Source organism: Zingiber officinale, chromosome 8B, assembly GCF_018446385.1.
Source record: "Zingiber officinale cultivar Zhangliang chromosome 8B, Zo_v1.1, whole genome shotgun sequence".
NCBI classification, from domain to species: Eukaryota; Viridiplantae; Streptophyta; class Magnoliopsida; order Zingiberales; family Zingiberaceae; genus Zingiber; species Zingiber officinale.
Window position 1 is genome coordinate 5,031,308 of NC_056001.1, and position 68,858 is coordinate 5,100,165.

Sequence of the window (68,858 nt, forward strand, 5' to 3'; positions counted from 1 at the left end):
TACTCCTAATATCAAATTTGAAACAGTTAAAAAATGATCCTATATCATATTGTACTAGTACGTTTATCGGATTTTCAGAACCAAATGCAATACCAAATTAAATCAATTCACAATATTCACATTTCACTTCACAAAACTAATTTATATTCAAATATATTACACTACCAAATCATCACATAATATTCATATTTCAATCCAAAATATTAATACATCTCATTATATTTTACTCCGCAATTTACTACCAACACAAAACCTTCCTCAATCACCAAAACATATACAACCTTCAATAACATGTCTTTTCCACCAAAAAAACAGCAAAAAGAATCTATCTTAAGTTGAGTTACCTAAACTTAAATCATCTTTACACTTATATTTATCTCATTGCACTTACATTTGATAGTCAGACATCATCTACACATAAATCATCTTTAAATGAAAGTTGTGACATTGCATTTTCTCAAAGCGACAAAAAAACATAATCCGTATATTCCACACATATTCTAAATCAGTACAAAAGTCTAGCATTAAACATATGAACATAATAGAAAAAAACAAGACAAATAATGTAATAACTGCAAAATGAAAGTTGAATACATAAATTTAATAAGAGAATTTAAAAATAAGTAAACTTTAAAAACAAAAGTGTCAGAATAGTATAAAAACTCATATTAACTTGTTTTAAATATTAATTTAATTTGCATTTAAAAAATAGAATTCCAAACTATAGTAGTAAAATAATTTACAAAAATATTTGTTCTTAAAAATCAATATCATCGATTGTATTCGAACTTCTCTCTAGTGATTATCTACTCTGGTCATGGGGATGATCTATAACTATTTTCTTTCTCAGTTGATGTTGAATAAACTTGTTGCTGCATAATATTTTCATACATATATAGCTACTAATATGGTTATAGTGAGTGAATCCAAATGATGACGTGGTAGTCAAAGTCATGATGATGTGGCGGTCAAAGTCAAGATAAAGGAATATTCCACACTTGGTCCTGTTGATCACCCAGCCTTAAAATTCTCGGGTCCTGCCTGCGTGGCTCTAAAGCATGGCGTTCGGATAAGGCTGGTCGGGTACATATACGGTCGAGTATAAGGACTCTAGGGTTTTACTCTGAAACTAAAAAAATAATGCGCTCGGTTAGTAAACAGCTGACAGGGTTCAAAGGAGCCCAACCAGATGAAAGGTCGTCTGGACTCAAGGCACTTGAGTCTTATGAAACTCTTAGTATATGCTTTGCCGGATAAAGGCTAATCGAACATAAGGCACTTTGTGTAGTCTCGACTGAGCAAAGTCCGGCCATGCTCAAAGACACTTTGCCTCACAAAGATCATAATATACGATCAATCGAATAAATGCCAATTCATTATAAGGCTCTCTGTGTAAGCTCGGCCGGGCAAAGTTCGACTGGACTCAAAGACACTTAGCCTCAAATAAATCTCTTTATACTAGATCGGCCATATAAAGGTTAGTCGAACAGAAGACTCTATGTGTACGTTCGACCGAGCAAAGACAATGAAAATAGCAAAGTACAACTCAAAATATAGAAATAGATAGAGGAGAGTGATTATCCTTGAAACCTGGCGTCTTTGGAAGTATCCTTGCTCCAAAGGTGGACGGATCGACAGAGATCGACGAGGATGAAACCTAGGGCTCCCCTAAGGGGGAGAACCCTTCCCCAAGATCCAAGATTCTTGAAAAGGGGAGAAAAATCCCTTTTATAGTAATTGGCACAACCCTTGGTGTGAATCCACATGACCTCCTTCTTTCTGCTATATGCTAGGGTGACACGACCGTGTGGGTCACACGACCATATTCTGCTTTGGCTCTGGATGGGCTACACGACCATGTAGATTTATACGGTTGTGCTCTTCTTCTCTTCTGCTTTGGCCACACCGCTGTGTGGCTCACACGGTCGAGGTCTTCTTACTTTCTAGAAATGCTGCACGGCCATGTGGATCTACACGGCCGTGCTTCGGATGTTGTTGATGGGGTTGACATTGTCATGTGGGTCACATAGCCAAAATCTTCTTCTTCTATGGAAATGTGGCACGGTCGTGTGGTCCACACGGCCATGACTTGACCCTTGCTCTGTTTTCGCTCCAAATTACGTCCTATCAATTAAAAACAAGCAAAGAGTAAATTTTCGAACAAAAGGACTAGAAATATGACATTACAATAAAATATGATGCAATAAACATAGATTATGCCCATGAAATATAAGTAGATGTGCGTCAAAATATACATAAAAGTGTATATAATCTACGCACATCACGTACCTCACTTACCTCATGTTCTAATGCTCCCCCTTTATCGCAGCTTTCCTCTGATGATTCTCCCCCCCTTCATCAATGCTCATCTCTGATTTGCTTTCAACTTTTTCTTGGTGGCTTGCCATTAGAGCTAGTCTGACATAAGCTTTGATCTCGGACACGAAGGACGACGATTCATCCCATGTGACCTTCAGATTCTTGTGCTTTGATCTTGTTGGTCTTTTGGCCTTGCCCTTGTCCTTCTTCTTCAGTTCGGGGTAGTCGTCCTTGATGTGGCCTTCTCCTTGGCAGTTCCAGCACCGAACCTTTCTTTTGCTCTAAAAGTACTTTTTTGACTGTGACTTATTAATGTTATTAGATTTAATAAATTTATTAAATTTTCTTACCATTAGGGTAGCTTCATCTTCATCAATTGACACTTCGGAGTCTGGATGATCCATTCTTGCCTTCAGGGCGATGTTCTATCTGGGCTCCTTTGATTTTGCACATCTAGATTAGTGAAGTTCCAAAGTGGAAAATAAACTTTTTAATGTGCTTACATCTAGATCTTTAGAAATATAATAGGAGTTGACAATTGATGACCATTTGAGTGTCCTTGGAAAAGCATTTATTGCGTATATTAGGGAATCTCGATTTCTTACATTTTCTTTGAGATTTGTGAGTCTGGTGATCAGTGTTGGAGTGTATACTAAAAGCCTAGCTTTTGTATAAACATTTATAAGAATCACATTGGTCAAGTGTCTACATTTATATATACCAAATGTAGATATTCAATTAATTTATATTGTAGATAACATTATGTGTGGTGTCACACATAGAAGATTGTGTTATCGACTCTTTATAAATTATAAACAGTAGTTCACGACTAAGATGGAAAGGAACAAACCATTGGAATAGTCGTAATGTAATTAGACATTAGTTTATCTTGACTAATAAATTACACTAGTACACTTTAAGTGTATTGAGCAGGACCATTTAAGGTAAGTTCTTTTTATACTGATTTAATAAAAGAACTAGACCTTAGTTATTATGGAAGTGTGTGCTCTTAATACTAATATAATAACAAGCACATATATTTGATATTTATTTCTTTAATTTATCAATGGGTGAGATTTAGTTCGATAAATCAATAAGCCCGATAAGTTGGGAAATGATGTTACTTATAGTGTGACTTGTTGATTATAGAAGAAAACTGTATCCTAGTAATCTATGTTGATAATGTCCCCAAGAGGAGCTCATAAAGATTGTCATGTTAAACCCTGCAGGTGGACTTAGTCCGACATGACGATAAGGTTGAGTGGTACTACTCTTGGACTAAGATATTAATTAAATGAGTTGTCAGTAACTCACTTAATTAGTGGACATTTGACTTCTTAAACACAGGGAGACTAACACACTCATAATAAGAAGGAGCCCAAAAATATAATTTGGGATTGGTGCGGTAGTTCAATAATAATTCTTTAGTGGAATGAATTATTATTGATGAAGTTAAGTTGTGTGTTCAGGGCGAACACGAGAAGCTTAATTTCATCGGGAGACCAAAACCAATTCCTCCTCTCGGTCCCTATCGTAGCCTCTTGTATATAGAGATTTATACCCACGATATACCCATCTTTTTACCCACTTTTGGTGGCGGGCCAAGCTAGCTTGAACCCAAGCTAGGGCCGACCAAGACCCAAAGGTTGAGCCAAGTTGGTGGCCGGCCAAAGCTTGGGTCCCAAGCTTAGGTAGCCGGCCACTAGAAAATTAAAAGGAATTTTTTATTAAAATTATTTATTATGTGGATATCATGGTTTTAAAAGAGAGTTTAAATTTTAAATCTTTCCTTTTAAAGCTTTCTACAAAAGATTAAGAAAAGATTTGAAAGCTTTCCTTATTTGTAGATTGAAAGGAGATTTTAATTTTGAGAAAACTTTCCTTTTTAACCATGTTCATGTTTTAAAAGAGAGTTTAAAAATTAAATATTCTCTTATATTAGTTTCTACAAAAGATTAAGAAAAGATTTGATATCTTTCCTTATTTGTAGATTGAAAAGAGATTTTAATTTTTAGAGATAACTTTCCTTTTGGAAATTATTCACATGTTTAAAAGAAAGATTTTAATTTATAAAATTTCCTTTTTACTAACCATGAAGGGATTAAATTATTGGAGGAATTTTTATAAATTTCTGGAGACAAATTAGGAAGTTTTAATTAATTAAAACTCTCCTTGTTTATAGCTTGTGGTGGCTGGCCATTATTATTAAGAGAAGAAAATTGTTTTTTAATTAAAATAATTTTTATTTTTCATGGCAAAATAATTAAGGAAGTTTTTAATTAAATTTCCTTATTTGCCAAGACCAAGGATTATAAAAGAGGGGGTAGAGGTGCCTTCATGGCGAATGACTCTATTCTTATTCTTCCTCTCTTTTTCTTCCTTGGGGTGGCCGACCCTATTAGTTTTCTCTTCTTCCTTTTCTTTTTTCTTCATTGGCCGGATCTTGTAAACTCATGGAGCTTGAAGATGGCCGGATTTTAGCATGGAGAAGAAGGAGAGAAAGGAAGCATCCCTTGGAGCTTGGTGGTGGTGGCCGAACCACATCTATTCTTGGAATATTTGTGGTGGCCGAATCTTGCTTGGAGAAGAAGGTGGCTTCGGTGGATTCTCATCTCGGTAGATCGTTGCCCACACAACGTCCGAGATAAGAAGAGGAATACGGTAGAAGATCAAGAGGTCATTAAATTTTACAAAGGAAGGTATAATTAGTAATTAATTTTCGCATCATACTAGTTGTATTTCTTTTATATGAATTCCAAACACAAGAGACATTAGATCTAGTTTTTCAAATTAGTTTTTCGAGTTTGTATTTTCTTCTTTTTCGAATTTGTGATTCGATTGTTCTTTTTGGTTAACCTAGAGTTATTTAAGGAAATAAATATTAGCTTTCCTTAAAAGGCTTTACCTGTAACGACCCGCCTTCTACTGACTAGGCTGTGAGGCCGATCGCTACATTATGCTGTGCTAAATTACTATTGCGAAAATCTGGATTGATTAAAATTTTACTAAACTGATTACTGTAAAATCTGAACTTAATATTCTAGGTGTACCTAGGAGTTGTACACATGCTAGGGAAGATAATCTATGCCTCTCGGATGTCCTGCTAGCTGTAATCAGGCATTTCAATCGATCCATGAATCGATTGGGTTGTCGGATCGATCCAGTGATCGATCCAGCTTGATACCGGCACGGAGAAAAACTCTGGATCGGTCGGCTGACCGATCCATACGCTATATTGCTTCTATATGCGGCTGGATCGGTCTACCGACCGATCCAGAGTCGGTCGGCTGACCGATCCGTTGCAGACCGATCGGTCGGCTGACCGATCAGTGAGCGGCTGACCGATCCATAACAGATGCTAACTCTCCGTTCGCGACTGGATTGGTCAGTTGACCGATTCAGTGGCACAACCCAATTCTGATCGATCTGTAGATCGATCTGGGTTTCTGATTTCGAATCAGAACCCCTGATTTCAGCACTATTTCGTGCCCAACTCATACACATCAAGTCTATAACAGCTAGAAACATTTTTAACATGTATTAGCTAACATTTTAAACATGATATCACGCATGGTTCACTAATTCATGGCATGCAAATGTACTATGTGTAGAATAATAAGGTTCTAACAGTTAACTAATTTTGCTGAAAGTTCTAATGCATAAATAAAGCTTGTTAGATCCCTAAGATCTTTTATTCCAAGTTCCTTCCACACACATCTTCATCGTATTGTCCTCCAGCCTCCGTTAGTCCATTTTCCCTTTACCTTTATCTGTAATATAAGGAAAAAGTATCTGTAAGCTTAAAGCTTAGTAAGAAACCAGCTACCTCACAAAACATGCACACGATGCAATTTATGTTTTGAAAACATGCTATTTGAAATACGTACTGAACATAGATAAGCATGACATAGCAAAGTTACTAAGCACAAATACTGAAACATAGCATGCATATCAAAATCTAAGCATGGAGCTAACTCATGGTATCAGTCAGGAAGAACTAAACTGAAACTGAACTAAACTAAGCTGATACTGAATTAAATCCTGATCACATAGGTGACTGAGAGTTTTGAAAACTGTATACATAAGTAGATTAAAATAATAATCATGCTGCTGAGGGCCCTGGCAACTGTACGTGCTGTGCGCGCATCCCTAGCTAGACCCAGGATTGCAAGTTCCAAATCTAGTAGGGTTTACTAGGTTATCTGAACCTAGAGCTAGGGAGTCAACCCAATGGATATCTGATCCTGTACAGTGCCACTGCTGAAAATAAAATACTGAATAGGTGTACTGTTTTATTTAGCCGTTTCTAGGTTATCTGAACCTAGAGCTAGGTTGTCTGAACCTAGAGGCGACTGTGGGAGCCCACCCATTGAACATCTAGTCCCATGAAAGCTGTAATAAAGCTAATTAACTGGATCAATACGTCTATACGGCATTTGCCTGAGCTGAATAAATGTCCACTGAATCAAAAGCTGTCCTAATCTTTTTATCGAGCATTTGGTGTGCTCTAACTCTTCTCTCTAGTAGGGAGACCACCTCTAGGCACCCGACAACGTCTAACACCTCAACTGAAGAGGGCAAACGCGTCCGGCCCATCTAGAGGTGCTCGACTAATCCCTAAAGCTGCGAGGAGGGTTAAATACACCCTAGATGTCGACAAAAATCTGAGTATAACTAATCTAAAAGCATGCATTCAAACGGAAGCTACTTATACTGCAGGTGAGGGGTTTCTTACCTCCTATTCGTAATTTCTTACGATTCTAATCGCGAGATTTTCCGGAGGAGACGATCCTTTCGACGATCTTCTTGCGTCTAAGCGTTCCTCTCGCGAAGGGAAACGTCCTCGTGTCGGAGATGTCGCCGGAAGGTGTTCTTGAAGCCCTAGGAAAGGAACTCTAGGATTGGCGCCGAGAGGAAGAAGAAGAGGGAGAGGTGCGGCGTGAGGTTAGGGTGAGGAGGAGAAATTGCCGAACCAATTAAAAATAAACCAAACTCCACTTAAATTTTCTATTTATATTAAGTGGGTAACTCGGCCCAACTTAAATATAAATATAATTGACTCCCCTTTCTTTCAGCACAGCCCTGCTGGGTTCAACTGGTTACTTAAGTGGTCTAAAGGTTTAGTGGACCCGAGAGGTCCCGGGTTCGATTCCTGATTAGACCGTTTTGGTTTTCTATTTGTTTTTGCTACTTCCGTTACTCTAAAAATTCTGTAAAAATATCCTAAAATTCCAGAAAAATCATAGAATATTTATAAAAACGTCATTTTCAAAACAGAACATAGAATTGTAATATAATTCTCAATCATACACAATAGTTTACATTGAAAAAATAGTATTGTAATATAATATTTTCTTGTACATTGTCATTGATCAATCAAAATGAGCAATCTGTCTAATCCGTGTAGACAACCATCACACTCCTCACTTGATGCTCCCCGTCCGACCAAATGACCGTCGCCGGCGCTGTTGAGTTCCCTGGCAATGGCCCGCCTGAAACCGACACAGTGAACTGTCTCTTCTCCTTCAACTCCGAAAACTTCAACTTACTAGGATTCACTGCCACATTAAGTCTGTGATCAGCCCAGACCTCCGCCTTGTACCTGCAGCGTCGGGCGCCGCCGACGTTGGTCACTGTTCTCAAGAACTTCGCGGCGAAGGCTTTGCCGGACTGAACATGTAAGGCCATGGAAGGGTAATTGAGATCCCTCGCCGTTCCTTTGCTGCTGCCAGAGCAGGAACTGGCGTCGCCGGTGACCATCTTGATCATGGTTTCGTTGTAGGCCGAGTTACAGAGCATTTGCACGTAGTCACTGGCACCAGCGTCATAGACAAGACCTGGGTCGACGGCCTTCACCGGGTTCAGTTGCCCGGCTCCATACGATAATTCGTCTTGGCGGGCCGAAGGATACATCGGTTTGGCTGTATAAAGCATGGACGACAAATTAAAATGAGAAATTTCGCTAGCTTCAAAAAACAGGGTTGAAGAACAAAGGTATATTATATAATGCTTAGTCATGAGACCTGTCGTCATGAGCGCCGACATGATGGCTGCCGGCGACCAATTTGGGTGGAAAGACTTGACGTAGGCGGCGACGCCGGTTACGTGGGGACAAGCCATGGAAGTGCCCGAGATTATGTTGTACTTTACGACCCTTGTGTCGTTGATGATGCCTGACACTGGTGCAACCCGTGACCAGGCGGCCAAAATGTCAATTCCTGGAGCACTTATATCAGGCTGCATATGCAAACACAAACATTTCCAAATTGCTATACAATTAATTAAATCCCTTAAAAATATATATATATGTCAAAATAATCGAACTGAATGATGAACTAATGACCTTCAGGATGTCAGGGGTGATGGTGTTTGGGCCTCTCGATGAGAACGAAGCAACCAGGGGAGCCTCGGAGTCAAAAACTTCTTCACTTTTGTGGATGTTAGCCACAGGATTTCTGGCCAAGATCATATATATGCATGGATTAATACTACTACCTACGATTTCTATTTACAAAATATTATAAACGGTGGCAATTAAAATAGCTAAAAGATATATATATATAATATAAACACTCACTTAGTGTTGTTTATGTAGTTCAAAAGGTTTAACCCATCCACGGAACTGACTGTAATGACTGGAACTGGGTATATGAAGGAAACGTCAAGTGAAGAGTCATCTATAAATATCAATCCTTTAATGCCTGTACTAAAAATTTCGTCATAGAAGTACTTGCAGAGAACAATCTTCCCTTTCACCATGTTTATATCTGGCAAAGCAGTGCAATCCCTAAAACAGCAATTGACAAGTTTGAGAATTATTGAATATATCATTCCGCATCTAGCTACGAAGAGAAGATATATAGCATTATCTTCATACCCTGGTAAAATAGTTGCATTTCCCTGCATGTAGATCAAGGGATGATCATCCCTATTTTTTGTCGCAAACGTGTTCACAGAAGCTCCCTGCATTTTCCCCCAAAATTAATAATAATTCCTTATTTTCATTCAACATGATAACGCATAAATAAGACTACGTATTAACACAAGTTTTTTGCATTATCATTAAATTGACTAATTGATGACTCACCAAAGTGGACACATGATTTCCGGTGACCACCTTGTCAATGATGTGCCTATCGATGCTGCTCGCCGCCGCCACCAACGTCCACGGTGCCACGTTGCTGACCGTGCCACGGTATGGCCCTGCATTCCCTGCGGCTGTCGACGTCAAAATCCCGTTTGCCATGGCATGGAAGGCGCCAATCGCTATCGAGTCTTGGAAGTAATCCGCGGCGATGGCATAGGCGACAGACAGGGAGATGATGTCAACACCGTCGGAGATTGCATCGTCAAATGCCGCCAAGATGTCTTGATCGGTGCACCCGAACCACCAACACACCTTGTACACCGCGAGCCTCGCTGACGGCACGGCCCCCCTAGCCATGCCCTTGGCGAGGCCGTAGAGGCTGGCATGGGAGACTGTTCGACCGGCAGCGATGGAAGCTGTGTGAGTCCCATGACCTTGAAAGTCACGTGGCGATGGCTCGCTAAACATGTAATCGCCTAAGCTATTGTAATAGCGCGCCCCGATGATTTTACTTAATTAATAATTCAATCAATCATAAATATATATTAGTCACAGCTTTAAATCGACTCAAACAATTATATATAACTTAAATAATCGTATTTTATGGACATACTTGTTGCATGTCATATTTACGCAAGCACCCTTCCATTTCCTCGGTGGAGGTCTCAATCCCTGACCGCTGAAGGATTTAGATTCCGGCCAGATTCCGGTATCAATCATTCCAATGATGATGTCACTTTCCAGTGTAAGATTCCTGTTTACTCTCTGCGATAAGTTAAGGAAATCCCATGATCTCGTCGTGCGAAGCTTCAGGGTTTTACTAGGAAACACTGAAACTATTCCCTCCATGTCTGCAGTATAATTAATTCGTGTTGAATTGTAATTAATTTATAACATATCTACAATTCAAACTATTCCCTCCAATGAAAATTATACCGTTCAATTTTTCTGCCTCGTCTATAGAAAGTTTGGCAGCAAATCCACTAAAACTCCTCTGGTAACTATACACCAAAGACTCACTAGGCGAGCTGCATTATCAATTGTTTTAGTCTCAGAATTTGACAAAATAGATAATATTTATATATACATCAATTTATTACCAGTTCACAAAAATTTCTTTAAGCAAATTAAGATGGAGTTCATAGGTTGGGTACTGAGATGAGTGTTGAGCTCCCATATACACAATATATACCTGCAGAATGACATTCATGTATGGTAATATTAATTGTAATAATACAGATTAAAGAACATTTTTTCAAAATGCAAATTTACAAACTTCGGAATCACCTTTCTTTCTTCATTTGAAGATGCTGACGAAAATAAAAGAATAAAGGATATGAAAAATGCAAGAGCTACCAGATGTGATAGTAGAGAAGTCATTACTCTTCTTATCCTATGAGTTTTTGTAAATTTCTACTAAGATACATGGAATTTTATAATGGATGCCAACTAATGGAGAGTTTAGGATCAATGGACAACATGGATTATACACTGTCATTGCTAGAATAGAAATGATTATTGGTAAAATTTTAGTGGCTATAATAAATTTTACAGATAATTTACTCAACAAATATAATTTTAACCAATAAAATATTTAAAAATATCAATAAAAATAATTTTAATTGATAATTAAAATTTTTCATAATCAAAATAAATTTTGACTGATATTTTTAATTTTTTATCCTGAAAAGGAATTTTGCAGATATAAAAATTTAACTAGTAATTATATTAAATTTAATTGATAATCATATTAAACTTTGGCTAATAAAATATTTTAAAATATCTGTAAAAAAATTTTGTTCAGTAAATATAATTATTTATTATTATAATTATATTAAGATAACTTTTAAATATTAAGATTTTTTATTCATGATTTTTTTATAAATATATTAATGTTTATTAATGAAACAAAAGATATGTACCTAGGAGGCCTAGGACACTACTAACTCTTCTTTTTTTTTTTTTTAATTAATTTCTATAATAAAATTTTCTCTTATAAACATGGACGGATCTATTAAAGGGCTATCCTTAGATATGACCCAACCCGTTTTTTTATTATTAAATATATATATTAGAATTAGGTGATATATGCATGACACTACTACCAGAAAGAAACAAAAATATGATCGAGTACGGAGTCAAAGAAACAAAAATAAGACTGAATACCAATCTTTATTGTTTTTTGAAAAAAAAAATTAAAATCTTTTAATTGACAAAAAAACGAATCAAAATCTTTTAATTGACAGGTCAGTTCTTGGAGTTGCGTAGATTTATCGTATCTCCATATGTTTGGTAAGATCTATCTTTAACCTTATCAACTTGTATGATGATAGACAAGGATCCGTAGATTTTATTATTATTGATACGATTGGTAATGGAGGGGCCTCAGAAGGAAAGGGGAGAAGGGTCAAGGCCATATGATGGTCAAAAGTCAAGAGAATGTGGCAGTCAATAGTCAAGGCAACTTGGCGATCAAATAGTCAAGCTGACGGGACAGTCAGAGTTGAGCATAGGGGATAGCCAGAGGCCAGACAGACTTGTTGATCAAAGGGGTAAAGCAGTAGGAGAACGAAGGGAGACGACAGGCGAGGTACAAGTCACGGGTCGGGATCGACAGAGCTGTTTAGAGATGGTTCGATCTACAGGCATGCGGTTGAGGACCGGGAAAGGCCTGCGGTTAAGGGCCGAGAAATACAAAGCGCAGGATACAGGTCGAGATCGGCAGAGCTGTGTAGGGACGGCTCGGTCTGTGGGTCTGCGATTCGGAGGCTCGGGGGTGTAAACCACAGATCATAGACCGGGATCGACAGAGCCGTTCGAAGTCAGCCCGACTGGCAGGTGACACTTAGAGGCTAGAGCCAATCGGAAGATGCGAGGCAGGTGCAGGTCACAACGGCGCGGATGAAATAAGCAGTGCGGGGGTTGGAGAATCTCAATGGTCCATCAGGGATAATCATTACATACTAATGATGCGTGCGAAGGCGGAGGTTCCTAAAACGAAGAGATGCCCTCATAACCAGTAGCAGCCTGTCATCTGTCCTCCACTACAAGACAAAACTCATGTGCAAAGGCGGAGGTTCCTAAACAAGAAGATGCTTTCACGACCAATAGCAGCACGACAGGTGTCAGGGCCTACAGGACAAAGCCCAGCGTCTAACGTTTTCTGACAGGGTTGCAGGTTCTAGAAGGGGGGAATGCATAAAAAGAAGGAGATCCTTGGTATGCAGGTACGCGCACACACTCCCTCGTCACTTTGGCCACAACTTTTCGCTTTCAGTCGTTTTTTGAGTCTCTCTCTACTTTTTCTGGGGAAAAATCACCTGACTTGAGCGTCGGAGGTCAGTCAGGGACTTTTCCACGGGTTTTGGTCTCTAACGTGAGGGGGATTGTGCGAGTGTCGCGAGGTCCTGCGGCGTCGACCACCGTGGGGCCGAATCACCTCGACTTTCCGTCAACAACCCGGCCACCGCGACCACCTCCGTCCGACTCAGCTTCGGACGGGATCAAATTGGCGCCGTCTGGGAAACCTGACTGATCCGGGCGTGAAGATGGAGGACTCGGTGAGCTCTAGCGGGAGGATCAACGTGACCATGACGCGGGGAGTCGAGCTCTTCAAGGAGGTCGAAAGCAAGCCGCCTCAAAAGCAAGGAGCAGTTTCACGGCCTCGCCTAGCACCTGAAGCGTCAAAGAACCTCGTGAGCACAGTCCAAAGAAAGGAAGCCCCCCGTGCCTCTTTCCGAGAGCCTCGCCGCAACTATCATCGAGCCTCGTGAGCATAGTCCGAAGAAAGAGGAGCCACCGGCGTCGGTGGAAAGCTCTCTACATCCACCTCGGGATTCAGGAAGGGAAAAGCTATAATCCTTGCCAAAGATCTGCCAGATCCGGATGACAAGGTACCCTTCTCGGCTCGGATCCCGAGGGAAAGCCTACCAAGGGTATCGAGCCCCGAACATTGGAGAATACGATGGGAGCAAGGATCGGAAGAGCACACGAGGAAGTTCAAAGCGCGCTATCTTGTATCAATCTGACGATCTTTGTCGAATCTGAAGTGTTCCTACACACCTGTCCGGATCGGTAGAAGTGGTTCGATGGATTGCCCCGAGTCCATCAATCGCTTCATGGATTTCAAAGCGGCCTTCCTACGCCGGTTCGCCAGTAGTCGTAAGTATCAAAAAACCGACCACTGTCTTTTTGCTCTCAAGCAGGATCCGACCGAGCCCTTGCGAAGCTACATCAACCGGTTCATCGGTGGCCAATGACGTCCCCTCCGCCACCTCGGAAATATTGATGAGCGCCTTATTGCGAGAAGGGGAATTCTTCAGGACCTCATCAAAACCCCGCCCGAAGCTTTGACGATATGGTGGAGAAAGCGTCTTGCTACATCAAGGTGGAAGAAGCGCGAGCCGCTAGGCGGAAGGCGAAAGGGCGGTGGCTCGGGCAACCGGCACGAAAGGAAGCACATGACCAGCTCGACCCTTCAGTAGCGGTCAGCAGGCCCCTCGGCCCGCTCGGTGGAGTTAGACCAGCTCATGAGTTCTTGCTATATCGCACCAGACTGGACCAGGGGCACCATATTGCACATATCATCGGTCCAGGACGCATATCAGTAACTGCTTCCAATTCGCTCGTGATTCCGGAGGCTGCGGCGAGTCCCCGGAGTTAGCGCCGAGAGGATGGAGGAGGAGCGGGCGGGCGGGGCGTGCTCGTCGACCCGATCCGACCTAGCCGCATCTAACCAAGGCGGCCTCGGGAAGACCGAGAGATGCTGAGAAGCAGACCAATGCTTCTGTGCGGAGATCGGTATGATTCGGAGGCCAAGCGGAGACTCGGGATGAGCCCGTAAGTCACACGTTCGGTTGTATGTGGGAAGTGGGATGCGACCACGAGGCCTCAACCTGTATCGACTTTGGGCCTCAAGACACGGAGGTGGAGGCGCCTGACAGACGCCCTCATAATCAAGGTCGTTATTGCTAACAGCCGAGTGGTTCGAGTCTTTGTGGATACCGGGAGCTCGGTCAATATTTTATTCAGAGCTGCGTTCGAGGAGAAGCAAATTGATGCCGCTGAGCTCCAACCCGTAACCACTTCCTTGTATGGGTTCACAGGTAACGAAGTCAAGCCCATGGGTCAGATCAAACTGGCCATCTCCATGGGCACTGAACCACTGGTGCGCACCCGGAGGAGCACCTTTATTGTGGTGGATTCGCCTTCCTCCTACAACGTCATCCTGGGAAGGCCAGCTCTGCATGAGTTCCGGGCTGCCGTCTTCACTTTTCACCAGAAGATCAAGTTCCCGGTCGGCGAGCGGGTCGGAGAAGTCAAGGGAGAGCAGAAGGTGTCTCGGAGCTGCTACATCGATATGGTCCGGGTGGAGGCGCGCAAGAGCCGGCGGACTCAGGATGGTGGTGTACACGCTATCCAGGAAGAGCCTCTGCCTATTGCCGAAGAGCCTATCTCCTGCGAAGATATTCAGTTGCATCCTGACAGAGCAGAGAGCATCACTTGCATTGCTAGTGACCTGCCGCCGGAGCTTAAGACGGAGCTGATACAGTGTCTGATCCGCAACAGAGACGTCTTTGCTTGGTCCCCGGAAGAACTGCCCGGAATCAAACCAGAGATAGCCGAGCACAAGCTGCATCTGATGCCCGAAGCCCAGCCAGTCAAGCAGAAGAAGAGAAATTTCTCTGCTGACCAAAATAAAATTATCCGAGCTGAAGTAGATCAGCTCAAGAAGGCAGGACATGTTCGGGAGGTGCAATTCCCGTCCTGGCTTTCTAACGTGGTGTTGGTGAAGAAGCCTAATAACAAGTGGAGGGTGTGCATCGACTTTCGCGACCTCAACAAAGCCACCCCCAAAGACTGTTATCCTCTCCCGCGGATCGATCAGATGGTGGATTCAACTGCTGGCTGTGAGAGGATATGCATGATGGACGCTTATCAAGGATATCATCAGATACCCTTGGCCAGGGAGGATCAGGAGAATGTTAGATTCATAACGGCTGATGGTACTTTCTGCTACACGGTCATGCCGTTCGGACTCAGGAATGCTGGGGCTACCTACCAAAGGATGATGGACAAAATCTTTCGGAGTCAGATCGGGCGGAATGTGGAGGTCTATGTAGATGACATCTTAATCAAGTCCCCCCAGGCGTCCAGCCTAATAAAAGATATAGAAGAAACCTGTGGGACTCTGAGGCAATATGATGTAAAGCTGAATCCCCTGAAATGTCTGTTCGGGGCCAAAGGAGGAAAGTTTATGGGCTATCTGGTGACCGAACGAGGGATAGAAGTCAATCTTGAGAAGGTGCAAGCACTCCGGAACATGCAGATCCCTCAGAATCTGAAGGAAACGCAGAAGCTGGTCGGCAGGATAACGGCGCTGTCCCGATTCATCTCCAGATCTGCAGATCGAGCCGCTCCCTTCTTCAAAGTACTCAGGAAGGCAGCCAAGTTTCAGTGGACGGAGGAGTGCACACAGGCCTTTGAGGAGCTAAAGAAATACTTGGAGTCTTTACCAGCGTTGTTCAAGCCTGTTGTTGGAGAACCCCTCTGGGTCTATTTATCGGCCACCCCTGAGGCCGTGGGAGCCGTGCTAGTTAAAGAGCAGGATAATGTACAATGGCCAGTGTATTTTTTCATCCATCTATTAAAGGGGGCAGAGTCTCGGTACACGACCCTGGAAAAGTTGGTCTACGGACTTGTCCTCATGGCTCGACGCCTCCGACCGTATTTTTTGGCGCATCCCATCACTGTCCTGACAAACAGTACAATGGGTCGAGCTCTTACCAAGGTGTTGGTAGCGGGTCGGCTTATCATATGGGCAACCGAGCTCGGGGAATATGATATACAATATCAGCCCCGAACCGCGATCAAGGCGCAAGCCCTGGCGGATTTCTTGACAGTGGTTTATCAAGCGGATTCAGAGGAGGTTTGGAAAGTTTACGTCGATGGGTCGGCTACCCATCGTGGGAGTGGTGTAGGTGTACTTCTAATATCCCCGCAGGGAGACATTATGCAGCTAGCTGTACGGCTCAATTTCAGAGCTACCAACAATGAGGCAGAATATGAAACCCTATTAGCGGGCCTGTAAGCAGTTCGACATGTGGGGGCAAGCCGAGTCATGATATACTCAGATTCACAGCTAGTAACTCAACAGGTGACCGGACATTTTGAGACAAACAACGAAAAGATGCAAGTTTACAAGGAAGCCTATGAAAAGATGAAGGAAGAGTTTAAAGAAGTCACAGTCACTAAGATTCCCAGGGCTGAAAATGAAAGGGCGGATGAACTAGCTAAAATGGCCAGCTCCCTGACTACTTGGGTACTTGACAGATCTATAGCGCAGACCTTCCTTATAGCCCAGATAGACCTACAAAATAACCTGGAAGGAGTAATTGATTGGAGGGCGCCCATAGTAAGTTTCCTCCAGCAAGGAATTGTACCTACCAACTTAGAAGAGGCACGCATGCTCAGGAGACAGGCTCATTCTTATGTTATGATTGGAGACCAACTGTACAAAAGGTCTTTCTCCAGACCTCTGCTCAAGTGCCTGAATATGGAAGAAGCAGACCAGGCCTTGCGGGAGATACACTTGGGGTGTTGTGGCAATCACGCAGGTGGAAGAACGCTGGCTCGGAAAGTACTACTGGCCGGGTATTTCTGGCCTACTTGGGTACTTGACAGATCTATAGCACAGACCTGCCTTAAAGCCCAGACAGACCTGCCTTATAGCTGAGAACTTCTATAGTGTCTTGCCCGTTTGACCAGTGGGGTATGGATATCGTAGGACCTTTCCCGATGGCTACGGGGCAAAGACGTTTTTTGCTCGTAGCAGTAGATTACTTCTCTAAGTGGGTGGAAGCGGAAGCTCTGGCCAAAATCACTGAAGATGCGGTGATCCAATTCTTATGGAAGAATATCTTTTGCAGATTCGGCTTACCTCACAAATTGGTGTCGGACAATGGCAGACAATTCCAAGGACGCAAAATACAAAATTGGTGCAAGGGGTTCGGCATAACGCAGGCCTTGACTTCGGTGGCGCACCCTCAGAGCAATGGTCAGACAGAGGTGGTCAATCGGGAAATAGTGCGAGGGCTCAAGGTCAAGCTGGATCATATGGGGGGCAGTTGGGTGGACGAACTGCCGAGCATTTTGTGGGCTTATCGTACGACACCCCGAGAGAGCACAGGTCTGACACCTTTCCACTTGGTATATGGCAATGAAGCAGTGGTGCCTCTGGAGGTCGGGATACCATCCGTCAGGAGAATGATGTACGAGGGGAACACGGAACGACGGCTGGCCGAACTAGATTTCATCAGCGAAATTCGCGAGCAAACAGCTGCTAGGCTGGAAGCCTATAGACAGAGGATGAGACAGATCTATAATAGAAGGGTGATCCCTCGTTTCTTCGGAGAAGGTGACCTGGTCTGGAAGCAGGTGAAACCCTTGGGGGAAGTGACAAAGTTGGCGCCTCAATGGGACGGACCTTACAAAGTTGTCAAGAAGTTGGCGTCGGGGGCCTATTATTTGCAAGACGCTCAAGGAAGGAAGCTAGACCGACCTTGGAGTGCTAACTACCTACAGCCTTATCGAGTGTGAGGGATGCCAACCCTGTTGCTGTAAGCCAGGTCGGCCGAGGGGGCTAGAGATAGCATGGTAGTCAAGCCAAAACTCAAAGATACGTATGTACATGTAAAAATTTCATCAGTTTAAGCAGTTGGTACAGATCATTTGAAAGGAGCAAAAATATCATCCGGAAAGCCTTGAATGATTTGATCGCGATCCAAAAAGTCTGCGGGGATGGAGCTCAAGAAGTCCTGCGCGTGCAGCTGTCGGATAACCCCGGCCGCCGTGTATGGTATGGTCGCGGAGAAGCGTGCCCCAGCCTGGGATAAAAATTCGGGAGAGGTCAGATAAGACATTCGACTTCGCAGGCAACGATCCTCCTCTCCTTCTTGATAGACGGCCAAGGCGGTGGATACTCCCGTCAAAGCCGCTCGAGACTGGGATAGTTCTGCTTTCAGAGCCCTCAGTTCAGCTACTTGAGTCTGCAGTTGAGCTGCCTGAACCTCCAATTTCTCGCTCCTCTCCTGCAGAAGGGTATCTTTGGACTGTATCTCCTAAGCTTGGTGGGCTAGTTGTTGCTGATACCCCGCCTCAGATGCAGCTCTCTCCTCTCTTATAGCTCGGAGCTCATTTTTGACCTGTGTCAGGGACCGTTTCTGCCGATCGGTCTGATTAGTTAAGGCTTGGATTTCTGCTCGCAATGCATGGCTGGCTTGGGCGGGGTCATTAAGTTGCAGCTCTAATTCGGAGACTCTCTCCCGGAGTTCTTTGCTTTCATGATGGAGGTTGTGGAAAGATTGGTTCAGCACCAAAGATTCTGCGTGAGTCTGGACGAAAGATATAACCTTCAGTTAAGGCAATATAATAGCAAGTGTAAGGTGAGGAGTACGTACTTTAGCCCAGGACTTCGAGAACCTGTCCATCTGGACTAATGGCGGCGCGCTACCCATTTGATTCATGCTCTCTGCCCACAAACTGCCGAGGCAGCCTTTCATCATCAGAAGGCTCGTGGGGGCGTCATGCCGCCGAGCTAGAGCAGCTTCAGAGGGGATGGTGGTCCTATAACGATGGCGGGCGGAGGAGGAAGGTCGAGAAGGGCTTGCGTCAGAAGCAGGAGCAGGAGTTGGCTCGGGAACGGGCTCCGTTGGCGCTGTGGCAGGATGCTCATCTGAACTGTCTTCCACGACGGGAGTAGGGGCAGAGCGGAACGCAGCTGGTCGTCCCCTGTAGGGGTTGGGAGAGGCTGCCAGATAAAGAAAACAAAAATAAAGAGGGAAGTGATGTCAGAGCCAGCCACGACGGCAGCAAGGGGCAATGTGGTAGTATAAGGAACAGAATCAAGCATTTATGAAGTCAGACCTGGTCTTCGACGCCGTCTATGAAGCAAGGGCTGGTCGTCAGGGTCAGAATCATCAGAACGGGGCTCGCCCTGTGAAAAGGCTGCAGCACCCCGGTCTGGGGCGTCTTGACCAGATGAGCCTCGACCTGCGCGATGAAGGGCGGCGCGACCACGTCTGGAGGCCCGAAAGGCTCCTCGGAAAACACGTCTGGCCGGGCAAGCAGCTTGATCACGACCCCGACCTCGGCTCGAGGCGGCAGGCGAAGGAGAAGCGGCGTGTGAGGCAGGGCTGGGAGCAGGCTGGGTCGTTGCCCCAAATGAGGTGGATCCAAGATGAGGGAGCGACCTCCTCTCCAAGATTGCCCGACCTCGCCGCAGTATTTCCAGGTCATCGAGGGGCAGAGGCAGAACCTCTGAGGCGCGATGCAGAACCTCCGCTGTAGGCACCAATACGAAAGGTCATTCTCACGAAGAAAATTGTCGAAAGCGGGGGAAGGGGGTTCAGCTTGAACTTACCTAAGGAGCGCGGTGTTTCAGAGGAAACGAGGCTCAACCGGAAAAAGGAAAGTAGGTCCTCAGATAGCAATCTGGTCAGATTCAAGGGCCAATCCTCCATGCGGGACGCAGCCACAGTATAAGGAAGGTCCATATGGAAGTCTTCCAACACCGGAGTCAGAGGCAGCGCAGATTGTCATCGCAGAGGCCAGTCTACTTCTTCGGGAAATCGGAGAAAAAAGAATTTTTTTCCTCCGGTTAGCACTGGGAGGAGGAAGAGGAGAGAAGAAAGCGGTATGACTGCGAGCTTGGAAGTCAAAAAGACCGTCGGCATGCCGAGCAAGGGCAAAGAAGCAGTGAAAGAGGGGAGCGGACCAGGAAACCTCGCAAACTTCGCAGAGTATTACGAAGCCACACAAAATCTTTATGGAATTGGGAGTTAGCTGACCTAAGGGGATCTTAAAGTAGCGGCATACTCCAGACAGAAAAGGATGCGGGGGTAGACGAAGGTCAGATACAAATTGCTCAGTGAAGAAGGTACAAGAACCCGGCGGAGGATCGAAGTACAAGTTCACACCAGTAGGGATGATGGGGCGAAAGCTAGTGGGGATTTCGTAAGTGTACCGTAGGTCATCCCAATCCAACTCAGCGAAAGTTGAAGCGCCTGGGAAATGCTCCGCCAACAAGGAAACCCAAGAAAGAGAGGTCATTGCAAGGGAGATTATCTCAGGGGGTAGAAGGAATAAACGAAAAGAGGAGGCTGGGAAAAAAGGAAGGAGCGCGGCGCGATCTCGGACAAAGTCAGTCGGCGGCGGCGGCGTTTGAGTGCTCCGTGGTGATGGCGAAGCATAACAGAAGGGAGAGAGGAAGAAGATACTTATAGGTATGGTGGAGGAAGGATATTTTCGTACGTTAACAACGGATGGTGGATACAGGAGCGAAAATAAACAGGGAGCGCTCTGCGATGAGCCTCGAGAATATAACCAGAGGGCATTATAAGAAAGGCAAAGGTTCGAGGTACGAGGGGCCTCATGAGGTACTAAAAAAGAGGAAAGAGAAAAAAGGGGGAAAGGGGGCACACTCAGTTCAGCCAACTTTTCGCTGAACAAGTGATTGCCTCGTAAGGACAAAAGTGGGCGGAAGCGACCATCAGAAAGAAAGGTGGAGCAAATCAGCGAGCTTCATGGACATGCGTCAAAGACAAAAAGTAAAAGCTGGCCCTCACCAGGCTCGGTATAAAAGCGACTATTGGGAGGAGAGCGACGTATCAAAGGCAAAATAAGCAAGGGCAAGCTAAGTACAACCATCCAAAGTTCAGTAAGACCACGCGAATAAGTACAATCGCGGAAGGTTCAGCATCAACACATAAAAGGTGAACATTACAACATATCGCCAATCATACGACATCCGGGGAAGAGGGCGCAGAATCAGCGGAGGCCAGCGGAAGGAGTACGGGGTCGGCCAGCACTATGGGGAGAGATGCAGGATCCGCAGACGCTTCAGGAACAGCAGCAGGAAGAGCCCGGGCAGAAACATCCATGGGAGCCTGATCGGCCGCAAGGGGAGGAGCCTCCAAGAGGAAAAGCCCCTCATCCGCTTTGAAGGAAGGGAAGGTTTCCTGCGGTAATTTCCTGGTTAGGCGAGCTGTGTCTAAGAAGATGACAGGAGGTGCCGAGCGTAGGAAGCCTTGCTCGAAGGCCTGCCTAACCCCACCAGCGGCCCCATGACAGAGCAACAAGACCATCCAGCGTCCCAGCTTATGGAGGAAGAAGGAAGAGCGGACGTAGGCCAGTCTGTACGCCTTTAGCCGCTCTGATTCGCCAGCTCGGTACACTTCCAAACTGTTCTTGTTCTCGGCAACCTCGGCGCGGGCCACGGATAAATCACTCTGGCCTTGAGACACTGCTTCCTGGGCCTTCGATAACTCCGCTTGCAAGGATTGGAGAGTGGCTTGGCAAGCTTCCCACTGAGTCCGCATGGTTGCTTCCCGGCTAGCGGCGGCACTAGCCAGGGCCTGGGCATGGGCCAACCCCATTTGCAAGAGCTCCTGACCTTGCCGTAGCAGCGTCAACTCCTCTGATTGGGAGAGCATCTCTGCCTCTTTGGCTTTCAGCTCAGAAACCGTTGCTTGATGACGATCCGCTTCAGAAGCCAAGGAAGACTCACTCGTCTTCAAAGTCGCCTCCAACTGTTGAAGTTTATCGAAGGCGGCATGGGAAATGGCCCGAGCAGAGGCCGCAGACTCCTCGGCGGCACGCAGATAAGCATCCAAGATTCCAAGAGAAGGCTCAGAAGGAGCTGAGGAAGCCGCAGGGTGCTCTAGTTCCTGAAGACGTGCCTTGAGCACCGCGTTCTCCCGTTGAAGCTCGGCCGCTCGCTGAACAACACTCAGACTCGCGGAACAGGTCTGTAAGTGGCCATAGGAGGGAAAGGGGGTTATATTAAGGTATGAATACCCAGAAGAAGAAAAAGAAAGAGCTTACCGCCACCAAGGAACGAGCAATTTGATCAAAGGCCTCCAAAGGGGAACTGCTCCCCCAGAATTGGCGATTGGCTGACTGCCAGGAGGTAGCCAAATCCCCGTAGAAATCGACCCTGCCTAAGATGGAAGATAGGTCGGCAGCGGGTGCATAGGCCGGGTCGATCTCTGAGGGAAGCCTCCAGGAAGCCTCAAAGGCTAGGTCCGCGGAAGGCAGTTCCAGATTTGGCGCGGCGGAGCTCGTGGGCACGAGAAGAGGGGAGGCTGAGGGAGCCAGTAAGTCCAGGGGATGATCGCCAGAGGACGAAAGCGGGACAGGTAATACACTCTGGATTGGTACCGGAGCTGTCAGGTCCAACGGCGGGTCTGCCACTTCCAGATCACAGGCCTTCTCCTGGGCCAAGCTTGTCTCCTGGACCGAGCTCGTATCCGAGGACCTGGAGGGGGAAGAGATAACCGTCACACGTTGGCGGCGAAGAGGTGGAAGAGAAGTCGCGGTGACCGGGGCCGTCCTTTTGCCCTTGCGTGTCAGGCGCAGCTTCATAGTTGGAGGGAGAGAAGGCACTTGTCCTACGGGCGAGGTCTCAGCCGTAGGTTGATCAGAGATGCGGGGTAGGGCTGAGTCTGCAGGGTTGAGAGCAGGTGGCTCAATAAGCAGCGGGGCGTCCTCCGCATCAGAAGTCCGGGGTTCCGAAAGCTGCGGACCGGCGGCGACGGCAAGATCAGAAGGTAGACCTTGCGTCAGCTCTTCGTTCAGAGCTTGCAGAACGCCCACCGAGGGTGTCTCTTGACAGGCGAAAGAACGAAGGAGGGAAGCCACAACAAATATAAGAGGAAAAAGCACCTCAGTTAGCGAAGAGCAGTATACACAAGAAAAAAATAACTTACCAAAAGGAGCTCCGATTTCCGTGGAAACAGGGCTAAGACCAAAAGCGTGCAAAATGCCTTCTAGCATCAGCACAGACAGGCGAACAACAACACCTTTCAGCTTGTCCGCAGCTGCGGAGCAGGCAGGTTCATGGACATGCGAGGGGAAGTCCGAAGCGAGGAGAGAGAGCCATTGAGAAGGCCCGGTTAAGGGGGCAGGGGGCTTAAGGAAGAAAAAGCGAGATCTCCAGCCTTTATTGGAAGAAGGTAAGTCATCAAAAAACTTATGACCCGGCTTGGCCTGAACGTTGAATACCCCCCTTCAGCCCGCCGGAAGGAATAGAAGTGATGGAATAGTCTAGCGATCAAGGGAATTTGATAAATGCGACACAAGATGATGGTTCCGCAGACAGCTCGGAATACATTGGGGTCAAACTGAGAGATACCAATACCGCAATACTGACTCAACTCGGAGAAAAAAGGATGCAAAGGAAAGCGAAGACCGCCTAAGATTTGATCCCTAAAAACAGTGATAAACCCTCCGGGAGGATAAGAAGGATATTCATCTGGCGAGGGAAGACGAAACTCATATGCAGCGCCTAGCCCCAAGTTGGATTGCAGTGAAGACAGGTCGTGAGGGTCTAAATCGGAGATGTAACGTGAATACCAGAAGAGTTCCTTACCATCCATGATTACGAGGAGTAAGCAGGTGAGGGGGATGAAGACAAGAGGGGTTACAGGTCGGGCGCAAGTAGGAGGATGAGAAGCTGCACTACCAGAGACGGTCACGAACGAGAGGAAGAGGATAGCGAAGCGTCGAAGTGAAGACGGCGGACTGCTCTTAGGGTTTATAAAGTCCATTCATTCCTAGGACACATCGATAGTCGAGCCAAGTATCTTTTTGGGTAGCACGCCCAGCGCCGTCTGATAGGAAGTAAGCGCCGAAGGGTGCAAAAAAGGGTCAGAAGCTGGCGTCAGGAGCCGTGCGCCGTAAAGGCGTCGGACAGGTGTCATAGCGAGAAGAAGCGCATTAAGAATTGACATGGTAAGGCAATCATGAAGGGGCGTGGCCTACAAAAGATGCATTTCTCCTCGAAAGGCCCGAGGCTAGGCGGGAAGTTTCATAAAGCTACAGAAGCCAGGTAATTCAAAAGGGTCGCGGATGAGGCAAGGCAGGTCAGCTGAAGTGAATGTCAGATCAGCGGAGTATCAAGAGGGCCTATGGGAGTATTGCTTGCTCGGACCATCCAGGTAAGTAGCTCTGCATAGACAGCTCCTGATCCGGTCAGCTAACCCAGCGCATCGCGAGAATCGCGGGGTCATCACAAGCTGCGAGGGCACTGTGACCCAAGGGTTGAGTAAGGTTTTTACGCTCCCTTCTCTATTCTTTATTCTATACCATGCATAACGCCATTGCAGGGAGAAACGTGACGCGAATGAGTAAGCCCAAAGCTAGCAATAACGACCAGATCAACCACAGCAATGAGGTCGGTATAGGTGAGACGGATAAAGGCGGAGAAGAGCAATGCGTCTATGCCTCCGCCGTTGGAAATATCATTACTGGTCTCGGACCAGCGCCATCGCCACCGGTCTCGGACCGGAATATCATTACTGGTCTCAGACCAGCGCCATCGCCACCGGTCTCGGACCGGAATATCATTACTGGTCTCAGAGCGCTTGATCTCGCTTCTGTCCCAGACTCTCGACTCGGTCGAGTTATAAGTGAGCTCTGTTCTCACGCCCAACGACGGTCGGCTCCCATCTGAGAATTAAAAGTGAGCCTCATGCCAACGACCTTTAGGTCGGTGGTCCCAGACTCTCGCCTCAAGTGCAGGTTATAAGTGAGCTCTGTTCTCACGTAGCGACCTTCAGTCGGCTCCCATCTGAGCATTAAAGTGAGCCACTGTGCTCACGCTCAGCGACCTTTAGGTCGGTAGTCCCAGACTCTCGCCTCGGTCGAGGTTATAAGTGAGCTCTGTTCTCACGCTAACGACCTTTCAGGTCGGCTCCCATCGCGAATTAAAATGAGCCACGTGCTCCATGCGACCTTTAGGTCGGTGGTCCCAGAACTCTCGTCTCGGTCACGAGTTATAAGTAAGCTCGTTCTCACGCCCAGCGACCTTTCGGTCGGCTCCCACGAGAATTAAAAGTGAGCTCTGTGCTCATGCCCAACGACCTTTTAGGTCGGTAGTCCCAGACTCTCGCCTCGGTCTGAGTTATAAGTGAGCTCTGTTCTCACGCAACGACCTTCAGTCGGCTCCCATCGCGAGAATTAAAGTGAGCCCGTGCTCACTCCCAGCGACCTTTAGGTCGGTAGTCCCAGAACTCTCGCCTCGGTCACGAGTTACAAGTGAGCTCGTTCTCACGCCCAGCGACCTTCGGTCGGCTCCCATCTTGAAATTAAAAGTGAGTCTGTGCTCCAGCGACCTTTGGTCGGTGGTCCCAGAACTCTCGCCTCGGTCTGAGTTATAAGTGAGCTCTGTTCTCACGTCCAACGACCTTCCCGTCTCCCATGCGAGAATTAAAAGTGAGCCACGTGCTCACGCCCAACGACAGGTCGGTGAGTCCCAGAACTCTCGCTTGGTCACGAGTTATAAGTGAGCTTTGTTCTCACGCCTAGCGACCTTCGGTCGGCTCCCATGCAAGAATTAAAGTGAGCCACATGCTCATGCCACAGGTCGGTGATCCCCGAACTCTCGCCTCGGTCACGAGTTATAAGTGAGCTCTGTTCTCACGCCCACCTTTCAGGTCGGCTCCCATGAGAGAATTAAAGTGAGCCCTATGCTCACGTGCGACAACACAGGTCGGTGGTCCCGAACTCTCGCCTCGGTCACGAGGTTATAAGTGAGCTCTGTTCTCACGCCCAGCGACCTTCAGGTCGGCTCCCATCACGAAATTAAAATGAGCCATGCTCCACGCTGACCTTTAGGTCGGTGGTCCCGAACTCTCGCCTCGGTCACGAGTTATAAGTGAGCTCTGTTCTCACGCCCAACGACCTTTCAGGGGCTCCCATCGAGAATTTAAAGTGAGCCTTGTGCTCACGTCCAACGACCTTTAGGTCGGTAGTGCCATGGGCCTCAGCCTGACGAGTTATAAGTGAGCTCTGTTCTCACATGCGACCTTTACGGTGGCTCCCATCGAGAATTAAAGTGGTGCTCCATGCTGACCTTTAGGTCGGTGGTCCCAGAACTCTCGCCTCGGTCGAGGTTATAAGGACTCGTTCTCTCGCCCACGACCTTTCGGGTTGGCTCCCATGCGAGAATTAAAGTGAGCCACTGTCTCACGCCCAACGACCTTTAGGTCGGTAGTCCCAGAATCTCGCCTCGGCCAAGTTATAAGTGAGCTCTGTTCTCACGCTTCCCAGACTCTCATGCCCTCATGCGAATTAAAAGTGAGCCCTATGCTCACGCCCAACGACCTTTTAGGTCGGTAGTCCCAGACTCTCGCCTCAGTGCGAGTTATAAGTGAGCTCTGTTCTCACGCCCAACGACCTTTCTGGTCGACTCCCATGCGAGAATTAAAAGTGAGTCTTGTGCTCACGCCCAACGACCTTCTAGGTCGGCTCCCATGCGGGAATCAAAGATCATCTCCCCTACGAGAATCATAAGCGAACCCGGCATCCACGCCTAACGACCGTGCAGATAGATATGCCTCACGATGAGCGAGACGTCTGCCGATAAGCAGGTTAACTACATCTGGCTTTATTTTAGCTCCTTTATGCAAATTGCAAATATACAGCAAACATGCGAGTCACGGAATGCGGGAGGCCATCCACCACGCCCATAAAGCACCAATATTAACTGTGAAATCAGGTTTTGCACGTTCATTACAGTTTTTATTTTCAAACACTATGTTAATTTTGTTATCCAAAATTCATACATAAAGATGAGCCATGATGCAACTCTTGTCTCTTACATACGTGCCAATTTCTAAGAATGCTTGCTAGATGTTCTAAGAATGCTTGCTAGATGAAGATTGAGCAAGACTATGCCGGAAAAGGACAGATAGACAAATACAGCGACGCGGTTCAATAAGTAGGTGATACAGCTAAGGCTACAAGCGGGAACGGCTTGCGGGAAAAGAGCCACTGAGACAGTTATCACCCAGACCAGCTTTAACTCGGGGAAGGGATTGGTCATGGAGAATGAGCACTGCCGCGTGAAGAGCTAACCGGAGACGCAGGAGCGTTCAAAGCCCGAGCCAGCTCCGCATGTAAGGAGTCGATGACTGTTTGTTGCCGGGCGATCGTGTCTTGCTTGTCGTCAAGATACGCACGGAGGAGAGATAACTCCGCTTCATGCTCTTGTTTCAAGCGTTCCTGAAGGCTGAGTTGGCGCTGCAGGTTAGCCTGACATTCCTCTTTCCTCGCCTTCTCAGCATGCACGCAAGACTTTGTGACACGATACTGGGCTTCCATGGAGCGCAGGGCAGCTAGCTGACGAGCTTGATCCTTGGATACGCGCTCTAGTTCACGTTCTTTCTCGGCGAGTTGTAAGGTGAGCTGATCTATCCGCGTTTGAGAAGGTGGTTGATCAACCTCCTCAGAAAAAGGAGAATGCATCGCGTGGGGAAGAAGTTGGTGTAACGTGGGTTGGCAAAAGAGAGTGGGATGGCGTGACAGAAGAAGGATAGAATAAAGAAATGACCGTAAGGCTCTTTATAAAGAGGAGGGGTGGCCAAGTCAAAGCAACTACGTGGGCACGGTACCCCAAGCAACTGGCGAAGCTATTAAGGAGGCATGGTAGCCCAGGCGACGCGACACAAAGGTTGACGCGTGAGGCAGGAAGCAGAGCGCGCAGAGATATGCTGAGGTCACAAAGATATGCTGAGGTCACAGAGATGTGCGAAGGTCTAGTCAGTCAGACTGTCGTCCTCCTTCGACTAGACTTGTGGGGGAGGCTTGTGATACGGTTGGTAATGGAGGGCCCCCAGAAGGAAAGGGGAGAAGGGTCAAGGCCATATGGTGGTCAAAAGTCAAGAGGATGTGGTAGTCAATAGTCAAGGTAACTTGGCGGTCAAATAGTCAAGTTGACGGGGCAGTCAGAGTTGAGCATAGGGGATAGCCAGAGGCCAGACAGACTTGTTGATCAAAGGGGCAAAGCAGTAGGAGAACGAAGGGAGACGACATGCGAGGTACAAGTCACGGGTCGGGATCGACAGAGCTGTTTAGAGATGGCCCGATCTACAGGCCTGCGGTTGAGGACCGGGAAAGGCATGCGGTTAAGGGCTGAGAAATACAAAGCGCAGGATACAGGTCGAGATCGGCAGAGCTGTGTAGGGACGGCTCGGTCTGCGGGTCTGCGATTCGGAGGCTCGGGGGCGCAAACCACAGATCATAGACCGGGATCGACAGAGCCGTTCGAAGTCAGCCCGACTGGCAGGTGACACTTTTGGAGTGTATACTGAAAGCCTAAGCTTTGTAAACATTCATTATGAATAAAGAATCACATTTGGTCTAATTATCTACATTTGTTTGTAGTTGTTCATTTAATTTATATTGTAGATAACATAGTATGTGGTGTCACAGACAGAAGATGATGTTATCAGTACCTTATAAATTATAAACAGTAGCTCACGACCAGAATGGAAAGGAACAAACCATTAGAAGGTCGTAGTGTAATTAGGTATTAGTTTATCTTGACTATATAATTACACTAGTACACTCAGAGTGTATTGAGTAGGACCATTTGAGGTCGTTTCTTTTATACTGACTTTATAAAGGAACAAAGACCTCAGTTATTATGGAAGTGTGTGCTCTTAATCCTAATATAATAACAAGCACATATGTTTGATATTTATTTCTTTAATTTATCAATGGGTGAGATTTAGTTCGATAAATCAATAAGCCCGATAAGTTGGGAAATGGTATCACTTATAGTGTGTGTTGTTGATTATAGAAGGAAACTGTGTCCTAGAGATACTAGGTTGAGAATGTCCTCAAGAGGAGCTCATAAAGATTGTCATGTTAAACCCTGCAGGTGGATTTAGTCCGACATGATAATAAGGTTGAGTGGTACTACTCTTGGACTTAGATATTAATTAAATGAGTTGTCAGTGACTCACTTAATTAGTGGACATTCGATATCTTAAACACAGGGAGACTAACACACTCATAATAAGAAGGAGCCCAAAAATGTAATTTGGGATTGGTGCGGTAGATCAATGATAGTTCTCTAGTAGAATGAATTATCATTGGTAAAATTAAGTTGTGTGTTCGGGGCGAATACGGGATGCTTAATTTTATCGGGAGACCAAAACCAATTCCTCCTCTCGGTCCCTATCGTAGCCTCTTATTTATAGAGTTCTATACCCACCTATACCTACCTTCTAAACCCAGGGTCGGCCAAGCTAGCTTGGGAACAAGCTAGGGCTGGCCTATGAAGTGTGGCCGGCCTAACTTGAACCCAAGCTAGTAGGGCCGACCAAAATAAATAAAGAAATTTAATTTTAATTTTTATTATGTGGTAGATATAATTTAAAGAGAATTAAAATTAAAGTATCTCTCTTGTAAAGATTTACAAAGATTAAAGAAGAATTAGATCTCTTTCCTTATTTATAGATTGGAGAGATTTTTATTTTCTCTTTAAAATTATTCACATGTTAATAAAATTAAAATTATAGATATTTCCTTTTATTAACCATGAAGAGATTTTAAAGAAATTTTATTTTTAAATTTCCGGAAACAAATAAGGAAAGTTTTAATTGTTGATTGAAACTTGTCCAATTTGCTTCCTCTTGATGGCCGACCATTAGAGTTTATTTGGAAATTTTATTTTATTTTTCTCAAATAAATCATGTCAAGAAATTAAGGAAATTTTATTGTAAATAAATTTCCTAATTTGCCTAGGCCAAGGAATATAAAAGAAGGGTAGGGGTGCCTTCATGAGACACAACCTCTATTGTTTTCTCTCCTTTTCCTTGGTGTTGTGGCCATTACCCTCTCCCTCTCTTCCTCTTGTGGTGGCGAATACTTCATCTCTCTTGGAGTTCTTGTGGTGGCGGATACTACTTGGAGAAGAAGAAGAAGGAGAAAGCTAGCATCTCTTGGAGCTTGGTTAGTATTTTGATTTTCTTCTTTGGTAAAGTTCTTCCTTTGTGGCCGAACCTTGCTTGGAGGAGAAGAAGGTGGTTGGTGGTTTCTCATCTCGGTAGATCGTTGCCCACACAACGTCCGAGGTTAGAAGAGGAATACGGTAGAAGATCAAGAGGGTTTTCTACAAGGTATAACTAGTAATTTCTATTTCCGCATCATGCTAGTTATTTATGGAAATAATACTAAATACAAGAGGCTTACGTTCTAGAATTTCGAATATGTTTTTTTTGAAGTTGTGTTCTTTTATTTTTTCTTTTCCTTGTGATTTGATTGTTCTCTTTGGTTAACCTAAAGTTATTTTAGGAAATTAAATATTAGCTTTCTATTAAAGGTTTTGTCTAGTCGGTGGTGGTTGCTCCCATATCCAAGAAGGCCATGTGCCTCGCCACGTCAGTACTGGGAACCTTTTATGGAAATTAATATTTAATGGAATTAATAACTTAAGGAGACTTGGGTCGAACGTGTTAAGTTCCGCAGGAGATCCAAGTCAAAACCTAAAAGAACAAATAGATTAAGTTTTGGATCAAACGTGTTAAGTTCCGCAGGCGATCCAAAATTTAATTTAAAAGAACACATGGTAGCTAGGAAAAGGTTCAGACCTTTGTACAAAATTTTTGTACAGTGGAACCTATAGGTTTTCCGAGTAGCAACCAACAGACACTTAGAGGCTAGAGCCAATCGGAAGATGCGAGGCAGGTGCAGGTCACAACGGCGCGGATGAACTAAGCAGTCCGGGGGTCGGAGAATCTCAATGGGCCGTCAGGGATAATCATTACATACTAATGATGCGTGCTAAGGCGGAGGTTCCTAAAACGAAGAGATGCCCTCATAACCAGTAGCAGCATGCCATCTGTTCTCCACTACAAGACAAAACCCATGTGCAAAGGCGGAGGTTCCTAAACAAGAAGATGCTTTCACGACCAATAGCAGCACGACAGGTGTCAGGGACTACAGGACAAAGCCCAGCGTCTAACGTTTTCTGACAGGGTTGCAGGTTCTAGAAGGGGGGAACGCATAAAAAGAAGGAGATCCTTGGTATGTAGGGACGCGCACACACTCCCTCGTCACTTTGGCCACAACTTTTCGCTTTCAGTCGTTTTTTGAGTCTCTCTCTACTTTTTCTGGGGAAAAATGACCTGACTTGAGCGTCGGAGGGCCTGATCCGGGGACTTTTTCCCTGGGTTTTGGTCTCTAACGTGAAGGGGGGATTGTCTGAGTGTGCGCAGGGTCCTGCAGCAGCGTCAGCCACCCGTGGGAGCCGAATCACTTACGACTTTCCGTCAACAACCCTACCACCGCGACCAACCTCCGTCCGACTCAGCTTTCGGACAGGATCACTATGTACAAAGAACAGTCAAGAAACGTGAAGGAAATATGAAAAACAACTGTAAAATACCGGAAATAGGCGAATATTAATAAGGGAATTTTCCGGAATTTTTGGAAATTTTTCGGGAATTTTTCGGAGCTCGTATGGACGAGTTAACGGGGATGAAAACGGGGCCCGGGGAAAAGCCTGTTTAGGCGACCCATTTAAGCGAGGAAATGTTTATTTTATATTTCCTTTTTCTTTTTCCTTTATTTTTCCTTTTCCTCTCCGTTTCTTTTTCTCTCCCGTGCGTGCCGACACTGCCTTCTCCCGTGCCCTAAACGGCGCCGAGTGGTTCCCCTCTCCTTCTTTTACTTCTTCTTCCGATTCCTCTCTTTTCATTTCTTCCTCTTCTCCCTCATGCGAATCCCTGTGCTCCTCGCTACAGCCGACGATCGCCAGCCGCACGACAGTGCCGACGCCGTGATCTTCTTGGCCGATTCGTCTCCGCCGGCCACCAGATCTCGGTCCCTTTTTCCGATTTGCAGCCGTTATGCCCTAGCCGTTGTGTCTCGGCCGCGTTTTTTTTTCCACCTGACAGCGCCGGCGACGCACGAGCCCTTCCTTTGGTCGTTGACCAGAGGCGCTCCTTCTCTACCCTAGCGCCGGTGCCACCGCCGGCTGCCAGATGCCCGACGCCGCACCTCTGCACAGTCGCCACTTGAGGTCGTGCCACTGTGTACTGATCGCCACGGTTCCTCTGCCCTAGGCCGAGCCTTCTTCCCGCTCGAAGCTAGCACAGCGATGTCAGTCGATTACCGACACTGAGTGAGACATAGCTGTTGGACACCACCATCCGGATCACAAGAAGGGTAGGTTGTGCCATTGATCACTACTCTTCTTCTTTGCATAATGATCGGTCATTGTGTTCCTTAGGTTGTGCAGCTTTGGTGGATCTGAAATTTGGGTGTTGTGGGCTGCTCTTTGGTTCAGCAGCCACTCCTTTTGGCAGTGGACCAGTGATCACGACTGTGATTTTGAGGTAAGGTGTAATAATTTGGAATTTCTTAATGTGATTAGGAATTCGGATACGTATTGTAGTTAGATGATCATGTGGAGATTAATTCTTGTGGGAAGAATGATGGTCATATGATTAGGGTTTTGCCCTAATTTAGGATTAGAGATTTTATTTAGCTATTTGGAAGAGTTGTAGCTAAATAAAATATATTTCTATTTGTGACACAGGACTTTGACGCGAGACAAGTATCTCGGAGTCGGAATTGGACCTTTCTATTTTCGGAGGCGGGTACTTTGACTTATGTCTTTGATATGCATGATAATATGTTTAACATATAACAGTAATTGTGTTACCTGTTTATTTCGGTTGGTCACTGCATGATTAGTACATGTTGTTTGTTTATTTATTCTGCACTACATATTATCTACCTGATCACATATGCCTTAGGTAGTGACCTAACCACATGCTCTGTTATATTCTGGATCTAGGGTTTATTTGATACCCTCTTCGATTTGTGTGCCTTCTATTTGATACGTCTTCTTGTGGTACACACTTTGTATCTATTTATATGGATCATGCCATGTTATTCATGAGATTGCCATGTTCAGTATCATGCATCATGATTGCATGCTGTGCGATTGTCGGCTCTACTTTGGTTGAGCTCATCGCCAGTTACATGTACTGCACACATCACCCATGGATTTGTATATCTGGCTGGTGTGTGGCGGTTCTGCTGTTTGCTCCGTTGGTCTGGTGAGGTAGTCGGTAGTCAGTTCCGCTCTGTTTAGCTCCGTTGGCATTTAGGGTAGCAGGGTGGCCGGCAGATGGTGGACTTTGTTTGGCTCCGTTGGTCGGAGACTCGGTGGTAGCCGAGAGATATCCTCCCGTCATCGTGTCTGGGAGATGAGAGCATTGAGCTCCCCATTTATGATTTGGGGTCACGGGACAGGAGTCCGACAGCATCCCGTTTACTCTGTCATTGCACAGGAGCATTGATTTGAGTATGGGTTCATATGCATTTATTGCATTTTATTTGCTTGTGATTCTGCACTTATATGCTGCATTTGTTTGGATGCATTGATTGACATGCATGATTATGACTCACTCGATCCGACGACTGTTACCTTTATACTTTGATCCGGTCAGTGTTATCTCTTGATTTCATTTCAGTTGCATTTATCCTCCTCATATTCAGGAGTACGTATGATTAGTGTTGTATGTTATTTGTTTTATTATGCATATCGGTTGTACCGCTGAGTGTTGGACTCACCCGCCTCCATTGTTGATATTTTGAGGTTAATGCTGTCAGACCCCCCATCTGCACGTAGAGCTAGTTCTCTACTAGGTTGTTATTTGCTTTATTTTGGTTTTTCTTCCATCGGACTATGTTTTAGTTTTGTTTTGGATTTTATTTATGGATATTGTACGGATTGTTACCGTTTGATGGACTTTTGGATGGTTTGGTTTTATTCTACTATATGCCTGGACGGGAGAAGAGGTGAGTTCGTTGGATTTGAGCTTCGAGTGTAGTGGAGTAGGGTGGATTTTGAGTCGAGTCCTATTGTTATGGATATCTTTATTAAACTGCGTGGTGTTTGTCTTTATTTTTTGTTATCATTTAGCCGCTTGTGGCTGATGTATATGTGATATGTAGAAAGTTTCATATTGTCCATCGTATAGGGAGATGTTGCTTTCTGGCAGAGACTCCTTGGGCGTGACAATTTAGTGGTATCGAGCGGTATACGATACTTGCTGTGTTCAGTTTTACGATCTTTGTTTTCGTATTATGGATACTTTGAATAATCGATATCGGTTTATTGGGTATCGCCAAAGTTTGGCGATATTTATTTGATTTCCGTGTGTTGGATTTTGGGATTTATCCGATACCAATTGGTATCAGAGCAGGGTGTGATACCTGCGTTTGGTATTTTGGACATTTTTATACTAGCCCTAGTTGTGAGACAGATTAGTCTGGGCAGTTATTTTCGGTTGCACGGATTTGTCCGTTTCGATTATGTTATGGACTTCCGTTTTGGATTTATATGGATTTCCGGTGTTTTTGTTTTGTCAGAATTCGGGGATTGGTCAGCGATGGAACATCTCCAGACGGCATATAGGTATGATGTTTAATTTGATAGTTATGACATGTATTAGCACTTTATCTTTATTACCTGTCTGGATGTTGTAGCCATATTACATGTGATGGGTTAGCCATTGATCTTGCTCGACCCTAATAGAGATCAAGGATTATAGTCTCTGGTGATTTTATATATCTTACCACTAGTAGTTTTAGCTTTTGTTACTACTAGATGGTTAGGAAATTGAGGCACATACCAGCCTCTGCTATTGTTAGCTGGCTAATGGATGATACCTATTCCTGTTGACTTAGTCAGTTGAGTTTTTATACTCATATCTTTTGGATATTAGGGTACCCGATACGATGAAATTGTTTATTGGGGAGTTACCATGTTTGATCATTGTTGAGAATGGTTTGAGGTTGAGGGATATTGTGAGATCAGATATTTTGATGTGTTGATTTCTAATGATTTAAGAGAGTAAATGTTATGTGGTTGTTGATGATCTTTTAGTGGATAACTATTTTGATGATCTTTTATTTGGGTTGTCATTGATGGTGATATAGTGAGTATCCTGTATGGTGTTCACAGGTTGATGTTAATAATTGGTGATCAGATTATAAATTGGAAGCTAGAGAGTTTATGTGCCTATGAGATTTTTGATTTTAATAAATCTGGTTAATTGTGGTTAGTTAACAGGATGATAAAATTGATATTTGTTTCATCTGATATTAAACTATGTGGATAAATAATGATTTGATGTTTTGAATGCTAACTTACCCTCATGGAGAGTAGAGACTTATTCATCTGATATTAGTGGGCTGATATTTTTGAGGATAAAAAAAAAAAAAATGAAATGAGGGTGTCTTGATGATATTGAATTCTAGCTTTTTCTTTTGGGTCGTACACATTTATTCATATGATATTATGTGGATTGACATTCTCTAGTTTGAGATGATGTATTAGTGTTGAATTGACCCATGAACTGATTTAGTTATTTGATAATGTAGTATACCATTTGATCGTGGTTTGATATACCTTAGTTGCTTGTGGAGGATTAAGGTATTCTTGATTAGTTAGTAGATGAATGATTTAGTTTTGTTGGTTGATCAGTAGAGGATTGTCATACTCTATTCTTAGAGGTTTGAACCTTTAGGTTGTTTGTGCTTAGTTATGTATCTAGAGCACATTTGAGTACATGCTTTGTACTGACGTGGAAAGGACGGATTCAGCCGTATATCATTGTCGGCTTGGATAGGTTATAGAGGATCGATGTATTCTATTCCATGAAAACTTTGATCATGGACTGTATATATCTGGTGGGATAACTTGGAGGGTGCATTGGGATATATGACCTCGCTGATGTAAGGAAGTGTAGAGCTAATTGCTTAACACTTATGGGATACACTCGTTACTAGTGTATACTGGGAGAGTACATTTGGATTTGTGATGATAAAATTCTTCCCATTTGATATAGTCTTGGTAGGGTATGACATTGACTTGCAATGTTATACCACGGCTGTGTATATTTTTCTTGTCCGATACTAGTTCCTTTGAACTTAGAGCAGGGTTGTTACTGGATGATTAGGCTGCTCCATTTTGAGTTGCTTTTGATTGATGTATTCATGCTTGATACATATGTATGAATTTTGTTTAGATATACCCGTAACCCATGAGTGTTGGTAGCATAAGGTTGGTCTCTTTGATTGAGCTGGTATGCTGATTTTGCATGTCTATATTGCACGTATATGATGATTGTTATGTGTTGAAGGAGTCCTGGGTGGACTGTCCATTTGCAAGTAGTATATGTATCTATGTTCTGATATGGTTGAAGGTTTCTTGTGGATCATAGATATGTAGTTCGGTGTATCTATTTGAATGTATTATTGAAGATATCTTGTCGATTAAATCCGAGTTGTAGTATAAGTACATCGGTGGTGTTTTGATGGAGGTATTTTATCGATTTAATCTGAGTTATGAAATGTACATATGTATTGGTGTGGTATTTGAGGTATCTTTTTGATTATGTTTGATTTGTGAGCGCACCTGGATTTAGTATGCTTTATAGGAAGTATATGTTGGTTATACTCTTGACATAGGTGTATATATGTCATATGAGTGTTGTTCGAGGTGTATTGTTGATTTTACCTATGTTGATTTTGTACATGGGTTCGGTATGCATTGTTGGAGGTATCAAGATGATTTATACCTATGTTGTGAGTATGTTTGGTGTATATTAATTGGAGGAATATGTCGATCATACATATGTTGTGTGAGTACGTGTGCCAGGTATATATTGGTAGCAGCATGATGATTTTACTTATGCTGAATGCAGAATGTGGAGTGACTGCATTATGTCAGTTGTTGGATTTACCCATCAACTAATTTTCCTATCAGTGGATGACCCACTAGGATGCTGATAGAGTTGATGATGGATTTGATTAGTTTACTAGGTTGTTATAGCCTAGGTTAACCACAGTGATTTGTGGTAGAGAGATCTTGTACAGTCTCTAGCTGGATAGTTAGGTGCCTTGGGACACTTATGTATTGTTTTGTGGTGGAGCTTTGCTCCCACATATTACGGATTGCTAGTAGTGGAGCATAGCTCCTATATTTATTGCAGATATCTATTTCAGATTATTTGTGGTAGAGCGTTGCTCCCACATATGTGGTGTTTCCTGTGATGGAGCGTTGCTCTCACCCTGGAGGATTTATTCTTTGGTGATTTATGTTATTGATGATCAGATTTTTCGATTTATTATTGGAGATTTTATGGATAGGAATGTCTGTGATACGGACATTATGTGTATTGGTTTTTTCCATATAGGCTTACAGTGCCTTAGATGTTTTCAGGGACTCGATGATCCTAGTATGTCGAGGATGTTTGGATAGGTGTCCATTATCTTTGTGGACGATGTTGTGATCTATTACGGATCCGAGGTGAGTCACGTACACTACCTTTGCATAGATCTAGAGATGTTTCGATGAGAACATCTATATGTGATTGTCAGTAGTGTTGATTTGGATTGTCTTTTGTTATGATGTTTGGGACACACGGTCACCAGTAGGAGTGTACCGTGGTTCCACAGGAGATAGAGGTTGTTACGGTTGGGAGCAGCCGAAATCAGTGTAGGAGATCCGCAGTCTTTTGTGACTCGCAGGATATTACAGACCTTTCGTCGAGGGTTTCTCCGCATAGCTATGCTACTTTCACGCGTGACCATGAAAGACGTGAAGTTTACTTGGACTGAGGATTGCAAGACCAGCTTCTAGTAGCTGAAGCGGAGACTAGTGTCGGCTTTGATTTTTGGTTTTTACCTTCGGAAGAGGACGAATTTGTCCTCTACACCGACGCGTCTCTACAGGGTATGAGTGTTGTTCTGGTGCAGCACGGTAGAGTATTCTTATATGCTTCTCGATAGTTGAGGGAGCCTGAGAAGAAAATACTCAGTTCACGCTGTTATTTTTGCCCTGAAGATTTGGCGGCAGTACCTGTATGATATTACATTGAGATTTTCACTGACCATCGGAGACTCAAATATCTGTTCACTTAGAAGGAACTTAATCTCCGACAGAAGAGATGGTTGGAGTTTCTGAAAGATTATGATTTGTACCATTAGCTATCACCGGGGAAAAGCTAATGTGGTTGTCGATGCACTTAGCCAGAAGTCTAGAGGGACTTTAGTTTGCCACCGAGTTGTGGTCACAGATTTGATTCAGGATTTCTCTGAGTTAGACCTTGAGGAGCAGGGACAGACAGAGCAGGGTATTCTTGTTACCATAGTTGCTCAGTTGTCGATCAGGACGAGAATCCCTGAGGCCCAGTTGTTGGGACCTCATAGAGGTCAGCGTGAGGCAGAGTTGGTCTATATTATCAGACAGAGGATGTCAGAGGCATAAGACTGCCAGAAGTGTTATGCTGACCAGAGACAGAGACCTTTAGAGTTCTCCATTTGCGACTAGGTATTTCTGCGAGTTTCACCCATGAAAGGGGTGAAGAGATTGACCTCAGAGGTAAGCTAGCTCCGCGATACATTATACCTTTCCAGATCTTGGAAAGGATTGGAGCAGTAGCTTATCGGTTGGCACTATTGCCGTTCTTGGCAGACGTTCACGCCGTATTCCACGTATCTACGCTGAAGAGATACGTACCCGATCTGATACATGTGTTGATAGATAATCTCAGTTCTCCTTTCAGCCTGTCGTCACCTATGAGGAGGTTCCGGTATGGATTCTAGACCGGAAGGAACGTCAGTTGCGGAACAAGACTATCCGGCTGGTTAAAGTCGGATGGCAGCATCATTCGGACGAGGAGGTTACTTGGGAGCTCGAGGATACGATCCGAGCTCGATATCCCCATCTTTTCACTTGAGGTGTGTGATTTAATTCACCGTTCAGCATTTATAATCGTTACCAGTTATTAGTACTTGCTGATGGTAGATATTGAAATTTGGGGACCAAATTTTTATTAGTGGGAGAGAATGTAAAATACCGGAAATAGACGAATATTAATAAGGGAATTTTCCGAAATTTTTGGAAATTTTTCGGGAATTTTTCGGAGCTCGTATGGACGAGTTAACGGGGATGAAAACGGGGCCCGGGGAAAAGCCTGTTTAGGCGACCCATTTAAGCGAGGAAATGTTTATTTTATATTTCCTTTTTCTTTTTCCTTTATTTTTCCTTTTCCTCTCCGTTTCTTTTTCTCTCCCGTGCGTGCCCGACACTGCCTTCTCCCGTGCCCTAAACGGCGCCGAGTGGTTCCCCTCTCCTTCTTTTACTTCTTCTTCCGATTCCTCTCTTTTCATTTCTTCCTCTTCTCCCTCATGCGAATCCCTGTGCTCCTCGCTACAGCCGACGATCGCCAGCCGCACGACAGTGCCGACGCCGTGATCTTCTTGGCCGATTCGTCTCCGCCGGCCACCAGATCTCGGTCCCTTTTCCGATTTGCCGCCGTTATGCCCTAGCCGTTGTGTCTCGGCCGCGTTTTTTTTTCCACCTGACAGCGCCGGCGACGCACGAGGCCTTCCTTTGGTCGTTGAGCAGAGCCGCTCCTTCTCTACCCTAGCGCCGGTGCCACTGCCGGCTGCCAGATGCCCGACGCCGCACCTCTGCACAACCGCCACTTGAGGCCGTGCCACTATGTACTGATCGCCACGGTTCCTCTGCCCTAGGCCGAGCCTTCTTCCCGGTCGAAGTTAGCACAGCGATGTCAGTCGATTACCGACACTGAGTGAGACATAGCTGTTGGACACCACCATCTGGATCACAAGAAGGGTAGGTTGTGCCATTGATCACTACTCTTCTTCTTTGCATGATGATCGGTCATTGTGTTCCTTAGGTTGTGCTGCTTTGGTGGATCTGGAAATTTGGGTGTTGTGGGCTGCTCTTTGGTTCAGCAGCCACTCCTTTTGGCAGTGGACCAGTGATCACAACTGTGATTTTGAGGTAAGGTGTATTAATTTGGAATTTCTTAATGTGATTAGGAATTCGGATACGTATTGTAGTTAGATGATCATGTGGAGATTAATTCTTGTGGGAAGAATGATGGTCATATAATTAGGGTTTTGCCCTAATTTAGGATTAGAGATTTTATTTAGCTATTTGGAAGAGTTGTAGCTAAATAAAATATATTTCTATTTGTGACACAGGACTTTGACGCGAGACAAGTATCTCGGAGTCGGAATTGGACCTTTCTATTTTCGGAGGCGGGTACTTTGACTTATGTCTTTTGATATGCATGATAATATGTTTAACATATAACAGTAATTGTGTTACCTGTTTATTTCGGTTGGTCACTACATGATTAGTACATGTTGTTTGTTTATTTATTCTGCACTACATATTATCTACCTGATCACATATGCCTTAGGTAGTGACCTAACCACATGCTCTGTTATATTCTGGATCTAGGGTTTATTTGATACCCTCTTCGATTTGTGTGCCTTCTATTTGATACGTCTTCTTGTGGTACACACTTTGTATCTATTTATATGGATCATGCCATGTTATTCATGAGATTGCCATGTTCAGTATCATGCATCATGATTGCATGCTGTGCGATTATCGGCTCTACTTTGGTTGAGCTCATCGCCAGTTACATGTACTGCACACATCACCCATGGATTTGTATATCTGGCTGGTGTGTGGCGGTTCTGCTGTTTGGCTCCGTTGGTCAGGCGACTCAGCGTGGTAGCCGGCAGTCAGTTCCGCTCTGTTTGGCTCCGTTGGCATTTAGGGTAGCAGCGTGGTAGCCGGCAGATGGTGGACTTTGTTTGGCTCCGTTGGTCAGGAGACTCAGCGTGGTAGCCGGCAGAGATATCCTCCCCGTCATCGGGATTGAGCTCCCCCATTTATGATTTGGGGTCACAGGACAGGAGTACTCCGACAGCATCCCGTTTACTCTGTCATTGCACAGGAGCATTGATTTCAGAGTATGGGGTTGACATATGCATTTATTGCATTTTTATTTGCTTGTGATTGCTGCACTTATATGCTGCATTTGTTTGGATGCATTGATTGACATGCATACAGGATTATGACTCACTCGGTCTGACGACCTGTTACCTTTATACTTTGATCCGGTCAGTACAGTTATCTTCTGATTTCATTTCAGTTGCATTTATCCTCCTCATATTCTGTACGTATGATTAGTGTTGTCTGTTATTTGTTTTATTATGCATATCAGTTGTACCTGCTGAGTGTTGGACTCACCCCGCCTCCATTGTTGATATTTTCAGGTTGAGGCTGTCCGGAGCAGTTCCAGTCGCTGGCCCCCCATCTGCACGTAGAGCTAGTTCTCTACTAGGTTGTTATTTGCTTTATTTTGGTTTTTCTTCCATCAGACTATGTTTTAGTTTTGTTTTGGATTTTATTTATGGATATTGTACGGATTGTTACCGTTTAATGGACTTTTGGATGGTTTGGTTTTTATTCTACTATATGCCTGCCTGGACGGCAGAAGAGGTGAGTTCGTTGGATTTGAGCTTTACGAGTGTAGTGGAGTAGGGTGGATTTTGAGTCAGAGTCCTATTGTTATGGATATCTTTATTAACTGCGTGGTGTTTGTCTTTATTTTTTTGTTATCATTCCAGCCGCCTGTGGCTGATGTATATGTGATATGTAGAAAGTTTCATATTGTCCGCCGTACAGGGGAGATGCTGCCGAAATTTCTTCGGACAGAGACTCCTTCGGGGCGTGACAACAACAGAACAAACTAGTTCAATTTCCTTGTGCAGAACACAAAAGGAAAGCGATTCTAAAAGCTCTGCATGTGATTTAAGAGGCTGAGGCAGACACTTGAACATACACCATTTGTGTATATCCATTAAAAACTGACGTTTCAAGTTTTGCTAGCCAAGCCTTTGGAACAAGCCAAATCTTCCATCTTCGATAATTGGATCAGAGGCACGGGCAGGGCCGCACCTTGTTTGGTGAGTAAGTGAAGGACCAGCAACAGGAGGGAGTTCCCAGTAAACATCCAATACCGAATCCACAAACCTGCTGTTTTGAAAATGTTCTTCATAGGAGATTGCCTTGTTGCTATGGTTGAAAGCGTCTCGCATATAGCCTTGCGCACCCCACCATTCTTCACCATTTCCACAAAGTTCATCTCTGTCCACAGCTATCTCCCAGAACCTTTTCCTTTTCATGCTGATCCTTGCTTCATCACTCTCGATGAAGCAGCTATGTCCACCTCCTAAATTAAACAAAGTGGATTATCTTCAATGCTTATACCTTTTTACATGGAGATAATCGATGAAGACAAGATGTGAGGTATTTAAACTTTGATGCAAAAATGAACAAACTGCAACACAATAGTCACATCACAGATGACATAATGAGCTATTGGACGGCATCAAAATTTCACAAAAGAGAATAATTGCAATTGACAACAATTCAGATTTATGATTTAGCAATCGAGCATAAGCAAAAAAACATGGATTAACAAACCCAGCCTTAAAATTCCATTCTCATCTTTTTCATCTCAGCCTGCAAAAGAGGAGCATTGACCACTCAAACATTTGATCCTTCTGATTGATATTAGTATAGTACAGCAAAAGACAACACGGTTCGACTTTTATCACTGATCACTTTGTATGTTATGATCATTGGAAGGAGAAAAACTATTTGCACAATTAAAATTCAGAGAAAGAGCTTGAATTCTCTAAAAAAAAGTAACTAAAGAAAATTGTTATTAGATAAGATTCCAACAAAGACACGAAAGAAATTAGTTGCTTGAAAAGATTCCAAGAAAGAGCATACTCATCTATGCTAGATTAAGGATGCAAAAGTAGCTTTGACCATCTACAGAGAATGCAGGATCTACGAGACTTACCTCTAATATAGTATTGGCTGGCCGCATATATGTCTTAAGGAATAATGATCTCCAGATCCAGTATCGTAGTTATCCTCAAAAATAAGATGTTGGAAACCAGCATTTAGAGCTTGTTTTAATCTGTCCAAGAAATTATGAAAATGAACAACTAGATGCTAACAAACTAGCCAAAGAAATACACGGAGATTGTCAGAAAATTTCATCAAATTCCAATCAGAAACATCAGTAGCTATTTATCAATGCTTGTCAGGGCTAATTAAATTAATGGCACACAAGAATCCTTTGAAGCACCAGAAAACAAAAAGAACAAATATCCCATAATATAAAAATGTATAGCCTAAAATAAATCGTGTTATTGAATATCAAAGACTGTATCATACTTTTTTAAGTTTGAGAATCAGAGAGAAATTCCTATACCTTTTCAATTCATTCTGGTGATCATCAAAGAACACAAGAACCTGACTCAGGTCAGAAATCCCACGCTTCATCAAAACGCTCCCCCAGTCAACACTGCCAAAGTCCACAAACTCTTTTCCGGCAAAGTAAGTGCAATTCTTATCAACATATGCTGGTCCCTTTTCAGATACTTCTCTGGGTGGCGAGGCGATAGTGATATTATCCACGTCTCTGGCATTGCCTGCCGCAGAACCCAAGTAGAGTGGCCCTTGAAAGCACCACTTTCTATCATCAGATCTGGCTTAAGCCACCGTGCCATGAACCACAACCCAAAGCTGTAGTCAAATCCCAGGCCGTACATGTTGTTCTTGATAGGTCGAGTCTCATAGATCTTCACAAGCGACGGTGGAGGTAGCTGGAGGGAGGAGAGTTCGAGAGGCTAGAGTGCTGGATGGAGGCGATGTTGGATGGAGGCAGCGCTAGAGGGAGGCGACGCTGGATGTCGAGAGGCTAGTGCTTTTGTGCGGAGGCGACGCTGGAGGTCGACGCTGGAGATGGCGCTATACTTGCTGGAGGTCGGCGCTGGAGGGAGGCCGCAGGCGACGAGGGAGGCACGGGAGGGAAGCGGTGCTGGAGGGAGGGAGGGAGGCGACGCTGGAAGAGGCTAGGGCTTTTCTAGTGTTGGCGCGTGCATGTGCCTTGCACGTGGGAGAGTTTTATACTTGCTATGTGGTCCAGGGGTGGACCAGGAATTCCTGGTCCAGAAGATCCGCCCCCAGGAGATCAAAGTCAAGGCGGTCAATGCATATAGGGCATCAGCCAGTCTGGCGAAGCATGCCCCGACCGGGGAGAAAGATCTGATCCACCGTGCCCTCGACACGGGGAGCATTCAAGCAATCGACGCTCAAGGGAGCAGTATGCAGAAATCGGGCAGAGCAGCTATTCCGCTCGACCTAGTAGTAGACTCGACATCAGCCGAGCATGCGACAGTGGACTTCAGGTCGAGCGGCTAACCTGCTCGGCCCAGCAACCGGGCACGCGAATAGTGGACTTTCGAACGAGCGGCTATCCCGCTCGGCCCAGCAATAGAGCACGCGGACAGTGGACTTTCGGTCGAGTGGCTATCCCGCTCGGCCCAGCAACAGAACATGCGGACAGTGGAATTCCGACCGAGAGCTATCCCGCTCGGCCTAGCAACCGACAACACGCGGACGACGGAATTTCGGCCGAGCGGAATATCCGCTCGGCCAAGCAACAGACACAACATGTTATCTTTTGACATCCTTTTAGAAGCTAGTGCCGCTGACATGTGACATGATCAGATAAAGGATAGTATGGCGGAAGTTTCCACTGTCACTTCAGAGATATGTTCGGTCTGTTAAGGTACTGTGTCAGAGACACTTTACTGACGAGTCTTTTCAGGAAAAATTTGGGGATGCGTTCCCTCCTTGGGAAGCGTGCACATACGCTATTGGAGCTCTATATAAAGGGGGTCCAAGTATCGGTGGAGGCATTCGATATTTTACTGTAGCGCTACACTTTTCTTGTTGCTCCGCTCTTTGCTTTTTCGTCGTCGGGGACAGATTTAAGCGTCGGAGGGCTATCGCTGGGGATCCCTTTCCTGGCTCGGCACAGACGTAGTCTATATTGTAGGTCCGCATGAAATCCATAGGAGGTCAGCGTGAGCGCCACATCCCGAGCTTCCGTCTCTTCGACTTTCGGACAGGATTAGCTGACATGAAGGACGTGTCGATCCGATCGTGGTAGCTGCGGTCGAGGACGTCCATGTCGACGACTACACCGTCGAGGGCGAGGGCTCAGTCATGAAGAGAGTGGTCATGGCCACTAGCGATAACAAAGAAAGCGCATGAGGATGAGTAAGTGAGGTGGAGGAGAGAGGCGATATCGCCAAAGGAGCACAAGTAGAGGAGCAAGGCGAGTGATGTAGTCAAAATTAGACGTGAATTGGAGCTTGATTTCAAAGTCAAATAGAAATGGTCGCCGTCGATGGTTGGAGCTGGCCAGTAGCTAAGGAAATAACAAATATAAAGGATAACAATTTCAATCGGAATGGTCTATATTTATAATTATAATTTTTTAAAAAAAAAGCTAATTAAATAAATATTTAATTAATTAAAAATAAAACTATATTTGTATCTTTCTTGGATCATATTTTTGTTTCTTTCTCGTAGTAATGTCTTTCATCGCCAAATTCTAAAATATATATATATATATATATATATATATATATATATATATATATATATATATATATATATATATATATATATATATATATATATATATATATATATAAATAATAATAATAAAAAATGGGTTGGATCATATCTCAGTATAGCCTTTTAATAGATCCGTCCATGTTTATAAGAGAAAAATTTATCATAGAAATTAATTTGAAGAAAAAGAGTTAGTAGTGTTCTAGGCCTCCTAGGTACATATCTTTTGTTTCATTAATAAACATTAATATATTTATAAAAAAAATCATGAATAAAAAATCTTAATATTTAAAAGTTATCTTAATATAATTATAATGATAAATAATTATATTTACTGAACAAAATTTTTTTACAGATATTTTAAAATATTTTATTAGCCAAAGCTTTATATGATTATCAATCAAATTTAATATAATTACTAGTTAAACTTTTATATCTGCAAAATTCCCTTTCAGGATAAAAAATTAAAAATATCAGCCAAAAATTATTTTGATTATGAATAATTTTAATTATCAATTAAAATTAATTTTATTGATATTTTTAAATATTTCATTGGTTAAAATTATATTTGTTGAGTAAATTACCTGTAAAATTTATTTTAGCCACTAAAATTTTACCAATAATCATTTCTATTCTAGCAATGACACCGCGACAACTGACAGTGTATAATCCATGTTGTCCATTGATCCTAAACTCTCCATTAGTTGGCATCCATTATAAAATTCCATGTATCTTAGTAGACATTTACAAAAACTCATAGGATAAGAAGAGTAATGACTTCTCTACTATCACATCTAGTATCTCTTGCATTTTTCATATCCTTTATTCTTCTATTTTCGTCAGCATCTTCAAATGAAGAAAGAAAGGTAATTCCGAAGTTTGTAAATTTGCATTTCGAAAAGTGGTCTTTAATCTGTGTTATTACAATTAATATTACCATACATGAATGGCATTCTGCAGATATATATTGTGTATATGGGAGCTCAACACTCATCTCAGTACCCAACCTATGAACTCCATCTTAATTTGCTTAAAGAAATTCTTGTGAACTGGTAATAAATTGATGTATATATAAATATTATCTATTTTGTCAAATTTTGAGACTAAAACAATTGATAATGCAGCTCGCCTAGTGAGTCTTTGGTGTATAGTTACCAGAGGAGTTTTAGTGGATGATCCTGTCCGAATCGCTGAACCAAGGGACACTGGGCACGTGGCACGCTCCCAATCGTTGGAGTGAACTTCCGGCTGGTTGAACGAAGCTCCGGCGATCCTGCACAAAAGTCTAGCCGGGAAGGGTTCCCGGCGACGACCCTCCGACGCTCAAGTTAGGTAAGTGGTGGAGAAAGTGGCTGCCAAATTTGTATTATGCGTACCTTCGGCGAAGTAATAGCCTCTTTATATAGGATGGAGAAGGAACTGATGCACGCCTACCGAGGTGCGTACGTGTCAGCAACCCATACCACGGTATGCACTTGTCAGAGAGCTTACCTGACACCATGCTGCCACCGTCGAGCATGTCCTTTGATGGGACGGCAGGACCACCCGTTGTCAGACTAGAAGTATGGCATAGCCATACGACTTGACGGCTGTCAGCAGACGTCCTCGTCTTTTACCCACCGTCTGACGGGGGTGCCCGGCCCGCCGAGCGGGCGATGAACGTCGTCCGGACGACTTGATTCTTTGCGCCGTCCGGGCGGCACCTCCTTCCGCTCGGTCATTACGCACTGTTTTATTTGAGCGTCGGAACCCTGGTCCCTACCAGGGTGCCTTTTACTATCAGATTTCCCTTTCTTCTGAGTCCGGTCGGCTTGCCCTTTTCTGGCGAACCACTAGACCCTTTGACCTCCCCTCAGCGTTGACTCCGTATGGGGTTCCGGATTTTTACCGCCGGATCACTTGCCTTCCTCTCGAGTCTAGTCGAAGGAGGCAAAGTCCGACTGACTGGACCGCCGATCTGTCGAACAATGATCATTGCCTTAGGCCGCTCGGCCATGCATAAGGATGCTCAGCCGAGCGGCGATATCTTTCCGTTCGGCGATACTCTGTCCATGCCTTGTACTTTCTTGGAATCGATGTCCATTGTTCTCCCACACTACCCATCACGTGCTCTGCGCACGGTAAGAGGAGCTCATTAAATGCGGCTAGTAACCGGCTGACACGTGGCGACCGTGCATTTGTCAGAGTATGGCGGTTGCGTCACTTCCGATGGGACAGCCGCCGTTTGAAACGGACGATCCGATGACAACCTCGATATCGACGACCTGGATCGGAAGGTGGAGATCGTTTCCGGGCGGCGATATAAGACCCTTGACTCCGTTTCCGCCGCACTTCGTCCTCTTCGTTTCCAGATTCCTGTCACTCCTCCCTTCGCCGGCGGCTTCGTGCTCAGACTTTCCGACTATCACACGGCAACTTCCGATCATCTCCCTCGTTTGTAAGATCCTTTTTCTCGCTCCAGACGCATTCCTCTTTCTGTTAATCATCCTTGTCAGTCGGTTTTCTTCCATCGCTTGAACCATTTTCTTCTATCCCGCATTCTGGCCTTTCGATCATGACCAGTACCTCGCAGTCAACCGGCGGTGTTCCGGGTCTTTGGTACTCGAACATGGAAAGTCGGTTCGACGAGGAAGACGCCATGCGCCTTACTCGAGCATATGACCTACCGACCGACCACGAAATAGTGTTAGCCACGCCTTCCGATCGGCCTAATGATCCTCCGTCCGGCACTGTTGTCTTCTTCCGTGATCAATTCCTGGCCGGACTACGTTTTCCTCCTCACAAATTTTTCTTAGAAGTTTGCAACTATTTCCGCATTCCGCTCGGCCAAGTAGTTCCCAATTCTATTAGATTGCTGAGCGGAGTGGTAGTTTTGTTCAAACTGAACGGCATTCCCTTAACCCCAAAAATCTTCCACTACTTCTACTATCCCAAGCAAGCCGAGTGGGGCACCTTTGTTTTCCAATCTAGGATAGGCTTCGTCCTTTTCGATAATATGCCAAGCTCCAACAAACACTAGAAGGAGCATTTTTTCTATATACGCTTTCCCGAGCGGCCCACTTTCCGCACCAAGTGGCAGACGGCTATGCCTGCGCAACCGGAGCTCGGCAAGTTTAGAGGTGACGCAGACTATCTCCACGCAGCCGAACAGCTAGTCGGTCAGCGCTATCACATTGACAAGATGCTTCTCCCAGGAGTAATGCATATATTCGGCTTGTCTTCTACACCAGCCGATCTGCCTTGTAGCATGAGTAAGCTTCCCTATCTCCCCTTTTATTTTGTTCTAACTGATTTATTCTCTGCTTCTGCAGCTGAGGTCATGTGGAAGGCCAGAGCCACCGAGAAGCTCAAACTGAAGGTCGCTCGGATTGAGGCGGTGACGAGCAAGGAGGCCGCCGAACGGGGTCTTGCTCCGGCTGATCCGGCTGGCGAAGAAGGTGAGGGGACGTCAACGGTCCCAGAAGCCCCGGACGCCCCCGCCCCTCCTGATGAGGCCACGGGCAATACAGAACCTGCGGTTGAAGCTGAAGTGGAGGGCCGTTCGGCCGATGATGTGCCGCTGCGCACTCGGAAACACCGGCGACCGGAATCCGCACCTGCCTCTACGCTTGATGAGCCACAACCTGAGCAGGGCGTAGATGCGCCGGTGCTGTCCGGAACAGTTTCCGTCGAGAGTACCCCTACCCCTCAGGATTCTCCGAGGGCCAGCTTGGAAGTGCCGCCATCCGGCCCTTCGAGGACTCGACGACGTCTCAAGCGTTTAGGCGAGCTACCCACCTCTTCTGCTGGCGGGCCATCTCAGAGCGGGCCGAGCGGCCAGAATCTACTTAAAACCGTTCTGCGCCTCCCTTCAGAGGCGTACATGGCTGCCGCCGATCGGCCGGTGTTTCCTGAGCAGATGATCACTCTGACGGGTCCTCTCGCGCAAGCTTGGATAGATGCTCGGAGTCGTATAGCCAAGTTGACTCCCGGGCAGCTCGGCGACAGCAACCTTCAATCGGCTACCGGGGTATAGCCCCTCTCCTTCCTTTCTCTCTTATTTGAAGTTTTTAACCTGCTCGTGTTTGCTAGCAGAACTGGGTGGAGCAGATCGCCATTAGCGATCGGTTGGCCGAGCTAGAGGAGGAACTGAAGAAACAAAAAACGGCGGGGGATGCCAGGCAGTCAACGACCGCTCTGGAGAAGGCCAAGAAATCACTAGAAGCCGAGCGGAAACGAACTGCTGATCTGGCGAGCAAGGTCGTTCGGCTCGAAACAATGATTAAACAACGAGACAAGGAGATCCAGACGGCGACCACTCGGAAGCGACAGGCCATCAACGATATGGACCATATGAAGGTGGAGATCCGAGGGCTGGAGCAACGCATCAAGGATCTCGACGCTCTGCTGGCCACCGAAAAAGAGAGCCGCTCGGCTGATCTCCAAAGATTCGATGGGGACTTGAAGGATCTACAAGCCGCTAGTGACGCTGCCCATGCCGCGCTCAAGGAATATCAAGAGGGGGAGTCGGCCCGCTCGGACGAAGTGAGGAAGGCGTTCCTCCGCTCGGAAGACTTCGGAGAGAAGTTTACCGACAAGATATCCCTCACGTTCGAGGAGGCCATTAAGGCGGCGGTGGGCTATCTGAAGACCAAAGGTCACCTGTCTGCCGAGCTGACCATCCCCGACGAGGATCTGGCGAGCGTGATGGGCACCATCCCCGACGCTCTTTTTGATTTTGATGTGTGAGGAGCGTTTCTGTTTAACTTCTTTTAGAATTCCCGCCGTTCGGCCCCGATTATCTGTGTAAATGACTTTTTTGGCTTGCATATCAGACAATCTTCGGGTCCTTCCTATTTTAGCGAGAAATTTTTCCCTCGTCCCCACTTTAAGTGTTTTTTTTTTTTTAAAACTCTTCCGCTCGGCACCACTGATGGCGCTCGTTCACTTGTTCGCATTTTTTAATTCTGACTAACCATCTTTTACTTGACGCCTCGCCTCAAAGGGGTTTTTGCTGGATTTTCGCCTGGCTTCCCGCTCGGATGTTTATAGACGCCGGCTCGTCTTCCGATCTTTATCGTCGGAGCTCGACGGCGCGGATATTTATAGCCGGTCGGCGCGGCTCTCGATTTTTAACGACGGGGCTCGTCGGCGCGTCCGCTCGGATTATTTATAGACGCCGGCTCGTCTCTAGATATTTATCGTCGGAGCTCGACGGCACGGATATTTATAGCCGGTCGGCGCGGCTCTCGATTTTTAACGACGGGGCTCGTCGGCGCGTCCGCTCGGATTATTTATAGACGCCGGCTCGTCTCTTGATATTTATCGTATGAGCTCGACGGCGCGGATATTTATAGCCGGTCGGCGCGGCTCTCGATTTTTAACGACGGGGCTCGTCGGCGCGTCCGCTCGGATTATTTATAGACGCCGGCTCGTCTCTTGATATTTATCGTCGGAGCTCGACGGCGCGGATATTTATAGCCGGTCGGCGCGGCTCTCGATTTTTAACGACGGGGCTCGTCGGCGCGTCCCAGTGAGACTACACACCCGGCCGAACGGCTCAGGCCTTCGTTCCAGGCAATAACCTCCCTCTATCACCCTGATCAGCGTAGGGTTTTGGTTTTCCTTCCTGCCACACTAGTAAGCAGCCCGGCGGAACAGCTCGGGGTCTTCAAGTTCGAACGATGCTTATATTCTATACGCAGCCCGGCCGAGTGGCCTGGGGTCTTCGAGTCCGAGCTCCCGACTCGGATATGAACCTCACGGCCGAACGGTGAACCGTTCATCGGAGAATGCTCAATGTGATTTTATCTTTTTGCTTCCTACATCGCAAGCATATAGGCGACGAAAAAGTGTATACATTTATATTTAGCGCACCTGTCACCCCGCGCGGAGAACGTACTCCTGGCCGAACGGCTCATGGTCTATTTCGTTGAGCATTTTGGCTCAGATAATTTACCTCCGTCCGAACGGTACGGGGCCTTCGATTTTCGAGCGCTTGGCTCGACCCATATACCTCCGGCCAAGCGGCACGGGGCCTTCGTTTTTCGATGATAATGCCTTATTTTCGCTCTTTTGACTTTTCATTTCTGCATTTTCAGTAATCAGTCGAAAAATGTACACATGGTGATTTTCAGTGATACACCTCTCACCCCGCCCTGTAAGGCTGGAGGTGGTTCACGCTCCACGGTCTATCTAGCTGCCACCCGTCCTCCTCCTCCAGATAATACGCGCCCGAGCGGAGCTTTTCGATGATTTTGAAAGGACCCGCCCATGGAGCTTCAAGCTTGCCGACGTCACCGACCGGCTTGACCTTCTTCCAAACAAGATCGCCGACTTGGAACGATCTGGGAATGACGCGCCGGTTGTAGTTTTGCTTCATCCGCTGACGGTATGCCATCAGCCGAACGGACGCCTTTGCCCTCTCCTCTTCCACCAAGTCCAGCTCCATGTTTCTTCGTTCGGCGTTGTCATCATCGTAGCTCTGGATCCGGGCTGACTCAACTCCGACTTCGACCGGAATAACAGCCTCACCGCCATATACCAAATGGAATGGTGTGACTCCTGTCCCTTCTTTCGGCGTCGTTCGGATGGCCCACAAGACGCTCGGCACTTCATCTGGCCAACTCCCTCCCAAATGGTCGAGCCGAGCGCGCAGAATACGAAGAATTTCCCGGTTGGCGACTTCAGCTTGACCGTTGCTTTGAGGATAGGCCACGGATGTGAAATGTTGCTCAATGCCGTAGCTCTTGCACCAATCCTCTAACATCTTCCCTGTGAACTGCCGCCCGTTGTCGGACACTAGTCGGCGAGGGATGCCGAATCGACAAATGATGTGTTGCCAGATGAATTTTTTTAACCATTTGTTCAGTAATCTTTGCGAGCGGCTCGGCCTCCACCCACTTGGAGAAGTAATCTACCGCCACTAGTAAGAATTTCCTCTGCCCGGTCGCCATCGGAAATGGACCCACAATATCCATTCCCCATTGATCGAACGGACATGAGATGGTTGATGCCTTCATCTCCTCTACCGGTCGGTGAGAGAAGTTGTGATACTTCTGGCATGAAAGGCAAGTAGATACTGTCCGAGCGGCATCTGTTTCAAAAGTATCCGGCCAAGAGGATCTTCTTGGCTAACGAGCGTCCGCCCGGATGACCTCCGCATGATCCTTGATGTACTTCCTGGAGGATGTAAGCTGAGTTCTCTGAGCTTACACATTTCAGCAGAGGACGCGAGAAAGCTTTCTTGTAAAGCTGATCTCCGATGAGCGTAAACCGACCGGCTCTTCTTCTGAGGAGCCGGGCTGCATATTCATTGGATGGTGCGGTGCCCGAACGGAGGAATTCTATAATAGGTGTCCTCCAGTCGCTTGAAAATGTGAGGCCTTGCATCCGGTCGACATACGCCACCAGCAGCGTTTTTTCAATTGGTTGCTGAATGGTGACCGGCGTTATTGAACTCGCGAGTTTGGCTAACTCATCGGCCGCCTGGTTCTCCGTTCGGGGAATCTTCTGGATAAACACCTCTCGGAAAGTAGCTTTGAGTTTTTCAAAGGCCTCAGCGTAGAGCTTAAGCCGAACACAGTTGATTTCAAAGGTGCCGGAAAGTTGCTGAGCGGCTAACTGTGAATCCGAATAAAGTGTCACCCGACCGGCCCCCACATGCCGTGCGGCCTGCAATCCGGCTATAAGGGCCTCGTACTCGGCTTCATTGTTAGTCGCTTTGTAATCTAGCCGGACGGATAGGTGCATCTTTTCTTCCTGAGGTGAGAGTAGTACTATTCCGATCCCACTTCCGAGCCGAGTGGAGGATCCATCCACATATATTCTCCACATAGCTTCCGGCTCAGGCCTTTGCACTTCGGTCACAAAATCAGCCAAGGATTGGGCTTTAATCGCCGAGCGGGGCTGATATTGGATATCAAATTCACTTAATTCTGTCGTCCACTTGATAAGCCGTCCGGACGCTTCTGGATTCAACAGCACCCTTCCGAGTGGACTGTTCGTTCGGACAATGATGGTGTGAGCCAAGAAATACGGTCGAAGGCGCCGAGCGGCTAGAACCAAAGCTAAGGCCAACTTCTCGAGCCCAGTGTAACGAGATTCTGCATCTTTTAAAATGTGGCTTAGAAAATACACCGGCTGCTCTTCGCCGCTCGCCCTCACAAGTGCTGAGCCTACAGCATGCTCAGTTGACGATAGATACATATACAGTGACTCCCCCCCGATCGGCTTGGCCAGCACAGGCAGAGAATTTAGATATGTCTTCAACTCTTCAAACGCTCGGTCACACTCTTCATCCCACTGGAACTTAGTAGCCTTGCGCAGGATCTTGAAGAATGGCAGGCTCCGGTCGGCGGTTCTGGAGATGAATCTGGATAAAGCAATTATCCGACCGGTCAACCTTTGCACTTCTCTTGTATTTCTTGGGGGCGGCATATCTTGCAGTGCTTTCACCTTGCTGGGATTTGCTTCGATTCCCCGCTCGGTCACTATATACCCCAAGAAACGCCCTCCTTTAGCTCCGAACAGGCACTTCTGGGGGTTTAGCTTGACTCCATATTTGCGCAATGTTCGGAAGGTTTCTTCCATATCCTTGAAAAGATCGACCGCTCGGACGGATTTGATAAGAATGTCGTCCACATAAACTTCCAGGTTCCGCCCGATCTGCTCCTTGAACACCTTGTTCATCAAGCGTTGATAGGTGGCCCCGGCATTCTTCAATCCGAACGGCATCACTTTGTAGCAATATGTGCCGTCGGCCGTTACGAAGCTTACTTTTTCTTGATCCTCCCGGGCGAGCGGCACTTGATGATATCCTTGGTAGGCGTCAAGCATGCAAATTAATTCGCAGTCGGCCGTAGAGTCCACCAGCTGATCTATCCGGGGCAGAGGATAAAAATCCTTGGGGCATGCTTTGTTTAGGTCTCGAAAGTCGATGCAGACCCTCCACTTGCCGCCCGGCTTGGAGACCAATACCACGTTGGCCAGCCAGCTCGGGAACTGCACCTCGCGTATGTGGCCGGCCTTCAGAAGTTTTTCTACTTCCGCCCGGATGATGGCATTTTGTTCGGCACTGAAGTCCCTTTTTCTCTGCTTCACTGGCCGAGCGTCCGGTCGGACATGCAACCTATGCTGCGTCAGGCTCGGCAAAATTCCGGGCAACTCATGTGTCGACCAGACAAAGACATCATGATTTCGCTGGAGGCATTGGATCAGCTTCTCCTTCTGCTCTTCCTCCAGATCCGAGGCGATAAAAGTCGTGGCCTCCGGTCGGGTCGGATGGATCTGAACTTCCTCCTTTTCATCATAAATTAAAGCAGGAGGTTTCTCGGTTATGGCGTGTACCTCGATTCGGGGTGCCTTCCGAGCGGAGCAAGCTTCTGCTCGGATCATCTCTATATAGCACCGCCGAGCTGCTAGCTGATCTCCACGCACTTCTCCTACTTTGTCCTCCACGAGGAACTTTATCTTCTGGTGGAAGGTTGAGACAACCGCTCGGAATTCGCCGAGCGCCGGTCGTCCCAAAATGACGCTGTAGGATGATGGAGAGTCGACCACCACGAAGTTTATTGTCCTGGTCCTCCTGAGCGGCTCCTCTCCCAACGAGGTGGCTAGCCGGATCTGTCCAACCGGCTGAACTTCGTTGCCTGTAAACCCGTAGAGCGGGGTCGTCATGGGCTGCAGCTCGGCTCGCTCAATTTGCAGCTGATCGAACGCCTTCTTGAATATGATGTTGACCGAGCTCCCTGTGTCAACAAATATGCGGTGAATGGTGTAATTTGCTATTACCGCTTTAATGAGCAGCGCGTCGTCGTGGGGCACTTCTACTCCTTCCAAATCCCCGGGTCCGAAAGTGATTTCCGGTCCACTTGCCCGCTCTTGGCTACAGCCTACCGCGTGGATCTGCAGCTGTCGGACGCCCGCCTTTCTGGCTCGATTGGAGTCTCCTCCAGTCGGTCCGCCGGCAATAACGTTGATCTCGCCCCGGGAAGTATTGTTCCGGTTTTCCTCTTCCCGATCGGACGGTCGTGACCGTTCTCTGGACGCTCGGCGATTCTCCTGCCTCGGAGATCGGTGCCGCTCGGGTGTCTGCTGATGTCGTCTCTCGGTGCGGGTCCGGTCAGCTTCATGGGTCCTATGTCTCCTGTCGATGGGAGGAGACCGTCGTTCGGCTTTCCTGGGAACAGGATTGGATACAAAGGGAAGGCTTCGGCAATCCCTCGTGTTGTGCGTATCCGTCTGGTGGAAGGTGCAGAACATAGGGGTCCACCTCTTCTTTGGCTTGGGCAGCCACCTCTTGTACGTGAGATCTGGCATGGGGGGATCGGATTGCATCGGCCCTCGGTCCTCTAGGCGACTGCTGAGCGGTGTGCTGTTTCCGCTCGGCATGAGTAGGTGCCCGCTCGGCTGGAGCTTCCTTTTTCCGAGCGGCTTGCGCTTCTTCCACATTTATATATTCGTTGGCTCGATGTAGCATGTGATCATAGTCTCGGGGCGGCTTTCGGATGAGCGACCGGAAGAAGTCCCCATCCGCAAGGCCTTTCGTGAAGGCATTCATCATCGTCTCCGAAGTGGCCGTTGGGATGTCCATCGCCACTTGGTTGAATCGCTGAATGTAAGCTCGAAGCGATTCTCTCGGCTCTTGCTTGATGGCGAACAAGCTGACACTTGTCTTTTGATACCGCCGACTACTGGCGAAGTGGTGGAGGAAGGCCGTTCGGAATTCCTTGAAGCTCGTAATGGATCCGTCCGGCAGCCTCCGGAACCACCGTTGAGCAGATCCCGAGAGAGTAGTAAGAAAGACGCGGCATTTCACTCCATCGGTGTATTGATGGAGCGTGGCTGTGTTGTCAAACTTACCCAGATGGTCATCCGGGTCTGTTGTTCCATTGTACTCGCCGATCGTCGGAGACACGTAGTGCTTGGGTAGAGGGTCTCGTAGAATGGCCTCCGAGAATTGGCGATTGGTCCGCTCGGGAGATGAGTCCGCCCGGGGAGCTTTCCCTTTTCTGTCGTCTCGCCTTGGCATTTCGTCTGAAGAAGAGTCTCTATCTCTCCGAGCTGGTCCGGCTTCAGGGGTGCGAAATAAGGCCCGGTGGAATGCGACGGTGGCTGGGGGTGCTTCTGCTCGACCACCCGACGCAGATGTTGCTTGTTGCTCCGGCCGTTCGGCCGCTGCTTTCTGTTTTTGTTCAACAATCTTGGCGGCCCTTATCTCGACCAGAGCGTCGAGTTCTTCCCTAGAAAGCGTCACCGTGTGTTGTCGTCCAGCCTCGTCCATTGTTTCCGATCGGATGCAGGAGCGTTCCCACAGACGGCGCCAATTTGATCCTGTCCGAATCGCTGAACCAAGGGACACTGGGCACGCGGCACGCTCCCAATCGTTGGAGTGAACTTCCGGCTGGTCGAACGAAGCTCCGGCGATCCTGCACAAAAGTCTAGACGGGAAGGGTTCCCGGCGACGACCCTCCGACGCTCAAGTCAGGTAAGTGGTGGAGAAAGTGGCTGCCAAATTTGTATTATGCGTACCTTCGGCGAAGTAATAGCCTCTTTATATAGGATGGAGAAGGAACTGATGCACGCCTACCGAGGTGCGTACGTGTCAGCAACCCATACCACGGTATGCACTTGTCAGAGAGCTTACCTGACACCATGCTGCCACCGTCGAGCATGTCCTTTGATGGGACGGCAGGACCACCCGTTGTCAGACTAGAAGTATGGCATAGCCATACGACTTGACGGCTGTCAGCAGACGTCCTCGTCTTTTACCCACCGTCTGACGGGGGTGCCCGGCCCGCCGAGCGGGCGATGAACGTCGTCCGGACGACTTGATTCTTTGCGCCGTCCGGGTGGCACCTCCTTCCGCTCGGTCATTACGCACTGTTTTATTTGAGCGTCGGAACCCTGGTCCCTACCAGGGTGCCTTTTACTATCAGATTTCCCTTTCTTCTGAGTCCGGTCGGCTTGCCCTTTTCTAGCGAACCACTAGACCCTTTGACCTCCCCTCAGCGTTGACTCCGTATGGGGTTCCGGATTTTTACCGCCGGATCAGTGGATTTGCTGCCAAACTTTCTATAGACGAGGCAGAAAAATTGAACGGTATAATTTTCATTGGAGGGAATAATTTGAATTGTAGATATGTTATAAATTAATTACAATTCAACACGAATTAATTATATTGCAGAAATGGAGGAAATAATTTCAGTGTTTCCTAGTAAAACCTTAAAGCTTCGCACGACGAGGTCATGGGATTTCCTCAACTTCCCGCAGAGAGTAAGCAGGAATCCCGCATTGGAAAGTGACATCATCATTGGAATGATTGATACCGGAATCTGGCCGGAATCTAAGTCCTTCAGCGGTCAGGGATTGAGACCTCCACCGAGGAAATGGAAGGGTGCTTGCGTAAATATGACATGCAACAAGTATGTCCTTAAAATTCGATTATTTAAGTTATATATAATTGTTTGACTTGATTTAAAGCTGTGACTAATATAAATTTATGATTGATTGAATTATTAATTAAGTAAAATCATCGGGGCGCGCTATTACAATAGCTTAGGCGATTACATGTTGAGCGAGCCATCGCCACGCGACTTTCAAGGTCACGGGACTCACACAGCTTCCACCGCTGCCGGTCGAACAGTCTCCCACGCCAACCTCTACGGTCTCGCCAAGGGCATGGCCAGGGGGGCCGTGCCGTCAGCGAGGCTCGCGGTGTACAAGGTGTGCTGGTTGTTCGGGTGCACCGATCAAGACATCTAGGCGGCATTTGACGATGCGATCTCCGACGGTGTCGACATCATCTCCCTGTCTGTCGGCGGAGACATCGCCGCGGATTACTTCCAAGACTCGATAGCGATTGGCGCCTTCCATGCCATGGCGAACGGGATTTTGACGTCGACAGCCGCGGGGAATGCAGGGCTATACCGTGGCAAGGTCAGCAATGTGGCACCGTGGACGTTGGTGGCGGCGGCGAGCAGCATCGATAGGCACATCATTGACAAGGTGGTCACCGGAAATCATGTGTCCACTTTGGTGAGTCATCAATTAGTCAATTTAATGATAATGCAAAAACTTGTGTTAATACGTAGTCTTATTTATGTGTTATCATGTTGAATGAAAATAAGGAATTATTATTAATTTTGGGGGAAAATGCAGGGAGCTTCTGTGAACACGTTTGCGACAAAAAATAGGGATGATCATCCCTTGATCTACATGCAGGGAAATGCAACTATTTTACCAGGGTATGAAGATAATGCTATATATCTTGTCTTCATAGCCAGATGCGGAATGATATATTCAATAATTATCAAACTTGTCTATTGCTGTTTCAGGGATTGCACTGCTTTGCCAGATATAAACATTGTGAAAGGGAAGATTGTTCTCTGCAAGCACTTCTCTGACGAAATTTTTATTACAGGTATTAAAGGATTGATATATATAGATGACTCTTCACTTGACGTTTCCGACTTATACCCAGTTCCATTCATTACAGTCAGTTCCTTGGATGGGCTCAACCTTTTGAGCTACATAAACAACACTAAGTGAGTGTTTATATATATACTTATTTTTATGCTATTCTTTATCTATTTTAATTGCCACCGTTTATAGTATTTCGTAAATAGAAATCATAGGTAGTAGTATTAATCCATGAATATATATGATCTTGGCCAGAAATCCCGTGGCCAACATCCACAAAAGCGAAGAAGTTTTTGACTCCGAGGCTCCCCTGGTTGCTTCGTTCTCATCGAGAGGCCCAAACACCATCACCCCTGACATCCTCAAGGTCATTAATTCATCATTCAGTTCGATTATTTTGGCATATATATATTTTTATTGCAACTTGGAAATGTTTATGTTTGCATATGCAGCCTGATATAAGTGCTCCAGGAATTGACATTTTGGCCGCCTGGTCACGGGTTGCACCAGTGTCAGGCATCATCAATGACACAAGGGTCGTAAAGTACAACATCATCTCGGGCACTTCCTTGGCTTGCCCCCACGTAACCGGCGCCGCCGCCTACGTCAAGTCTTTCCACCCAAATTGGTCGCCGGCAGCCATCATGTCGGCGCTCATGACGACAGGTCTCATGACTAAGCATTATATAATATACCTTTGTTCTTCAACCCTGTTTTTTGAAGCTAGCGAAATTTCTCAATTTAATTTGTCGTCCATGCTATATACAGCCAAACCGATGTATCCTTCGTCCCGCCAAGACGAATTATCGTATGGAGCCGGGCAACTGAACCCGGTGAAGGCCGTCCACCCAGGTCTTGTCTATGACGCTGGTGCCAGTGACTACGTGCAAATGCTCTGTAACTCGGCCTACAATGAAACCATGATCAAGATCGTCACCGGCGACGCCAGTTCCTGCTCCGGCAGCAGCAATGGAACGGCGAGGGATCTCAATTACCCTTCCATGGCCTTACATGTTCAGTCCGGCAAAGCCTTCGCCGCGAAGTTCTTGAGAACAGTGACCAACGTCGGCGGCGCCCGACGCTACAGGTACAAGGCAGAGGTCTGGGCTGATCACAAACTTAATGTGACAGTGAATCCTAGTAAGTTGAAGTTTTCGGAGTTGAAGGAGAAGAGACAGTTCACTGTGTCGGTTTCAGGCGGGCCATTGCCAGGGAACTCGACAGCGCTGGCAACGGTCATTTGGTCGGACGGGAAGCATCAAGTGAGGAGTGTGATGGTTGTCTACACGGATTAGACAGATTATTTCTCATTTTGAGTGATCAATGACAATCTATAAGAAAATATTATATTACAATTCTATTTTTTTCAATGTAAACTATTGTGTATGATTGAGAATTATATTACAATTCTATGTTCTATTTTGAAAATGTCGTTTTTATAAATATGAACACTAAAAAAAAAGTTTGTGAGTGTTTTTAATAGAGGTGGCGATATATAAAGATGACTTGTAGAAGCAATGATTGATTGCGTATGAATGTGTTCTACAAAAGTTGTCATTAACCCATGTAAAACCTTCGATGTTAGAAGGAGTTATTTACCACTTGTGAATATATTTTATAGAACCGGTCAATAACCGGTGCAGAAGGTTGGGTGTTTAGAGAGGTGAGTACACGCTTCCGGTTGTTTGCTATTGCAATAGTTGTTAACCAGTTCGGAAGTCAGCTGGTTGTGGAAGTGGTTGAGACTAATCCTATAAATTGTTTCTGTGCCTATTTGGAAACACTTGTAAGTACTGGTTTTCGAAGCAGCTAAAAACTGCTCCTAATATTAACTTTGAAACAATTAAAAAATGATTCTATATCATATTGTACCGGTACATTTGTCAAAAACGAAATGCAATACCAAATTAAATCAATTCACGATATTCACATTTCACTTCACAAAACTAATTTATGTTCAAAATATATTGCACTACCAAATTATCACATAATATTCATAATTCAATCCAAAATATTAAGATATCTCATTACATTTTACTCCGTAATATACTACCATCACAAAACCTTCCTCAATCGCCAAAACATATACAACCTTCAATAACAAGTCTTTTCCACCGAAAAAACAACAAAAAAAATTTGTCTTAAGTTGAGTTACCTAAACTTAAATCATCTTTACACTTAAATTTATCTCATTGCACTTAAATTTGATAGTCAGACATCATCTACACGTAAATCATCTTTAAATGGAAATTGTGACATTGCATTTGCTCAAAGCGACAAAAAACATAATTCATATATTCTACACATATTCTAAATCAGTTCAAAAGTCTAGCATTAAACATATGAACATAATGGAAAAACAAACAAGACAAATGATGTAATAACTGCAAAATGAAAGTTGAATACATCAAATTTAATAAGAGAATTTAAAAATAAATAAACTTTAAAAATAAAAGTATTAGAATAGTATAAAAACCCATATAACTAAGATTATGAATTAACTTGTTTTAAATATTAATTTAATTTGCATTTAAAAAAATAGAATGCCAGAATATTGTACCAAAATAACTTAACATAAATATTTATTTTTAAAAATCAATATCATCAATTGTATTCGAAGTTCTCTCTAGTGATTATCTGTTCTAGTCATGGGGATGATCTACACCTATTTTCTTTATCAGTTGATAGAGTATATACTTGTTGCCCTATAATATTTACAAACATATATAGCTACCATCTACAATGGGAGAACTTTTCTTACATTGGCAATGGCGGATTTAGTTGTTGGGTTATCAAGTTTTGATGATATCTTCCAGCTAATTTAGACTTTAGATCATTTCAACTATGAAGTAGAAACATACTTGCCCATAACTCTTGTGTACGTCATTTATTGATATTTGTCTTTTTGTCTAAGTTATTTGTATTGTTTTTTAAGTTTACTGTTGTTTTATGTGTATTCAACCTTGTCTACGATGTTAAGATTTATTTTCATATTTTTCCTCTAAGTTGAATAATATTAAGGATTTCTCATAAGACTAAGTGCAGAATTAGGATTTTTATTTAGTGTAGGCAATATTTACCACATAATTACCAACAACTAGAAAGAAAAAATCATTTTTGGTTCTCCAAGATACTTTATTGCATTTGACATCGAGTAGGATAGTTTATTTATTTTTTTATTCTTTTATAATTTATTTTAATTTAATATTTAATCATCTAATTTTTTCTTTTTAAATTTTCTTTATGATTCAGCCATAATGTTTATATAAAATCTACACTCTAAGATTAAGGAAGAAAAAAAATTCTAATATATGGACTCCAATTCTTATCCTATCCAGTAAAGATTTGAAGGAAATTTTAAACATAAAGGAAAATTTTTTCTAACATATTCATAATTCTAAAATCTCTAAATGAATTCATAGTACAAATATACAAAAGATGAAAATTACCAAAAATATAAAAATTATCAAAAATAATAATAATAAAAAATCTACGGATCGTACTACATCAACATACAAGTTGGATGATGTAAGTATGAGAAGGATCTATATATTTGCAAACATTTTTAAAAACTGAATTCAAATAGTTATGCAAGTTCTTTATTGAATCATCAATGTTATGTTAATGCCCAAGCATTTGAAACCACGAAATCAACTATGAAAGATGAGAAGGATTTGTTTGATTCTGAGGAATGAATCTCAAGTAACATTGAAGAAGAAATGGAGTTAATCAGATGAATGAATGCTCACTGCAATGTTAGTCCCTGAAGCAACCTAATGGGATGTAGTTTTCATCTAGTTTTGCCCCATTCCTTCAGTTTAACCTCACAAATCATAAAAATTAAACCAATACAGATCAGATGCATGGAAAGATCATGAGGAGAATAATTAGCAATGTAAGGCATAAAAGTTTACCTAGAAGTCCGATATAGTAAGAAAGGGGGGCAAGTCCGTGTATTTGCTCTTGAAGAAACTTCCCAAATCAGAGACGATGAGGTTGTACTCTTCCCATTGGGTAATGACCCAGATCAGCTCACCGACCATGAAATCGGATGTGTGGATTCCACCACTCTACTCACTCTGAAGCCAGTAATCACCTTTGAACATTGAATCTCATTGACTATTATTAAGTAATTGAGTCAATTTTAGGAATGCGATGTGCAACCGTATAGAGCCAGGAGTGAAGTTTGGAGATAGCTAGGCATGTCATGCTTGTCCATATGGCTGCGTATGTAGGGATGGCATAAGTGCTAGAGATTCTTGACCAAGAGTGCCGGCGTAGAGCCCTCAAGAATCGCCAAAACTCTTGACGTCGTACTTTGCTGTGCTTTTCTCGGCGAAACCATAGAGGGCATGGTTGTTTAGGTTGGTGGCGATCTCAGAGAGGTTGAATTTGGAGGACTCCTAGGCCTAGAAGCTTTGGAGGTATAAGAACAAACTGAAGTCCTAGTAGTTGAGGCAAACTCAGGCATCGACGTGATGACAGTACTCGTCGCGACGGAAGTCATCGATGCAGCTGGAGGACTGGTACGTTGGGTACATGGTGACTAACATGGAGAAGGCCTCGTCTACAAAGGGAAGGATTAGGTGGAGAGGAAGACTCGCTCAGTGGCGAGGGAGGTGGCGTGGAGGAACTCCTACTGGGTGAGAAGGCGAATGACCAACAAATTTTATATTTAGGAATTATATTTTATGAATTCTTTGAAATTTGCACATCTTTATCTACAAAATTGATTTAATTTTGATAAATCTTATTTCAATGCGTAAACTTTTGAAAATTATTGAATAAGATCAAATCATGCAAAAGGAATGAATGGCTGCCTCCACATGGTAGTCTGAGTATTGAGTGAAAATCCTATATTTTTTACTTTATGCAATGGAAATAAGTTAGAAGAATCTCAAGTTAGTTTTGGCAAGAATATAATATTAATTAATCAAATATGACATAATGAATAACAACTTAAAAAGAACTAAGTAAGAGACTAAGATGTTTACTTGGTTACAATGTTGGTGATTATTAATTTTGATGAAGGCAAAGAAACCTCTTAATTTTTTGAAAAACTTAGAAAGTTGCTAGGAAATTAATAAAAAAGTTCTCGAATAATTCCTATCTCTAGCGGTCTTTTATACCCCCTAAAAAACTCTATCTGTAGTTGTAAGGCGCCTTCAATAGGATTCAAGGCACCTTCAATCAGAAAAATCTTATTGCCGAAGATAAAATATCTTCAGCTAATGTGTACTGGAAGGCGCTTTCCAAGCCATGAAAGGCGCCTTCTATGAGGCAGATTAGTTCCTTAGCCAATCTCTTCACATAAGTGATGCTCCAGCTAATCGGAGTTGAGGTCACCCGAACCCAACTCCGACCTTCTCCTCAAGCGGGCTTCCTTCCCGACTTCTCGTTCCTCGAACGTCATGCACTTCCTTCTCATCCACTAGTGTACTCTTCCGCAGTACCTCGTCCCTCGAATGCACTGAGCCCGTCGACTCCTTTCTCGTGCCATCATTTTCAATAATTGCGTCTTCCTTTTGACTTTTTGTATTTCTAAGCTCCTACACAGTTAGACACAAGGATTAAATACAAACATGACCTAATTTGACTCGGTTGATTACACCAAAACCAACCTGGGGTGCTTACAATCTCTCTCTTTTTGATGTGCATCAACCCGAGTTAAGTTAGGGTTTAAACAAACATGAATTAAAGTATAACAATCAAAATTGCAATAATATCATCAAAATTACTGCAAGTAGAAATGTACTAAAATTAATGAAATTTATGTGGCTATTTGGAAACACTTGTAAGTACTGGTTTTCGGAACAGTTAAAAACTACTCCTAATATCAAATTTGAAACAGTTAAAAAATGATCCTATATCATATTGTACTAGTACGTTTATCGGATTTTCAGAACCAAATGCAATACCAAATTAAATCAATTCACAATATTCACATTTCACTTCACAAAACTAATTTATATTCAAATATATTACACTACCAAATCATCACATAATATTCATATTTCAATCCAAAATATTAATACATCTCATTATATTTTACTCCGCAATTTACTACCAACACAAAACCTTCCTCAATCACCAAAACATATACAACCTTCAATAACATGTCTTTTCCACCAAAAAAACAGCAAAAAGAATCTATCTTAAGTTGAGTTACCTAAACTTAAATCATCTTTACACTTAAATTTATCTCATTGCACTTACATTTGATAGTCAGACATCATCTACACATAAATCATCTTTAAATGAAAGTTGTGACATTGCATTTTCTCAAAGCGACAAAAAACATAATCCGTATATTCCACACATATTCTAAATCAGTACAAAAGTCTAGCATTAAACATATGAACATAATAGAAAAAAACAAGACAAATAATGTAATAACTGCAAAATGAAAGTTGAATACATAAATTTAATAAGAGAATTTAAAAATAAGTAAACTTTAAAAACAAAAGTGTCAGAATAGTATAAAAACTGATATAACTAAGATTATGAATTAACATGTTTGAAATATTAATTTAATTTGCATTTAAAAAATAGAATTCCAAACTATAGTAGTAAAATAATTTACAAAAATATTTGTTCTTAAAAATCAATATCATCGATTGTATTCGAACTTCTCTCTAGTGATTATCTACTCTGGTCATGGGGATGATCTATAACTATTTTCTTTCTCAGTTGATGTTGAATAAACTTGTTGCTGCATAATATTTTCATACATATATAGCTACTAATATGGTTATAGTGAGTGAATCCAAATGATGACGTGGTAGTCAAAGTCATGATGATGTGGCGGTCAAAGTCAAGATAAAGGAATATTCCACACTTGGTCCTGTTGATCACCCAGCCTTAAAATTCTCGGGTCCTGCCTGCGTGGCTCTAAAGCATGGCGTTCGGATAAGGCTGGTCGGGTACATATACGGTCGAGTATAAGGACTCTAGGGTTTTACTCTGAAACTAAAAAAATAATGCGCTCGGTTAGTAAACAGCTGACAGGGTTCAAAGGAGCCCAACCAGATGAAAGGTCGTCTGGACTCAAGGCACTTGAGTCTTATGAAACTCTTAGTATATGCTTTGCCGGATAAAGGCTAATCGAACATAAGGCACTTTGTGTAGTCTCGACTGAGCAAAGTCCGGCCATGCTCAAAGACACTTTGCCTCACAAAGATAATAATATACGATCAATCGAATAAATGCCAATTCATTATAAGGCTCTCTGTGTAAGCTCGGCCGGGCAAAGTTCGACTGGACTCAAAGACACTTAGCCTCAAATAAATCTCTTTATACTAGATCGGCCATATAAAGGTTAGTCGAACAGAAGGCTCTATGTGTACGTTCGACCGAGCAAAGACAATGAAAATAGCAAAGTACAACTCAAAATATAGAAATAGATAGAGGAGAGTGATTATCCTTGAAACCTGGCGTCTTTGGAAGTATCCTTGCTCCAAAGGTGGACGGATCGACAGAGATCGACGAGGATGAAACCTAGGGCTCCCCTAAGGGGGAGAACCCTTCCCCAAGATCCAAGATTCTTGAAAAGGAGAGAAAAATCCCTTTTATAGTAATTGGCACAACCCTTGGTGTGAATCCACACGACCTCCTTCTTTCTGCTATATGCTAGGGTGACACGACCGTGTGGGTCACACGACCATATTCTGCTTTGGCTCTGGATGGGCTACACGACCATGTGGATTTATACGGTTGTGCTCTTCTTCTCTTCTGCTTTGGCCACACCGCTGTGTGGCTCACACGGTCGAGGTCTTCTTACTTTCTAGAAATGCTGCACGACCATGTGGATCTACACGGCCGTGCTTCGGATGTTGTTGATGGGGTTGACATTGTCATGTGGGTCACATAGCCAAAATCTTCTTCTTCTATGGAAATGTGGCACGGTCGTGTGGTCCACATGGCCATGACTTGACCCTTGCTCTGTTTTCGCTCCAAATTACGTCCTATCAATTAAAAACAAGCAAAGAGTAAATTTTCGAACAAAAGGACTAGAAATATGACATTACAATAAAATATGATGCAATAAACATAGATTATGCCCCTGAAATATAAGTAGATGTGCGTCAAAATATACATAAAAGTGTATATAATCTACGCACATCACGTACCTCACCTACCTCGTGTTCTAATGCTCCCCCTTTATCGCAGCTTTCCTCTGATGATTCTCCCCCCCTTCATCAATGCTCATCTCTGATTTGCTTTCAACTTTTTCTTGGTGGCTTGCCATTAGAGCTAGTCAGACATAAGCTTTGATCTCGGACACGAAGGACGACGATTCATCCCATGTGACCTTCAGATTCTTGTGCTTTGATCTTGTTGGTCTTTTGGCCTTGCCCTTGTCCTTCTTCTTCAGTTCGGGGTAGTCGTCCTTGATGTGGCCTTCTCCTTGGCAGTTCCAGCACCGAACCTTTCTTTTGCTCTAAAAGTACTTTTTTGACTGTGACTTATTAATGTTATTAGATTTAATAAATTTATTAAATTTTCTTACCATTAGGGTAGCTTCATCTTCATCAATTGACACTTCGGAGTCTGGATGATCCATTCTTGCCTTCAGGGCGATGTTCTATCTGGGCTCCTTTGATTTTGCACATCTAGATTAGTGAAGTTCCAAAGTGGAAAATAAACTTTTTAATGTGCTTACATCTAGATCTTTAGAAATATAATAGGAGTTGACAATTGATGACCATTTGAGTGTCCTTGGAAAAGCATTTATTGCGTATATTAGGGAATCTCGATTTCTTACCTTTTCTTTGAGATTTGTGAGTCTGGTGATCAGTGTTGTAGTGTATACTAAAAGCCTAGCTTTTGTATAAACATTTATAAGAATCACATTGGTCAAGTGTCTACATTTATATATACCAAATGTAGATATTCAATTAATTTATATTGTAGATAACATTATGTGTGATGTCACACATAGAAGATTGTGTTATCGACTCTTTATAAATTATAAACAGTAGTTCACGACTAAGATGGAAAGGAACAAACCATTGGAATAGTCGTAATGTAATTAGACATTAGTTTATCTTGACTAATAAATTACACTAGTACACTTTAAGTGTATTGAGCAGGACCATTTAAGGTAAGTTCTTTTTATACTGATTTAATAAAAGAACTAGACCTTAGTTATTATGGAAGTGTGTGCTCTTAATACTAATATAATAACAAGCACATATATTTGATATTTATTTCTTTAATTTATCAATGGGTGAGATTTAGTTCGATAAATCAATAAGCCCGATAAGTTGGGAAATGATGTTACTTATAGTGTGACTTGTTGATTATAGAAGAAAACTATATCCTAGTAATATATGTTGATAATGTCTCCAAGAGGAGCTTATAAAGATTGTCATGTTAAACCCTGCAGGTGGACTTAGTCCGACATGACGATAAGGTTGAGTGGTACTACTCTTGGACTAAGATATTAATTAAATGAGTTGTCAGTAACTCACTTAATTAGTGGACATTCGACATCTTAAACACAGGGAGACTAACACACTCATAATAAGAAGGAGCCCGAAAATATAATTTGGGATTGGTGCGGTAGTTCAATAATAATTCTTTAGTGGAATGAATTATTATTGATGAAGTTAAGTTGTGTGTTCGGGGCGAACACGAGAAGCTTAATTTCATCGGGAGACCAAAACCAATTCCTCCTCTCGGTCCCTATCGTAGACTCTTGTATATAGAGATTTATACCCACCATATACCCATCTTTTTACCCACTTTTGGTGGCGGGCCAAGCTAGCTTGAACCCAAGCTAGGGCCGACCAAGACCCAAAGGTTGAGCCAAGTTGGTGGCCGGCCAAAGCTTGGGTCCCAAGC

At 44.7% G+C, this 68,858-nt stretch overlaps 1 protein-coding gene and 2 pseudogenes across 1 annotated transcript; 1 reads left to right on the top strand and 2 right to left on the bottom strand.

Annotated features, from left to right (window-relative positions):
• Positions 1–7,713: 7,713 nt before the first annotated feature.
• LOC122015721 (subtilisin-like protease SBT4.8) lies at positions 7,714–15,044 on the bottom strand. Its single transcript, XM_042572744.1, has 10 exons — positions 14,760–15,044; positions 10,507–10,598; positions 10,343–10,434; positions 10,020–10,257; positions 9,407–9,917; positions 9,197–9,282; positions 8,897–9,106; positions 8,663–8,774; positions 8,343–8,556; positions 7,714–8,240 (listed from the first exon to the last, which is right to left on the bottom strand). Exons 1-10 carry the CDS (start codon positions 15,042–15,044, stop codon positions 7,714–7,716), a joined length of 2,367 nt encoding a protein of 788 aa, XP_042428678.1.
• Positions 15,045–31,583: 16,539 nt separating this feature from the next.
• LOC122014307 lies at positions 31,584–44,048 on the bottom strand (annotated as a pseudogene).
• LOC122015725 lies at positions 43,929–60,307 on the top strand (annotated as a pseudogene).
• Positions 60,308–68,858: the final 8,551 nt, after the last annotated feature.

What these genes read in the sequence shown, in the direction of transcription:
- LOC122015721 (XM_042572744.1), bottom strand. Translation starts at nt 15,044, where the DNA reads ATGCAGCTTGTGCTCGGCTATCTCTGGTTTGATTCCGGGCAGTTCTTC. An exon ending in GAAATCATGTGTCCACTTTG is followed by an intron (nt 9,283 to 9,406) that starts GTGAGTCATCAA and finishes GGGAAAATGCAG; the next exon opens with GGAGCTTCTGTGAACACGTT. An exon ending in GTCGGCGCTCATGACGACAG is followed by an intron (nt 8,241 to 8,342) that starts GTCTCATGACTA and finishes TGCTTTATACAG; the next exon opens with CCAAACCGATGTATCCTTCG.